This window comes from Rhopalosiphum maidis, chromosome 1 (genome assembly GCF_003676215.2).
Source record: "Rhopalosiphum maidis isolate BTI-1 chromosome 1, ASM367621v3, whole genome shotgun sequence".
NCBI lineage: Eukaryota > Metazoa > Arthropoda > Insecta > Hemiptera > Aphididae > Rhopalosiphum > Rhopalosiphum maidis.
Window position 1 is genome coordinate 34240051 of NC_040877.1, and position 53419 is coordinate 34293469.

General features: G+C 26.4%; 2 protein-coding genes across 8 annotated transcripts; one reads left to right on the forward strand and one right to left on the reverse strand.

Annotated features, from left to right (window-relative positions):
* Window positions 1–844: 844 nt before the first annotated feature.
* Window positions 845–30511, forward strand: LOC113548512 (putative phospholipase B-like lamina ancestor). Of its 6 annotated transcripts, none has more exons than XM_026949424.1 (10): window positions 845–1264; window positions 19567–19654; window positions 25566–26001; window positions 26065–26214; window positions 26296–26542; window positions 26607–26707; window positions 27106–27261; window positions 27347–27590; window positions 27661–27906; window positions 29266–30511. In XM_026949424.1, the coding sequence occupies exons 3-10, from the start codon at window positions 25892–25894 to the stop codon at window positions 29806–29808; spliced, it is 1797 nt and encodes a 598-aa protein (XP_026805225.1). In that variant the 5' UTR covers window positions 845–1264; window positions 19567–19654; window positions 25566–25891; the 3' UTR covers window positions 29809–30511. The 6 variants fall into 6 exon arrangements, with proteins under 6 accessions (XP_026805225.1, XP_026805224.1, XP_026805229.1 ...); XM_026949428.1 differs by lacking the exon at window positions 845–1264 and adding an exon at window positions 13287–13534; XM_026949429.1 differs by lacking the exons at window positions 845–1264; window positions 19567–19654 and adding an exon at window positions 13287–13534 and having other exon boundaries at window positions 25566–25790; window positions 25865–26001.
* A 4591-nt stretch (window positions 30512–35102) lies between these two features.
* LOC113553312 (SUMO-conjugating enzyme UBC9-B) lies at window positions 35103–47707 on the reverse strand. 2 transcript variants are annotated; one of them, XM_026956599.1, is made up of 6 exons: window positions 47482–47707; window positions 37003–37072; window positions 36836–36919; window positions 35996–36113; window positions 35760–35904; window positions 35103–35321 (listed from the first exon to the last, which is right to left on the reverse strand). In XM_026956599.1, the coding sequence occupies exons 2-6, from the start codon at window positions 37066–37068 to the stop codon at window positions 35255–35257; spliced, it is 480 nt and encodes a 159-aa protein (XP_026812400.1). In that variant the 5' UTR covers window positions 37069–37072; window positions 47482–47707; the 3' UTR covers window positions 35103–35254. The 2 variants fall into 2 exon arrangements, with proteins under 2 accessions (XP_026812400.1, XP_026812391.1); XM_026956590.1 differs by lacking the exon at window positions 47482–47707 and adding an exon at window positions 40073–40366.
* Between the last annotated feature and the right edge of the window lie 5712 nt (window positions 47708–53419).

The following is a 53419-nucleotide window of genomic DNA, read 5'->3' on the forward strand; positions in this document are numbered from 1 at the left end:
TAGGGGTTCATCCCGGTAGGTCGTTCAACTCGATACATCACGAACGTTTCCGCAGCAAGAAAACACTATAAGACGATTCGGCCGTCGTCGTCGTCGTCGTCGTCGTCTTCCCCTTGCGAGGGTATAGTGATCAGATCACCGGGTCTGCGTGGATCCGATGACGGTGGTGGAGACTATACTTTCGTAGTGCCTCGGCTGTCGGTAGTCCCGAGTGTGCCAAACATGCTCAATGGCTCCGACTCCCCCAGTTGGGTTAACTAGTGGAATTAAGACCGTTCGAGCCGATTGGTTTGTATTTAAATAAAACATAGAACTAGCCGACATATTATATTATTCTATACGCTGTCCGGCTATGTTTTTGATACCTATGCATAAACCGATAAACCTATCAAACTGCTAATTTTAAAACGTTATTTCGACTAGGTCGTATAAAATACGCTTGCACCCCCGTCCGTAAATATAACGAGCACGGCACATATACTTACAACGATACAACGAAAAGCGTAGAACGTCGTGGAAAAATAAAATGATGAGCTATAACACTAAATAGCATGCTGCTGCCGCCGCGGATCGCGATCGACTTGTGAAACGTTACTGGAATACATTAAGGACAGCGCTTCGAGAAGGATACACAAATGGCGTGACGACTGCCAACGATAATAATAATAATAATATAATACAAAATAATATAATTAATCGCGTGATCGCCATTTTGGTCACCATTGACCGCGCGCGTAACCCTATATAGAGGGGTCCCGTCTGCAGCGGTCCAGACATAGTCGGCGATGGCGGCGGTGGCGACGACGGCGCGGCCGCTTGCGAGCGCGCGGCCAGGCCTCTCTCTCCTCAGTCGTCCGAACACCAGCTCAGCAGCACCGACTCCTCCGACCGGCTGCCCACCCGGTTGCCCGCGTACGGACTTCACGCACACGCCCGCTGTGCCGCGCGTCGTCGTCGTCTTCCGTTCGCATATTCTTCGTATCTATTTTTATGTTTCCATTGCTCTCTTCTCCGACATCGATACACCACACAACGCATCATAATATATTTATGTTTGATACATAATTTCCATTGAGAATATTATTGTATACCTGTCGCAGGTACCGCACCATACATACATACAAGTATACTGCAACCCACCTAATAGGTATTTCCTTATTCGTTTCGGTTTCATTTCTTTTCCCTCGTCGCCCGAATAAGTTTTGAATGAAGAACGTACGTCAAGACAGTGTATCTCATTACCAGAGATTTCTCGAAGTTACAGGTAAATGTCACAAAATACAAATACGTATACGGCTGTATGCAATTATATAATACATATTAAACGTCTAAAATACAGATATATGAATATATACAATTTTATAATAAGTACTCATGCCGGATTGCATAAACAGTGTAATGATGTATTCTATAATAGTTCGATAAAATTAAATGGATCGATCGTAGACTACTAGATAATGTTTAAGGGAACATTGGCACACTATTGATTCATTAAATGTTGAGTGATTGTTCATACAACCCGGCTATAATACGTATTATGCGATAATCGTACCGCACCACCGGTAAATTTATTATATGTATAAGGTATACAGGCAGTTTATTGTGTATAGTCATATTTCAGTTGTAGCATTTATACGTGTAGATCGTTTGACAATTTGATGATTTGAAACATTAAGGGAATTGAGAAGAGGTAGGAAAATTGTGACGAGGTGGTAAAATGACGCACGTGCAGTATCGTATAGTGTTATATATCATAGTGATTCGCAATATCATAACGAGTGTATAGGTAATGCATACTGTGTACGCGATAACAGCTGGTCGAGAAATTAGGTTTTTAGAGCGCGCATGCACACACACACATACACACACGATACGCGTGTATTTGCACTCGAATCTCCGCTGTCCTCGGTGCGTCCAGTGTTAAAAAAAAAATTTGCCAAAACGCGAATTACACACGTGGCCGTCGCGGTCGGTCAAACACGGACGGTTCACCGATTTTGGGCTGCAAAAAAGTTTTACTATTATACTCATATGTTTTATTATTATTATTCTTGTACGAGGTTCGTTCGGTGGGTATCAGATGTGTATTTGTATTATATATGCCCATGTCATTATTACAATACATAATACCTATATATATATATATATACATTTAGGTAGAATATGGTATGTATATATATAAATATATAGTCATGTAGGAACCTTAAATTTCATTGTGCATGTTGTAGTTTGCATTATGTGTACTAAACGCCGCCAACGTTCAGGTAGGCCATGTGAAATTCACGCTCAAAAATATGATTTGAGATTGCTTCAACGATTGTATATATTTGGTTTAATTTAGATCGACGACGGGTGTTCTGATTTTCATATGACGGGAATAATTTTCATGAACCTATCGTGATTGATAACGATTGAAAAAAATTGTATTCGATGAAGGTCCACGTATGCCTGTGGTTTTAGACACCTGACATCCAACAAGAGAGTTATAGAAAATATTTTCGTACAAATGTTTATGTAAATTAAATATACACAAAAATAAATAATAAGATTGCGATATTTTTCCTATTTACCTACAACAACTGACTACACTATTGTGGAATCGATTATAATATTATTGTAGATAAAAATTTATATAAATAATATAGATAGATGAAAAACGATAATAATAATTAATAAGAAATTGCATAATATACGGCCTACACACTTATAATATTAATATTTATATGAGTAATTCCTTCCACGTTACTTTAATATCATTATTATTATATAATTTATAGTGCAAAATTTAGGTATATCAACATATAGATATGTCCATAATTTTACATAAATACTGTTATGCCAAGTACAGTAGTTAATGTAATACAATTTACCATATAAATTTTGCAGAACTCCTTTAAATATCATTTAATTCGTTTTTCATATAGAAAAATATAATTAGGTATTATTGTACTAGTATTTGCTTTAGCTCTAAACTGAAATATAATTGTTCATTATAAATCGTTGTATTAATTTATTTATGTTCTCTCTAATTTAATTTTTTTTTCTTTTTTAGTACACCTGACATAAGCACCGTTACTTAAATTATTAATTCGCTATGATTATTAGTATTAGTATTATTTCATGTATTATTTGCTTATTCATTATTTTTATTAATTGTACCTATATTCTACTGTCTCTACTTATGTTGAATAATTTATTACATATTATGTACTTGATGCAAATTCGAATAAATTTAAAAAAAAAATAAATATCAAAATATAACATACATACATCTATTTCTATAAAAAATATAATTGTTATCTAAATTTATTTTAAAGATTCAACATGTAAAAAACATATTAAGCTTATTTTGAACTACTAGATTAGGTATTTATAAAAAATATACTAGTCAATATTTATGTACCTACTACTATAGTAGATTAAATGTAACTATTTTAAAATCCTAACGACAAAAAATATTTAAAAAAAAAATAATAACGGACACTTGTATATTCACAATAGTGTTGTCATCATCAGTACCGAAATAGAGATAAATGCTTTATGTTATTCAAACGACAGTTGTTGTATTGCCAAAAATATTGCTGTACTTGTATTTTTTAAATTTTTTTTTCATGACTGATTTTAATACATTATTTTCATTATTTATATATAATTAATTTTTCAAGCATGTTCAAACTTAATCTAAACAATGTGTTTTGTAAAAAAAAATTTAATAATATATAGTATATTATATTCAATACATTGTATGATACCAGTGAAATTAGTTATATACATACTGATAACTTTCAATTCACTATAAAATAACTTTATCATGCGAGAACTTTTGTATCAATAAATTTTAATTTAAGTTAGTAAATTTCGAAATGTGTATCATTAGAATAATGAATAATGAAAACAATAGGTATTATTTTATCAACAGTATTTTTTTTTTATAAACATTACAAAAATTACTATTAATATTTTGCATTTGTGTCTTCAATAAGTGAAACGTACAGTAACATAAGTGTGGTACAAACAATTTATAATATTTTTCTAATAAGCAAGTAGATTTTAATATTTTTTTATCCTTTCTCTCGATTCGTTCTGCAGAAATGTTATGGTTCCTCAGCTTCTATCATTTTATAATATTTTTACTTTCAACCTAGATACCTAATTATAATTGTAGCATAACATAATATTATATTTTAACTATTCTCGCATTTCTTTATTATAATAAAAACCATCAATATAAACTCGAATCTTGAGTGTTATAAAAAAACATTATTATTTATTATGTAACTGACTAAAATTGTAATCATAAATGTAAAATAATATTGTTTACGTATAAAGTACTTTTTATTGTTTTTACCAAAAAGGATAATATCAAGTATCAAATGTCAAAATTGTTTTTTAAAATACAAATATCCTTATGAAATTTTTCAATCTATATTTTACAAGATGGTGTAGGTAATAATAATTTTTGCAATAAAGTAGTAAAATAATTAGTAAGCCGATGAAGTTGCCGGAACTAATTTTGGCGCTGCAACACGATTGCGCCCATTTTACTTTTTTTGCTGTAAAAATCGCAACTCGTTTATACTCAATGAAATATAAGTGTTGTCCTTTTAATAATTTTCCTTTTCAGTTTTACAAGCTTCAGACTGATAACAAAAAATAAACTGTTGAATTTCTTAAAAAGTGTTTCATATTATAATATTAGTACACACAATATACTATTTAAAAGTATTAATATATATTTTAAAAACGCTTATATTTCGTATTAAATAACCGGTTATTATATTATAGTTTATATGATATTGAAAAATATGTGTCTTTATTTTAAAGGTACATATTGAGAAAATACAAGTATTTAAAATGCCATGTATTAATATGTTTTAATATGTAGTGTATTGGGACATTGTTAAAATGACAACACCTATATAGCTTTATTTCATGGAGCGCAATCTTAAAGCAACCTAGAAGTCTATATTATGGAAAAAATGTATAGCATTTTAAAATAATATTTTTTTGTTAGCACAATTGAAATCAATATAGGCATGACCTAAAAAATTCGCACGCGAATACACACAATTGCATTCGTATGACAAATTCAGCATTTTTCGAATAGGGTGGTCTCGTTGTTAGCTGTGACACCGTGAAGTAACAAGATAGAACAAAAACTGTATGCGACCACCCACTTTAAAGATTTAATCAAAGTAACGCGATGAGTATTATATTTTCAACATAATTATTCTATTTTAATTAATTAATTTTTAAGTACCCTGATTTTACAATAAAATGTGATTGTGTCTATAATATGTATACACAATAACTAGTTAAAACGATGTTTCAATTTTCAATTTCGAAGGTTGATTACTAACAAAAAATTGGATATATAGTTTGTATTTTATAAAAATTCCAAGTATTTTCAAAATCACCAGAATAAAGCAAAAAAAACAGTATTCGACAAAATCGTTTTTATTTGTGTTTTTTGGTATTACTAAAAATCGAATAACCGTAGTACTTAAAATTTTAACCAAATGTTCATGTTAAAATTTTCTATGTACCTATAATATAATTTTTCTTTTGGGTTACTTATATATATGTACATTTGAAACTTTCCACGTGTTAGATTCTAAGTGAAGCGATAAATATATTGATTATACAATAATATATTGTTACAGTATTTTACTGATTTTTAATATTTTTTCTAGCTCCGAGACGCAGACTACATGTTTAATACAATAATACCACTATCGTACTAAATAATTCGCAGTTTTTTTCAAAGCTACAAAAAATATTAAAAATCAGAAGATTAATGAAATTAAAATGTTGAAACATCAATATTTTCAGAAAAATGAACTCTACGAAATGGCTATCATCAATTTTTTTGAAAATAATTAAATAAAAAAATATATTATTTAACTTTTTTATCAAAACATTAAAATAAATTAAAACATAAAATATTTGTAGTTCTTATTAAAAAACCAGAATTAGGATAATACCTCCATTATTTCAGGAGATTTCGCAATGCGTAAATCCTCATGGGACACCCAATTTATGTATAATAAGTAGTCAATAAAATACTCCAATTATCAACTTTGAGGGTAGGTTTTGGATAGAAAATTAGATCTAGCTTAACATTATATAATAAAAATTATATTTATTTTATTTTTATATAACAATATTATATTTGTAATTCCAAGTATTTTTTTTATAATCGAAAAAAATTAAAAAATAAATAAGGAAAAACGGATATTTTTACGCAAATCCAGTTTTTAACAATTTTTTTTTCATTTAATTCGAAAACGAATAACAATAAATACTTAAAATGTTGACCAATTGTTTAAATTATCATATTCTATCAAAGATAAAACTATCGAAATATTTTAATTATTTTTGAGCTATTTATAAGAAATTTTCAATTTCTTTTAGTTTTTTTTTATAAATATCGATTAAAAATTATTCGCTAAGTAGAAATGCTTGAAAATTGAATACAAATCTACTCATAAGTTGTTAATTTCTCAAAAAAATATCATAAATCTATAGTAACTATGTTTTTTATGAGCGTTTAAAGTTAGAGTTTTCACAAAATCTATAAAAATTATAATGCTTAGCAAATTATTTAGTAGTTAGTAGTTAGAAATTCATAACAATTTTTTCTTAAGATTTTAAATTTTAATATTAGGTTCTTTATAAATCGTATAACCTATGCAATAAATATTTAGCGAAAAATCAAATTAATTTTTAATGAGCATTTCAAATTCAAAATTCGACATTCCATATTTACGGTATAAATATTTTTTTAAACTGCTTATAAGCGTAACAAATTTTTAATTTTTTTTTGGTGCTTTTTTCTGTAATTGTTGATAAAAAAAATATTCACTGGATTAAAATTCTTGAATATTTAATACAATATTCAACATAAGTTTTTTTTATATCTGTATAATAATTAATAATATTAAAAATACTTATATTTTTTTATGTAAGTAGATTCTAGTTTAAATTTTTTATAAAATTCATCAAAAATGCAAACGCTAACTATTTTGTAATTAGAAATTCGTAAAAAATGTTGTAACTAAATTTTGAAAATGTAATACAAGATTCCTTAAGTAATTCATACTTAAATCATAAAATCCCAAGCAATTGTTTTTCAAAGACATTTTAATTTCGAATTTGGATAAAAAATTTTATTTAAAAATAAATAACGATGTTAATTTTCTTGTTATACCTTATATAAAACCTTTATTTATGAGAACTTAAAAATTTTATGTTTATTATTTTATTATGAATTTTACTTATGAAATTTATTTTTAGATATTATCTATTTTTAACCTATTTTTACTGTTTTATATTATATTATTATATATTTTATTCAAATTTTGAAATTAATTATATAAGTCCATTTCTAAAACTATTGGTTATTTTTAATTTTAAAAAATAGATAAAAGAAACACTTTATATTTTGTAGAACAAAATCGAATTCTTATTCACCGTCTTACTAACCAATAGCATACAAAGGCATTAAAAAGTATTTATCTTGAATATTATTATGAATTGACCATTTATTGACAATAGTTCGAAGTAGGTAAGAACATTATCTTTTTGTGATCTCGTTAGTATTTACGATATTTTAATTTTTAAGCAAGTTAAGAGTGTTTTTATTAATATAGAATTCTTACAACTAGCTTAAAAATTAAAATATTGTATAAACCCAATGAGAGATCATAGATAATATTCTTAAAGTTTGATATTCGGACAATTAATTATAATATTAAATCTAATACCTAACACAAAATTGGGACTGTAGAACGCAAATTTGCCATGTTATCCATGTGTTAGACAAATACATCTTAATATGAGGGTGTTTTTCAAAAGGATGCCCAAACCCGCATATCTTATCTATATGTCTTCGTATTACATAAATAACACGCAAGCAAATCTTTGTTCGACAGAACCAATTTTTGTTATTCATTTTAGTATTATAGATTTATATTTTATAAAATTAATTTATATATTATCTAACTTAAAGATATAAACATTTTCTAAGGCATATTATAACCTTTTATTTAAAATTTATATTGAGTTTTAATTGTGTAAATTAATATACATTTAAAATACTCGTTTTACTTAAAATTTCAAAACTAAAATACCAATAACAACTTATGCAAAGTCCTAGATAATATTCTTACTTTATGTTTGATAATAAAATACAAACTTACAAATTTATAACTCTTAGTATAATAATTACTAATTACCCTATTCTATGCTTCAGATAGATCAAACCACAACCTTAAAAACTGTATAAGAAACTGCCCAAATCTTGTACGACCGTTTCCGGTTCAGACTTATGAATATCATTCAAATCCACCAGTTTCCGTTCTTGGTTCTGATGCCATTCCTGATTATTCTCCGTATAGACTAAAAAAACAAAAAAATGGTGTAGAAACTTAAACCTTAATTACAAATTACGTTAAATTAATATATATAATAAAATAGGTACATAAAAAAAATCAATTTAATTTATTAAGCATTTTATAAATTGTATATATTTTCATGTATGTTTGTGTCATTTAATATTTTCTTTTTCTTATTTTTAGCACAAATGCTTATGCTTATTGTAACACTGATTTACATAGTATATGTTTTAAAAATAAAGTTTAATAATAAGCCAATTCAGCATAAAATTTAAAGCTAACAATACAAAATATGTTACTAGAAAGATAATTCAATGATTTGGCGTCCCCTTAATTTACATCACAGTGTGTATAGCAAAATGTAGGTATATGGATATACATAGAGTTATGAGGTATAAATAAGAAAGAAAATTACGTTGAAAAATATATTATTATGTATTATAAATTAAAAATGCAGTCATAATATGTATACGTCGAATAAAGAACTCATAAATTTTAATACAAGGATAATATACTTTACATTACACAGATCAATAAGTACGAGGTATTATCATCGATTGATCGATATATATTATACATTATATTTCATAAGTTCGATAATTTAATACTAGTATAAGTTACTATGTTACTAACCTTTGGGACGAGTTAACTATATCACACCTATAATTATATCCAACATCCATATAGGTATTATGTTATTGAAAAATCACGGTATCAGAAGGAATTCATCTGAAGGAAATATATTTCAACTTTAAAGGACAAAACGTCACAGCGCATAGATGCGTTAAAAAATAATATTATGTTATTATTTCATGAACGTAATATGACATTTTATGGACAATTAAATGACAAAAAACAATAGTAAAAACACTAAAAAATCATATCTTTATGTTTGTTTTCTACAGAATAATCATATTAATGTGACACTATAAACGTTATCCATTGAATGGGTGCAGGGCTTACACATACCACTATACAATATACAAAATTATATAATTATTTATACATTATATATACATATGTCATATATACTACACCATTACACCCATTGTACATACATATTATATTGTATGCGTGGTACATTATTAGTTTAGTGCGCGTCGACCTTCAAATACTAATTTTGTGTTGTAGCCTATAGGCACCTATATATTATAGTCCTATTTATTCTATGTGTATAGTGACCATATAGTATAAGTAGGTATCTTATATACATATATATACATATATATATATATATATACCTACGCAATAGCTCAATGCGTTTTTCGATCAAAACGTAGGTAGGTATATATATTTATACTATAGCCTTGCTTTACTCGAAAACAATATAGATAGGTGCAAACAAAATATCCACACATCTAAAATGAGATTCATCGACTCATTACGCATGTGTACAACTTAGACAAAAAGAGATGGTTCTGCGAGAACTATATGATATTATGATGTGTATGGTTTATACATTATAGTGTTTCTCGGTTGGATATTTTTTACTTTTATTTAAGGAATAAACATAATATGTATTGCCAAGCGCCAGTCGATGATATAATTAAAAATATTGAATGTTTGCTATCAATGACTTGGAAAATTTTTGAAAACACTCACATGTTCGACCTTGATAAAAGTGATTTATTTTTTGTGATATTCTAAAAATATTGTATAGCTCTTAAAATGTGATGAGTAATCGATCATATATTCTAATTAAATAATACCTATATGACTATATTAGTTTGTGCTTAAATAATTTACATTCATGCGTTATTTGTGTTCTTTCGCGGAAATCAACAATACTTCAAAGTTTGAAATGTATTGTGAATATTATGCATAGATACAACGCTGTCAAAATTGTTTATTCAAATATACTATTGTGTGGTTTGATGTTTCTTTTCATTTCGTAAAAAAACCTGACCTATTGTCTGTATTACACCTCACGGTTAATCTAGCTTGTGTTGAACTTGAACGAATTAAAATTATCTTTTTTGATGCGCCACACGCTGCCATTATAGAAATATGGTATACAAATTACATGTTAATGTACATGGTGTACATAAACTTTCGCAAACAAAGATAACGGTATTAAAATAAATATATAATAAAATATAATCGTTCAATGCCTCATTATATCTACAACTTTATAGAATATTGATAAATTAGGGTTAGACTGCACACGCTTGGTCTATTTTTGTACGTGATTTATCTTATTTAATGTACAATTTATTATATACGCTGCTATACATAATGTCTATGAACATATTGTAATATGTATAATATTGTATACATTATTATAGGTGTCTATAATAATGGCTATAATAGTTTTGTCTATATAAAACATAAAACAACTAATATATATTATATATAAACTAGAATGGTATTTTAATTGGTACAGTCGATACCTAGTTGTGTATCAATTATCAATTATTGATCGTTTAATTTTTGGATAACACTTTATATAAAACACATTTTACTTAACCTATCAAACGTATTTCAGACTTCAGTAGATTACACTATTGAATATTTGTTTTACATCGTCCCATAAAATAATAATATATACATACTATACAGGTGTATAATGCGTATTCAACATTACATATTGAAAACATTGTATAAAAAAAAAATATTCTATTTTTCAACACATTTACATTTTTCAGCCTGCGTTTTACACATCCCTGTCGGATGTCAAAAGTGGACCGTTCATCATAAACAAATAACACCAATTTTAAATTAATATTCCTTATATGTGATGTACACAGCACTCGTATAAACGAGTATATCGCAATAATGTCGCATAATATATAAATTTTTTGTGACTTAGAGCCTCAGGAAAAGAGTCTAAGAGTTTCATGTCCCTATAATCTGAGAAATCTTCATTTATAACGTTTGCTAGGTTTATGTCAAACCATGGCATGGTCAAGTACCTATTTGGTTTTTTTTAAATATTAACAATGTGCAGACACTAGACAGTAATAATAACTAAAAGGTTTCAAATACACATTCATAGAAAATGTATAAAACAAAAAAATGAATACAGTCATATTGTATGACATTGATGTAAAAACTCGGCACAATTTCAAACATACCTATGTGCATGAAGCATCACAATATAGTTAATTAAATATTTAAATCTTTTATATTTTATACTCAACATAAGCACATAGAGCTGTTTTTAAATTAATAGGTATACCAATTACTAGCAGTTATACATTGTGTTATTACAACAATTATCAATAATGTCTTTAAAACATCTAACATAAAAAACATATTTTTTTTTTTATTATTTTCGATTTTTATATTTTTTCGAAAGATATTGATACTGAATAAATACGAAACAAATAATATTACGCATTTATATACCTAGCTATAATAGTGGCTAATATCCATTATACAGTATTAAAATATCAAATGTGTTTTGCAATAATATAGCATTTAAAAATATACCTATAAATGTTCTCAAATAAAATCAACACGTGGTTAAAAATTCTTGATTTTATTTAATTTCTTCATAAACTTGTTGTACCTCGCAATAGGTTCAACATCATGCATTTCTTAAGACTATAATACTTTAAACATTTAACTATACAATGTATGCTAAATAATGCTTGACCTTAAATTTAAACTTATACAAAGAACTAAATGTACTTAAACTTGATGACCTATATGGTTATATATAATGTTATATACAATCTTACTTTTGAAATGTAATTTAGCCATGATATATTATCACGTTCCTAAGCTAAATTAACAAAAGTAATTTTATCTCTTCAAATATTTAAATTTAAAGATATTTTTCACACTTAAATTCTGTAGAAAATACAATATCATTATTCAAATATTATCAGGTAAAAAGTACACGAGAAACTCGGTTAACTTATTTACTCATCGTGTACCGGATATATTATGTGCTTAGTAACTATATATATGTAATGCTAACACTAGCAACCAATAATAAGTAATCATTATTTTAATCAAAAAACATTTTTTAAATATTAATCATTTTATTATCGATAGATACTCATTTTAATAATAAATTAATATGTTTTCCAATAAATGTAGTTACTGATTCCGATACGGTGTCATACGCGTATTCTCGAGTACACACTTTACATCGGCTTCAACTATTATATAGATTTTATTATACACACTGTATGTAAACCTAATACCTATACGTAATAATCATTAATTGTAAACGGGATATTGTGTAGACAATATAGTTAGATTATTTGAAATCAATTACCAATGTTTATGTCACGTTTATGACTCCTGCGTAAGTATAGATGTATAGAATTAAATTTCACGTATCCAATTTTTATACAGAAATAAAAATTGCAATGACAAACGCAATATTAAGGTGGCCACGTGATATAAACCAAATTCGGTTATATTATATATTATATACATACCACTTATACTTCGAATATGTACTACGCCGTATACTCAAGAGTGTCATATACAAATGTATAATACACCTTATATATATTTACAATAATATATGTATCTACAAATAGATAACAGCCTTCGACGTACTATTTTATAATACCTATATACTAGTGTAGTTGTACACTGTACCCATCCCATGCAAATATTAAATCTGCAGTTTAGATAATAATAATAATTAAATAACGCATCAGGCACACACACACACCTACACACACAAAAACTCACACGCATGCATACATACATACATACATACATAAATACATACATACATACATACATACATACATGTATACATATATACATACATACATACATACATACATACATACATACATGTATACGTGCATATACATACATGCATAATCGTCGTATTACTATCAGTGTCGAAGTTTATTCATCGCGGTCGGCCAATATAAAAATCCAATGCCGAACCAATTCTCAGTCAGTACTGCGCCGGATAACGCGAAACACAACGACTGCACGATCGACGGCCCGCCCGCCCATCACACACGTGCTAAATATATTTTATTATTTCTGTTGTTTTTTTTTGATTTTTTTTCTTACTTCCGAGTCGCGGGTCACCACTCGCGATTTACGAAATATCAGAAAACGTGCATGTATGGTTTACTTCGAACCGAATTCACACAAAAAACCATCCTATAGAGTTATGTACAGAACCCTCTACTTTTTATTCTGTCGAGATTCCGGTAAGCCATTTATAATTAATAGCGATAACAATAGCTGTGTTATAATATTTCACTTATTATAATATAAAAACAAATTAATATAATATATATACAGTATATACTATATATTATGTATAACCGACCTACATATATTATTGTATTCTTCTCTAATTTACTTCTGTCTAAATTATAAGACTTGCCAAACTTATCATTGAAGTAATTAACGGAAACAATAAAATATGTTACATCCCTATAAATTGGCTATCGCAGGTTTTTAAAAATATGAAAATGAATATATTTTTTTTTAATGTGTATAGTAATAATTGTGATTTTTCTTACTATAATAATTTTGTAAAAATGTATTGAGTATTAAAATAATTATTAGAAAAAAATTATTGACAATTACATGTTCTATAAATGTTTCGAATTTCTTACTTTACTTAATACAAATAATAAAAGTACTTTGTAGTATATGTGGTTGCAGAAATCTGTTAAAACGATACTTAAATATAAATTATTATACTTTACTATATACTATAGGTAATGGTAATACATACTCATAGTACAGTGCATCAAATTTAAAAAAAATCGTGGATTTTTGATATAGGTTAGGTATATTAATATATTATATATATATATATTATTTCTGCTGTCTCCGTCATGCATCTGAATGCAAATTGATGAAAATACATGAACACAAAAAAAAATTCTCGACTATATTAATTATTATCGTATATATACATATAATAGGTGTAGTAATGACAAAATAAAATATAATTACTTTATTATATTCCACGCGGATATAACCTATACTTCGGCAATCTATAGAATTATAAATTTGGCCGTTGTTTCCGTTGTGGTATACCTTAGTCCTACACTCCTACTTATAAGCATCCAATACCATATTATGTATATTACGAGACATGCCGTGTTAATACGTCAGAACGATGTTAAAAACACAACACAATAAAATCACCGTATTCAGTCTTTATAAGCGATTTGAAACAAAACCATAATGAAAATTATTATTATTATTGTTGTTGTTGTTGTTCTTATTGACACGCTCTTTCTTGTATCCAGCTGGGTGTAATATCTATATAAGGTACTTCTTTCAAATATTTATTGTATAAAATAAACTTTAAAAAATCTTATTTATAAATTCTATGTTTTATAACAATATTACGTATATTATTATTACAACAAAGGAGAAAACGTAGTGTTTTTCGACGAGAAAAGGGATGAAATGTGACTATATTTAAAAAATAATACTCATTATTGTGGCTTTTCGAAGCTTGAAAATAAGCCCAAATGTGATAACAACCTAAGATTTCATTTTTTTTTTTTAAGGAAGAAAGTATAGTCTTGTTTGGAAAAAATAAAATCACATACAACAATGTTCCTACTATTAATTTCTATATAGGTACCGTTATTTTATATATTATTAAATAATAAATATTATGACAAATGTCAAACTAAAGAAAAAAAAATAGAAACTTTTAACTCTTCTAATTGATAAGATTATAGTAAAGAGTTTAATATAATATCTATTAGAAAATTGACTTTTGGTTTTTTTTCTTTTCTATAGTCTATACTATTACTCATCAAATATAGAAAGTGTGTTGCAATTTTGTGAGTATAGGATATGGGTTATGACTTAATGACTAATGATATTATGGTAATAATCGTTAGCCTAAATGGACTATCTATAAACGGATATGATATAAAATATATTATATAATCACAGTAAATGGTCTCATCTCTAAGAAATAAATAATAATAATAAACCAAATTCTTTGAAGTGTTACAATCTGTATAATACTAATTCAAATAATATGCATGTGGAAGGGAACAGTATATTAATTATAATTATTCCGTTTAATTTTCGGGTCATTAGAATTTAAAATCAATAGTCTCTTTTAAATGGACCAATCCATTTTACTGAGACAAATATTATTTAGAATACTTTTGGGACATTGCTAATATACACAATACATATAATTTTTATAGTAAGAATTTTATTAAATAATTAATAAACGAAAGACGTATATAAATTTAAAATTTAACACTATATAAAAGAAAACAAAATTATCATAATAATAACAAAATAGTATATTAAATAAATCTACATTCAAACTGTTATAAGTATAATATTATATCCCACAAATATTTTTTTATATAATATTAATAATATTATGTGATTAATATATTATTTATCTTGTGAATTGAGTACTCATGTGTAAACGTGCATATATATATATAATAGATGTTGTGAAAAACTAAAATGACCAATAATCTACAGGGTGATTATAAGTTAATAAGTGTAGACTTTTGAAATTTAGATAATGAGAGAAAAGAAGAAAGCAGTAAAGTATGCCATACGTTCAAACATATAAATATATTTAAATATTGTCAACAATAAAATAATCTAAATATGGTCTCATGTGATTTTTACAACTACAGCAATGCTTATAGTCAACGAATTTCTTAATGTATAAAATATATACAATACATAATATGTATTTGTATTACATAAGTTTTGAAGTTTATTTCTAGTTTATACATATTAATTATAATAAGCAGAAAAATTTGTCACTTGTTGTGTTTGGCTTATTTTTTTTATATAGGTACAGTTAATTTTTTTTTTTATGTTTAATCATTTACGATTTTGGATTGCATGGTACTACTGTATTACCACACACACATTTATATATAATAAATAAATAAATGTATGATTGCACAGTAACTAATTTACCGTAATTACTTGCGTTTACATTGTACTCAAAAAGTGTGGCAACAGGAACTGTAATAAAAATTAAAATTAAAACACATCGTACTTAACAAAAACCCGGAAAATCCTAATGCGTTAATGCAAATGTATTCGTCGATAATTAGGAAAAACATTATATACAATTATGTATACAGGGTAATTTATTAGAATTAATTCACTTAACAATAAATATTTCATAAGTTAAGATAATTAGATTATACTAGGAACTTACATAAGTAGTTATTATAACTAATCAACTATTTATTCGAAATTCAATAATTATATATTGAAATTCACAGAAAAATATCTTAGGAATATAAATTTTAATATATACCTAGTGTTGATTCTGAATAGTAAATATTTAAAAATAATAACGATAAAAATAATAAAAACATAAATTTTTCAAAAATATTTTTAAAAATGTTAATACTTTTCAACATATAATAAATGTTTACAGTTATAAAGATCACCAAGTAAAGCGTATTATACTGTATTTAGCATATTATATTATGCACCATTACTAAAGCCATTATGTTTGTACGATTATAAGAATAGATGGACAGATAGGTGAATATTATAGTCATTATTATAATTTTCTAGATTCTAATAAAGTCTATTGTTTAGACTTAGAATTTCGTTGTATTATATATTTGTATTACTGCTTTAGCCCGATTATCATTATATAATTATGACTAAGTAGATCGTGCGTAAGAGTTTTCTCGGTACACGTCGACTAAAAATTTCAAAATTATAAACTGCAGTAGTATACTAGCATGTATATCCTATATTATAGGACTTATAGTATATCCCAATTAAGATTTAAACGACAAAAAAATAAAAATTTAAGTAATTATAAACGCACTAGATAGCTATATTGCGTGTATGTAACATAATAATATCAATTTTAAAACACGCTATTCCACTTTCAAAGAAAAACTTACTGTAATGAAAAGTTTAAGACCTACATTGTTTCACAAGTTAACTTGTTTATCTGCAATTGCATACGGCGTCATAAATATCTTGAAAATTATTGGCTTGACGACATCTGTTTTTATTAATGCATGATGTGTATGTTCGATGAGTGTTATTTAAATGGGTAGGTAATTAGTTAAAATCTAAAAAATGTTAATTAAACAAATTGAAATTTTTTTATATTTATGAAGTAATCACCTATTCGACAACGTTAATGAACACGGTGTGTGCGTCATCACACATTGAAAATCCAATGAATTATGGTTATTATTTCATTAAACACAAAAGTTATGTAGATTGTCTGTCTAAATCGCAAAGGTCGTAACTTCATTTTTTTTATTTTAATATTTTTAGTGATTAAAAAGAAAATAAACACACAGTATGATAAAATTATACACCAATTTTATAATTTTATCTTCCATTAAATTTAGTAATAACATAAGGAAGTTGTCGGAACTACAATTTATGATATGACCGCACCAAAAGTTATATCTACGTTACGATATTTAGTTTTTAATGTTTTTGATCAAATTATGTTTTTAGAATAGTTTAATATTGTTAATGTGTGTAGTGTATTTTAAATATTATTAATTGCTATATTATATAATACAATGTGATATTTTATATATAAGACACGGTGTTGTAAAACAGTTCATGTTAATATTTGTACTAAAAACAAATTTTTGTTTTTCAAATAGGTAGAGTCAACATTATAAGAGTACTATATGCCTACTATATCGCCTTTGTTACCATAATACTTTAATAGTTAAATCTAAATAACTATCTAACTAAACTCTAACTAGTATAGGTACCAGATATTAGATAAATCAATGAAATTTTCTAAAAAAAAAAATCGATTTTAGGTTTAATTTATGTATAATTAAAATTAAAAAATAAATGCACCACATTATATATGTTTGTATATATATAGATAAGAAACTTAAAAAACATCATACAAAAAAAAACTTAGTTTCTCAATACTATTCAAAAAAATATCACATAATATTATGTAGAAAACCATACTTAAAAAAAATTCAAAATTCAGATTGACTGAGAAGTTACAAAACGAGTTACTTAACAATAATATAACCACCCTATATAATTCTTAGTACAATTTAATTTCTACATTGATAATGATTAATGACCAATTATAAATGAACACATACACACTATTATACATCTGTCATATGTGTGTATTCGTCCTGCAGGATGAATTAAATAATTAACAGCGAGTATGATGACGGCGTTCTCCGATGATCTTTTTTTTTGTTTCAACAACAAATGTATATTATTATATGTTTATATATAATATTTTATTACTACTATCATATGAAGGTATATTCAAAATTTCAAAATAATATTTTTATATTTTTTTTCATTGTCATTTTTAAAGTTTTTACTTTTTAAATAAAAACATACATTTTTAATTAAATATTCCAAAGCAGAAGTTTTTTTGGACTGCTTCAATACATAAAAATTGAATTTTAAACAAGATCAATTAGTAAAATTAGTTAGATATGTACCTAATATTTAATAGCATTTTTAAAGTTTTTATGAGCAAAGTGGTGAACCAACATTTTACACTCAAAGATACCTGCTACTACTTTACTCTGCTTATCTATAAGCTATTTAAATTTAAATACCTATAACCTATAACTAATTAACTACACGTTCGAAATTCAATATTTATGTATAGAAATTATACTCCAAAAAATAGATTATTCTATAATAAATATTATAATTTGGAATAAGAAATTAAAAATTAACATTGTCTTTCAAAAAAATATCAATGATAACGATATGACAAATTGTAAGCATTTTTTTTCAAATTATGTAAAAAAATGATTTCAAATAAGTTTTAACTTTTTAAATCATTGAGTGTATTTAAATGGATCATCTTATACAACAGTTGTACAATAATACTCTGTATATAATGTTTAGTTAAGTATTGTAACTTATATAATAGTTATTATAGGTATATAATCGATTAATGATATAATTATAATTTTTAGGCAATTAGATTACGCTATTTGATTTTAATGCGTAATACAAACATAGTTACGCATAATTATTCCAATTAATCAAATTCAATACGTATAGGTACATAAGTTCTTAATAGTTTATGTAAATATATACTAACTTTATACCCACTTCAACAGAAAAATGTACATGAAGTACCCATATATTACAGAAAGTTTCACATTTTTGAATATGCTATGTTTCACGCACGTTTAATTATAATAATGCAAAGTTATTGATACTTTTTTTAATAATTCACTAGTGAACAATTGTTATTGATGTACTGTTATTGTAGGGATGACCCGTATACCCGCACAACTGTACATAATAATCAAATAAGACGAAGAAACGGAAACATTTTCTCGACTTTAAGACATGCGAAGGTAATTAAAGAAATGTTTACCACTTGAACGCTATAATACACTTTGTGAATAACACAATATTCTATATTTAGTGAAAATTGCATGTAAAAATGTTGTAATCATTGGCTTTAATCTAGAGAGAGCCGTACCCCGTGTGTTTATGTATTTACGCTTATAATGTCTATACGTTTGTATATAAACGGCTCTGCAGTCGAAACTTTCAAATATTTATTTACAGTCATTTGTGAAAAAAAACTAAACGACGATACAATTTTAATGGCTCACTCATATAATTATTAAATTATTTGCAGGCATTTATCAGAATGTGCGATTATATTCATAAACCTTACACTGTAATCGAACTGATACATAAACTATAACTTTATAAACCCTATACACAGAGACAGAGTCCTTAAATTAGAAAAGGAATAAAATTACAAATAAAAACGGAAAATAACATAAAATTAACAATAAAAATCCAATGTTTAATGTTTGGCACATAACAATAAAAAACAATCTGTTGTCCTTGGAACTCTCGGACCGAACTTGCAATATATTTACACGCGTGTCTCCCCTGTAGGCTAGAATAATAATCTTAACTAACTCACTTAGAATTGTAACAATTTTTTTTATGCACAAACACCTTATTGCAAATCTTCTAATGATTGCTATATACAATATTTAAACATTTAAAATTGAGTATTGATTGACAAAGCAGGCATACATTAATATTTTTGAATCAGTTACAAAAAAATATTTATTATAATAATTTATCAAAAATGTAATATGTTGTGAGATTCTAGTATTTTCTACATATAATATTATATGATATGAAAAACGCACTAAATCTTACATGATATTATACGTTATTTATAAATTGAGTTTTCTAACATTTGATTCAACAACTTATTAAACATTTGTGTTATGTCATGTGTTTTGAAAAGAAATTGTCTCTCTCACTCTTTATTTCTCAAAAAATAAAATAAAATATAGTATCTGGATAGTTAATATTATTGAAAGAAAGAATCTCTTCGGTTTCATTATTCAATGAGCATTGCTGATTGATTGACCATCGAATAATTGAAGATTAAGAATAATATAAAATTAACTTATCGTAACTAAAATGTAATCTATTATAGGTAACTATATAAAATCAAACCGTTATAAATTTAGTGAAATTCACTTTACACATTATTTATTTATTGTTATACAAGAATACGGAAATAAAGAAATAAGTAGATACTAATGGAAGTATATTGAAACATATTATATATACATTGAATGACGTAACCTTGTATATTTATATAGTAATTATTTATTATAATCTATATCTATAATAATATATTATGTTAGAAAACTAATGAATTGAAACCATACATTTTAGTAATTTTCACTCGATAAAAATTGCATCATACTGGTTTACAATAAAATAAATAAAAATAATAGTGAATACATTACTATGTATGTATATAGCCGGCTTCAAACTTTAATAATTATGAATCATAATATATTTTTATATAATATGTATATTATGCATAGTTACAAATAAAATAGCAATTGTCCAATATTATATGTGTTCGTAATACAATATATATATATATAATTGTAACCTATATAAATATAACATTATATATCAGTTTATGAAATTTTAAAACAATGGTTTTAATTTAAAAAGTGTAATTAAATATTACAAATGTAAAGACTGTAATTAATAAATTCACACAACGAAATGTCCCCAATCACAAAACACATAATATAATGATTAAATTCTAATCGAACTTCGTGTTGCAAAAATAAGCTATTTTACCGAGTCATTCTGTAATACTTGTATAAATCCGTTATACGTATTCTATATACTCTGTAAGAGTATTTATACCGTATGTGGGTGCGCCGTGCATGTAATCTACATACCTAATGCATCGTATCTACACAACCATAAGCAAAACGATTTTTCGGGAGTCAGAAGTATTATATCCGTTCAAACAATTGAATTATATTTATACACTAAACGAAAATGTTAACGGTTTTTCACGGTCTACGCAACATAACACACATAATTATCATTTATCATACCTACGAGTTTGAAACGACACGTTTGCATTGGCATTCGACTTGTTTAAACAAAAAGGGTTAGAACATATTTTTATACCTATATATATATATATAAATATGTTATTGTTATTTATTTTATTTTTTTAAGAATTGTGTACAACTTAAATGAACTATGTGTCTATATAGACTATATCTAGTATAATATATACACATTATTCATTATTAAAACAGTTACATGAAAAGTTATTCAACATTTTGAAATCAGTAGGTATTTATTTTAGTGCAAGTAATAGTGGTAAACTAAATTATTTTATTTTTTGCTTAACTGCAATCTTATTAATAATATGGTATTAAGAACTAAGATAATAATGACACGTGCTGAGCTATCATATACATATAAAATGTATACCTAACTACAATCGTGCGAATATATCTGATTACATTTATAATTATTTCGATATAGATCAAATAGATGTGTTTTTAAGTTCGTAATATCACACAAAAAAACATATCAGATTATAGGTTAGTAGGTTATTATTTAATACTTATATATTTATACAGTTATATATTGTTTTTGTTTATTTATTTAATTTTAAAATCAATAAATGACTGGGACTCACTGAGAAAAACTCGTGTGGAGGCCCAGGAGTTCTTAGTTTACAATATTTTAAATTAAAATTCATATGTGTATTTGGGTTTAAAACAAATATATATTTCTTACTTTTTGATAACTCTCTTATAAGTATAAGCTAAAATATTGAATAATAATACCAATCAATTTTTAATTTAAAATTATAACCATATAATATATATTATATAATTAATTAAAATTTAAAATAATTAATATTTAAATAAAATAAATTGTAGGTACCTAAAGTGACATTAGCTTCGTAATTGAGTTTTTTACAGTCTAACAATAATATTGTTCAAAATATTATTATTAAAACTACACAAATTTCTAAAATTTTCCATTTATGAAAAAAAGTTCTATTCAGACCACAAAAATATAAGATATACTAAGCTCTTATCTACGATTGGGTTTTATTTTTTCTCTCTAATGGTTATATTTATATAAAAAAAAGCCTTGCTGCTTACTTTTTTGTATTACAATAAAGAGTGAGTGGTCACTATATGATAAATAAATTTGCATTTCATCAACTATTTAAATGAGATATTAACTGATAATGAAAATTATTCTAATATAAAACGCAACGCACATTATTGAATGGTGAATTAATGGTCCATTGATTATAATAACTGAATGATTGAAATTAAAATTAAAATATCTTATCCGTTTTTACGTTATAGCCCACCTAGCTCATTCATTTATATTACAATACTATGTTACCAATATTGTTAAATTAGACATTAGGAAACAATTAGTTTTTAACCTTCAGGTACTTTGTTTAGACATTATAAATGTATAAATCGTAGAAGAAAGAACTTAATCTCACAAGAAGTGTTCATATCAGCTAATTGTCGTTAGATTATTTTATGCACATGACTAGTATTTTTCAATTATTTTGTTCAGAATTATCGCTTGGAGTCGCGACATTTCTAATGAAAATTGTATCTTTAAAAATATACCTACTATAATTATTATGATAAGTATTTTGGTAAACAAATGAGAAATCCATACTAAATATAAATAACCTAAAATACTTTAAGGTAATTTATTAAAAATAAAATATGAGTAATATGACATACATAATATTATAATTTTATATTTGAAAAAGTGAGCTAATCATTTTCTATCAAAGAGATCAAATGATATTTAATTAGTTTTTAAGTTTTCTCTCTTCAATTCAGTTTGAAAAAGTTCAATTTAGTGGTTGGTACTTGGTACCTTTTATTATAAAGCACCAGTGGTATATCATATATATTATTATACATTTGTATTTCCTAAATTAAAATTGATATGAATTTAATATAAAATTAAATTTAAACAATAACCAATGTATATTACAGATATTGTAACTTAAGAGGACGCTACCTAACCCTCAAATTTTATGATTACAATAATTAGTTTTTATTATTATTATTATTTTTAAAATTAAAATGAATTGACTTCTCATAAAATTTAATGGTAAAATTATTATTTAGATCATCTTGGAGACTTATTGATATTTTGATTACGAAGCAAGATTTAAGTATTTTAAAACAATAGGTACATCTTTTAATACATTTTTAACTGATTATAATTAGCCTCGAAATTAAAATATTACAATAAAAGCTTTTAAGATGATACCCATACCCTAGACAATAATCTTTTTTTTAATTTTATGATAAGTCAATTCACTTTAATTTTAAAAATAACAAAGTAAAATCGTCAATCGATTATTGTCAACACTGAACGTAATAACTTGTATCATGTAAATTATGTTTTAAAATGGTAACAACACGGGTTTGGTGTTCTCTTAATAATTACACTATTAATTCATTAAAGATAAAATAAGACTTATAATTTAATATTATTCTACTTCAAAACGTAAATAGATAATTTTTCCGTCTATATAGATTATATAAAGTATTATAAAAAGGAAGATCAAACTAAATTATATATTATTAACTATTATATTCACGTTGTATTTTAATACATTATAATACATGATTAGGTTAGGTGAAAATATACTTAAACTTTAATTTTTTAAATATATTTACTCTAATTAAAACTCGTATAAGTCTGTCAATTCTATTTTATGTGGAAAGTCAAATAAAGTCAATAAGAATTCATGTCAATGCAGTGCTTAGAAATAAGACGTAGATATCATATTTTCGACAATACAAAAATAAGTAATAATAATATATAAAACTAAAACATATCGACCTCGTTAAGGTCATAGACACCACTTGGAACAAGAAACTCATCAAGGTCCTCTAGTTTGTTACCCGTGTATGTGTATTCTGTTTTAATATATGTGAAAAATTTCCTGTTAATATGTATGTAGGTGACTTATTATATATCTTTAATAGGTACACTCAAAATTTCATAAAAAATTACTGTATTTACCTCCTACCATTAATTATGAATATAAGATGCGTTAAATATACATAAATATTAAAATATTATCATTGTTAAGCTTTAAGATATTGTTATAATTAATGATAGCCATGATGTAGTATATAATAAAAATAATTGAATATGAAGCATACAAAAATCTGAAAATTATTTAAATTATTTTATTTTGTTTTTATTTAGTAAAACCATATAGGTCTAGATGATCATTGAGTAGATTTATAATATCGTTATCATATTATAATAAGAACATTTTTAGTATACAAACTATAATTTTAAATGTTAACAAAAACTTCTATAATTAAAATCTTTTTATGAGTCCTAATATATTACAATATTAGAACCGCTATTAATTTACAATTTTAATTAAAAACATATTAGTGGAAGGGGACAGCAACTTAATGTCCACGGTATAATAAAAGCCAGTTAAATATACCAGATACGCACTAAATACTTAAATACTCACCCAGGCCAGCTATATTAACGTCCCAATGTTGTTGTACTGATTTAAATACATTTGATTTAACACATTACTATTATGACACAATTGCAGCACAACAAGATTGTTGTATGTTAAAATATAAAATATGTAATTAGAAATGTACTATATAGTATTATGTTCTGGTATTATAAATAATAAACATGTATAATTAAACAATTGTAAAATTATTATAATAGACAATAGTTAAAAAATAATAATAATAATTAGTTTCTTAAAACTATTACTGATTAATTATATCTGATACTGAAAAATGTAAATTTATATTTTCTGAACTATGAATAATCATTTATGATCTAAGCGCTGATTCTGTATATATTCTGTCATATATAAATAAAATGATTTTTCTTATTTTTTTTTTTAAGGAGTCATCCAAATATCTTACCAAAGACGGCTAATTCTAGTGATCTAAGCTTATAACAGTTGCCGGTCCCGATCGTCGTTTCCTATTTCGATGGGTTGAGACGAACACTCACGAGTTTCCAGAGCCTGAAAAACTATCTATAATAGTTGGTTCAAAGGCCGAAGGAGACATATATTGGAGATTTTTTTGAAGACGGAAAATTGACTTAATCTTGTCAAATCGCAAGGTTTGAACTTAAGCCAAATTTTGAAAAAAATAAAATTTGGCAACCGAATATAATTTTATTACCCGAAGAAATAGACTTTTCTTTCTACCATAGATACAGAAATGTTGAAAGTAGTAGGAGCATCATGGGCTCAGACACAACTATCATGGTGTTTGATTATTGCAATCACTTTGTTGGGTTTATTAGCATTTTATTTCGGAGGAACGATCAGGTAAAATTTTGATGTTTATCAACTGTTTCATAACTATCTGACTATTATTGCGCGTTTGTTCAGAAATGAGTATGATGGTAAATATGCTGCAACAGCGTTTTGGAGCAAAGAATTTGGAATGAGAATTGATTTCTGTGGCCAAAATAACGATCCGCTTAAAGTAAGAAAAGGAGTAGCAAGAGCTTATTATAGACCAGATTTATCTGAAAACGGGTAACAACAAATTTCACGTCCATAATTATCAATAACTTGGTAATATATATAAATGTATATATTTTATATAATTAAATTTAGATGGGCAGTTTTAGAAATTGAGACTCAGGCGGAGTATCCGGATTACGTACAAGCCAAAGCTGCTGGGTATTTGGAAGGAAGTTTGACGTGGCGGATGATTTATTGGCACTGGAAGAATACAGTGGAAAACACGTGTATCGGGAGAAAGGCCTTCTGTGATAGGCTTAGAAAGTATTTAGAAGAAAATGCTGACGAAATCAAACAGACGGCAAAACGACGAGGCGAATCAGACCCATTTTGGCACCAAGTAATAAACAAATATATTTAAAACTGTTTCGAAAAAAATTATTTTAAACCTTATTTACGCCTAGGTAAATATGTTTTACACGCAATTGAAAGCATTGGAGGATGGTTGGAGATTTGGCGTAAAAAGAAGCAGACAAGATATTGATATACCATCTGTAGATTTCTTGTAAGTCTATTATATTTTTAGTTTTTACCACTTGCAACTGGGATATTTTTACCTATAATATCATAATTCATATTTATTATTTGTTTAGAAATACGACTAGATAGGTATGCATTTTATTAAATATTTCATTCTCATAGGCATTAATATAATAATATTTTAATGAGTTAAATCGTTAAACATTATTATTGATATAATATTATTATATAAATTCAGCTATAATGTCATTTTTAGCTTTACTGTTCGAAATAATTCAATATAACATACCAATATAATAAATCACAATGAGTTACAGTTAGGCATATGTATCGAATAAATTATAATGTCGAATGTAATATTATATTCAAGATATAGACATAAATTATAATTGCACATGAAAATATATAACTGATTGTTTTCAGATGGATGAACATTATGCCGGATTTAAAAAATTTCGAACAAAAGTTTAACGCATCAAAAGATTTTAATCCAGATAAGCCACCGTTATCTGCTACATTAGTAAAAATTATCGGCACTAACCCAATTGACTTTGTATTAGCTCAATCTGCTTCTGGATAGTAAGTACACGTTACAACATATTTATACATTTTAATGATTTCATAGGCAATTATAAAAAAAAAATGATTACATTAATGTTTGCAGTTATGTGTCAATGTTGCGCATCCAGAAACGGTACAACTTTGGTTTCCATGAAACGGAAAGTGACGATAGTGCACTCGTTAATGGAAAGATAATCGAGTTCACGTCATACCCTGGATCAGTTTATTCTCAAGACGACTTCTATAAGGTCACCAAGAAAGGTTCTAGGACAGAAACTACTGTTGTCGGGACAGAATTACAAAATAATAACAGACAACTATGGGAAAAGATTATGAAAAAAGATCAAGTATTTAAATATTCACAGTGGTTAAGAATACAATATTAAGTTTTTGAATATAACATTTCAAATTAAACAGGTCTTATTGGGTGCTAGAATCATGGCAGCCAATCGTTTAGCGAGTAACAGTAAAAAATGGTACGAGGTGTTTTCGAGAAACAATAGCGGCACTGGAAACAAACAATGGCTGATCATCAGCACAAATAGCACATCAATTGCTTTTGGAGTCGTTGAACAAATGCCCGGCATTGTTAGCTACGAAGAACTATCTAAAAAACTTTTGTCCACCGGTTATTGGATCAGCAATAGTAGTCCAAGTCTCAAGGTCAGTTGTTTAAAATCGCCCTCATGTAATAGGTCATACACTATGGACTATGGTGAATGTCTTTTCTAGGTTTCACACTAGCGCGATCGGTCTAAAATGTACACTACCCCTTCGGCATACACACTTCCAAAGAAGATTTGGCACGAATACGCGCACATTTAGACATCAAGATGAATGTGCAATACCCAAAGCCATAAAAAAAAACCCCAAATATTGCATCTGCAGGATAAACATTTCGCAATAGTCTCTACGAAACCACATATACACTAATAATATATATATATATATATATATACCTAGGTATATAATTTATACAATTAGGGTAATGTAACGGCTAATTTTTGCTCTCTAAAAATCGTTTATACACAATTGTTGACAAATATCATTAAACAATTGATTTAAAAATATTCCATTTTTCTTACAAAAATACATATAATGATAATTTATATACAGTATACATATATCTAAATTAAGACATTAATTATATTTCATAAAATATTAATAGTTTTTAAAATATTATTCTCTGCATTATTTTAAATCGTTAATACAATATTTTTTTTTACTGTTTTTAGTGAAAACATGCATTATTAATTCCTTATTCCAAAGCAAAGTATTTTTTAAATATTTCGATACATAGAAATCGAATTTTGGACGAGTAGTTCCTAAATTATCAGTATTAAATGTTTAATTGGAGTGTGGAGTGATACAGAGGCACCCAAAAAATATTGGTCTAAACTTCATTAGTATAAAGTTTAGACTCTAAATTTTAATACATAAGTATATAACAATATAACTAATAAACTACTTATCTGAAATTAGATTTTTATAGATACAAATAGTTCCAAATGCTCCGAAAATGAAATTTAAAATTTATATGATTGTCTTTCAATAGAGTGAAAACTTAAAAAATATAATTTTTTTTTGAAAAATGTTTTATAACGACTTATAAATATGTAAAAGATTACACTATTACAAAAAATTACATTTTTTTAAATAATGAGTGTCACATTATATATAATATAATATATATATCACTTCATATTATTATATACTAAATATAATATGATTTAAATATCTTTGAAAACTACTGAATAATTTGAAAAATGCATCCTATCGTTATATTTCTTGCTGTCAACATTCCAATGTCTATCTATATTAAATTTCTTTTATCGAAATATCGATTAAAAAGTTTCAAGACGTCAAACGTTTAAAAGCACTTCTTACTACACAATATACTCCCGAGGCTCGTTAAAAAACAAAAATATGAGGCCTCTGCACGCCTATATACGGCGCGTTGTATAAACGCTTTGCGCGATAAATGTTTTTATTTAAAAAAATCTTCCGTTATGTGGTTTGCAGGAAACGGTTTACATGTCGGGCGCGGACGGACGGGACGCCGATCACCCGGTGGCGAACATACTGCGCAACGGACAGCGGAACGTCACCGACATCGGGACGCTGGTAGACCTGATGCGGGGCACCGAGATGTCGCTGATCGGCCGGACCGACCTGCTGGGCGTCAAGACCAACGCCATGTTCCGACGGTTCGCCAACCAGTCGTTTGTGGAACAGCTGACCGCGGCCAACCGGCTCCAGTCGGTCGACGCCACGGCACCGCTGAAAGACGACCGGACCACGATCGTCACGAACCGGCTACCGTCGTCCGCCGTGTCCGACGACAAGTCTGACGCGGACAAGTGCTTCACGGGAACAGTGGACCTGAAGGTCACGTCGGCGTACACGAACGGCTACTTCGCGGCCTCCGGGCCGCCGTTCACCGTGGACCGCGCCGAGGTCGAACCGTTCCGGTGGTCCGAGAGCCCGATCAGGCACTTGCCGCATTACGGGCACCCGGACGTCTGGGACTACGACGTGGAGGGCGTCGGTTGGGTTTGGATCTGATGACTGCGCTGACGTCTTGCGCACACCTATACTGTACACGCGTATCGCAATACTATATGTATTACTCGTATATGAATATATGGTTATACAATATTATACATCATATGCTATTTGTGCGTTCAGTGCGCACCACGATATTTTTTGCTATATGTGTACGGTGTATATAAAACATCGGGCACGACCTTAGACACGAAGATAATGTTATTATTTACACTAGGCGTATACCGTAATGTACCTACAGACAGATATCGCAGTGTGCAGACGACTCACCAGTTTATATTATTATTATGCGTATCACCCGTCAAAAAAAAATGCATTATACCTACACAAACTTGAAACTCGCATCCTCTCGTTTTGTCCGGAAAGTCCTATACTCTCCAGTGCCCAACTGTATACCCACTATGTATATTAAAATATGTGATATCTATACCTACTATATACTATATATATAGACGATAATAATATAATAATATATACACACTATAGAACAGAATATTAATGATAATATATATGGTTATTACGTGTGAAATAAAATTATCATCACTCGTACTTATATACCTATTATATACATTGTGTACCAAATATAGTGTGGCGGCGAAATAACAACTTATTCGCCGTTGTAGTATTTTATCATTATTGCACGATTTTATTTGATATACCGTACCTATATATATATATATTATAAACTCGTCTTCCAAAATCATTACAATTATAACCTTTTATTTTTTTTTTATTTAGTACCTTTATAGACTATTTTCTTTAATTCCTATTTCTCAATAAACTTGTATTATGTATTTTTATTTCAAATTTACGATGCAAATATTCTTATTTTGTAACATTCAATGTGATGTAATTTTTAATAAAAATTTATTTTAAATCGAATTTTACAATGTTTGGTTTTTTATTTTAAACCATCTTAAAAGTTTAAGACACATAAATAAGCACATCAATATTCATTATTATATTAAGTTAAAAACAGTCAACGATTAGTCAATATATCAATATAAGTTGAAAATGACAATAATAGTAATATTGATGACATAAATTGCAATATAGCTATAAGACTATTGATTCAAATCGATCTCGTTGTTTAATTACGCTATTTGGTAAAAAAAGAATCTCAGTAGGTAGTTACTATTTTTATTAGGTATATATTTATTTATAATCGTGTCAGCATCCAAGCCATTTAGCAAGAACACTATTTCAATTTTATAAATATCGAATATAAAAGCTTAGTAGAAAAATTACTTGTTATGCAGATAAATAGAATATTTTTATGATATTATGTTGACTGAAAATAATTCCTTATTTTCCATCAACTGTTCGCACTAACAACAGCGACTGCTATTATTAAATTATTCTAAATATAAATTAAAACAAAACCAGAGACCTTGTTTCTGCTGCATACCAGGCCCGTAGCCAGACCAAATTTTTGAGGGGGCATTATATATAAAAACAATATCAAAATAAAATTTTTAGAAAGTGTAACGACTGGGTTTAGGGTGGGCAAAGCCCCTCCCCCCTCCGTGGCTACGGGCCTGCTGCATACTATGAATTTATTAAATTCAAAAATTTAGATTCAACACGGGTACACCGGTACACGAAAAACAATTCTAAACGAAGAAAACAGACAATTTGAACTAAAAGGCGTATCAAATAAAATGCTGCACATGTTTTTTTATTGCTGTAATAGGTAACCACTTTTTTAGAACATTGTATTGCGTTATCAAACCTTAGGTGTTTAAATAAAAAATATTAATTATTTTAATAAACAATTATACATTTTTCAAGATCTTTGACAATATAACATAAAATAATTTGCTACATTATCTTCAACGAAATATTAACAATGAAATGTTTTTTTATGCTGTTACCGCTTTTTAAAACTAGTACCTGATTTCTGTCTTGAAATACACCCAGTGCACTGCGAAAAAGATCTGGACACGCTTAGAGACACCGAGTACTACAACCAGCCTTGACGCTCCTAACTAGGAAAACTTCTAGTACTCCAATATCACATTTAATGAAGGGGCACTGATTTAAATTTTTACGCTTATTGTTGTGAAAAAAAAAATCAAGATTGATAACATGATAAACTGTCGATGAATAGAAGCTTATAACATATTTCAATTGATATAAAAATTAATTTAAATTTTTGAAATTAAAAAAAAAATTCTATCATATTAAATTTATGCACTCAAAAATTCAAAAATATGCAAAAAAATTGTATTGTGTTACAAAAATACAATTTAAATATCATTATTTAAAATGTGTAAATAGCATAAAAATGTATATTATTGAATGCGTAACATTCGTACCAACATGATGTAACTAACAAAATGTGTTTTTAAATTATCAAATTGAAAACTTTTACGATTGTCACGTAATACTCGTAATAGCATCACCTTGTACTTCGAAAAACTTCTTTCCACGTCTACTAGCACAATGGGTGCGTATTTGAAACAAGAGATATCTTCTAAACTATTTGCATGCAAGGTTTTCATCATTTTTACTTATTTCTCCGTTTATAATTCCAGAAATTTTTTTTTAATTGTGATAATCTGGGATTTTTTGATAAAACTACGGATAGTTAAACATTAGCAAGTTTAGTATCTCCAAATTTAATAATCTAACCTTTCAATATTTTGAACCAATTCTAGATTTTTTTCAAGATTAACATCCGATTTTTCTAGACATATGATGGTGTCTATTATGCCTTATGCATTGGAAATTTGATTCAATCACCGAATTATTCGGCCGCGTTATATTTATCAGAAATATTGACATGTACAAATACATCAAACATTGAGTACAATTTAGGAACAAATTTAGTTTCGGCCCAAGCTCGAATGTGCAAAAAAAAATGTGTGTTTTAACTGTTTAAAGGCACTGAATTTGAATGTGTGAAAAAATTGTCGCTTTTTTATTACGGAAATTATACCAAAAAACCCAGAAAACAATTGATTTTTTGAATTATTAAAATATCCTTAATAAAAATAATAAAAAACTACATTTTTGACTGATTTTTTTTGTTGAAAAAGTATGTTTTTGTACGCTGAAATTTTTGAAACAATCACATTTTGGCTATTGTACATACTTTTTATGGGGTATACCAAAAATACTGAAAAACAATTTATTTTTTTAAATATCGCAGTATCCACAATAAAAATAGTAAAATTACATTTTTGACTAATTTTTTTTTGTTGAAAAAGTGTGTTTTTGTATGCAGAAGTTTTTGAAGGAAAACAATTTATTTGTTTGCGAGTAATCGCAATGAACTAATGACCCCTTACAGTTTCGAGATGCAATCAAAATGCATTTGATTTTACCCAGTGACCTATTTTAGGTGGTTTTGTATAGTAAATCAAGGCATGTTTTTTTTTTTTATAAAATTCCAAACAACACGAACATCTGCATGTGCATTAAAAACACAACATTATACTGAAATGCCATTTCAATAATCAACAATTTAAAAATATGAAAAAATTGGGAATACCATAATAATTAAAAAATTCAATTGTTTTCCGGTTTATTGTTATAACTTCCAAAATAAAAAGAGCGAAAGAAAATAGTATAGTTAGAAATTATAACAATGGATAGGTATATTATATCAGACTTAAAATATTCTGAATAGACACACATTTTATCATATTATTACGATTATTTAACGCAACACATATTACAATAAGTTTTATATACTTAAGTTTAAAGTTTTGGTATATTACACGTAACCTTTTTTCAATGTAGATCAGCGTTTCTCAACCTTTTTTCATGTACGTACCCCTTGACCTATTACCACTGCTTTATGTACCCCCAAATGCCAATTTATCGTATATTCACACACAATACAAATAAGATATTATGAAATAAGTTTTTTTCATATATCCCCAGAGGTACACGTACCACAGGTTGAGAAACGCTGATGTAGATGATTATTATTATAAAAATTATGTTTGTTTTTAAATAATAATATATTTAATACTGTTAACTGATTTTCTATTCTAACGGAATTTACACTAAAAAAAGGTACTTGTGGCTAAGTTTACATGCACCTTAAATATCAATGTATTTTTTGAACATTAAACTTGAATAATTCATAATACAAAAATACAAAAATTATTATTAGTAAGAACAGTGTAACTAATAGCGCAGAAATCTGTATGTTAATTACTCAGCAGTCAGTCATTAAATATTGAGGTCTGAAATGGAGCAATTTCATTATTTTTGTTGAGTGTATTATCTATTGGTCTCATCTTTAAGTATTATTTCTGTTTATTGAATAATTTATAATTAAATTATTATTTAACATATTATATTTTCAATATTATTACTTTGACTTTTGGGCACGTTTATTTTAAATATCAAAATACTATATTAGCAATATATATAATCGTTGCAAGCAATGAAATATCATTTTTATATAATATATATAAGTTAATTATTACTACATTTTGGTTGGAAAAATGAAAGAAAGTTAATCAAAAATAAAATGAAATTAGGTGGCAAATTGTTAGTAACAAGTTTCAAATTTGATTAGTGAGTTAGAGATGGTGGTAGGGAAGAGGCATAGTAGCTAGAGATCCTTGTCATACATTTCATTTTGTACTTTGGCACCACTGATCATACCTAATTAATAGTGCTTATTCGGATGGTAATTGACAACAAAAATTAAAATATAACGACTGTAACTAGAATACTATTAGCCAGTTTACTGTCCTAGCAAGCTAGATATAAAATTTATCTTTATAAAATAATATAAAAAATAAAAATGTAAAAAAATTAAATGATGTAAAATTTATGGTTTTCAATTGCAAGGTTGGATGTTTGATTCAATTTTTCTAAGTTTAAAATATGTTTTGTCATTCTTGTTATGGTATCGTTATATAGAAATTTGGTTCAACCAATCTTTGTAGATACCTCTACAGTAGTAGAATAAGAAATTCAATCAAAAGTAAACAATTAATTGGTCATTTTAAATGTGTTCAAAAAAATATTTTATTTTACAAAATCAATATCACATAAGCAAAAGATCAAGAAATTTAATTTAAAAATGACACTGAAGAGTTTTCAAAATAATTAACAATATCATGACTATGAGAGTCCTAATAAATTATGACCAATCATTAGTCTACTTTTGTTTGTCTTAAATGTTTTTGTATAAGAAAAGTAGCAATTCAAATTTGTTTGTTCTCAAAATATTTATAAATACAATAAAGTAGTTAATATAAATAGTACAGCTATAATAATAATAATAAAAAAGAATATAATCTTTTAATGTAAAAAAAAAAAAAAAGAGAGAAGGCAACTGATCTTTAATGTTGAGTATGATACACATTGATATTTCTTACTGATTAACAGAGAGGTGAAAAACTTATTGAGAAATGTAACTATTTTAATAGGTTAAAGAAATAAATTCTTCTTCTTCTTCTCTCTTTGCCAACTATACTTATTCAGCTCTGGACATTGCTTTAGCTTGTGCTCGGACACGTTTGTCATATTCTACACGATTTTGGCTGTAAAAAAAAGATGAAATTAATATCTACTTTTACTTAAATTTAACATTAAATTAGCTTTAATATTGTACTGAATTATTTTATTATCTACACAAAGTATATATTATTCTGTGTTTGTAAGAAGCCATCTATCCAAATATTTAAATTGTATACATGTTTTTCAATAAATGTTTACAGGTTGTAAAAAAATTGAAATATAATAAGAAGACATAAATATCATAAGTTTAGTTTTAAGTTAGATAATGGTTACTTCACTCCAATAATAATGATAATAACACAAGATTCGTTATTAGTTACATAATATGTTTGTAATTTTGTATGATGGAGACAATACGTCATGAGTATAACTTATGGACCTTAGATCACTTAAATGAATCTAATACTTTATAATAAATATTTTTAAAGCTTAACAGTCTATTTAATGTTAAATATTTTTACCAATAAATAGTGTATGCTTCTGCTTGAGCAGGATCTTTAATGTTGGGTTCGTTCAAAAGGTCTTGTATTCCCAACAATATCTGCTTAATAGTAATAGCTGGACGCCAATCTTTTTCTTCGTCCAATAATGATAAGCACACAGTACCTAGTTTTTAATCATAAATAATGATTATTGATATTTATTTAACTTAAAATTTACATTATAGATGTGTATAAAGCACATAGCATATACTTACCGGAGGGGTACACATTAGGATGGAATAATGGAGGTTCAAATTTGCATTTAGGTGGACTGGATGGATAATCGTCTTTGAAGATCATACGTAAGAAGTACATTCCATTTTCCCAAGGAGTCTAATAAAAACGTTAATAAAAAAAGTTATTTTAAATTTATCAATAATAATATATACATCAGACATATTTTAAGATTCTGAGCAAAGCAATAAATACATAGTATTTTAACATCTGCGCCAAATACAACTTTTTTGCTTACTGACTGCTTTTAGTAACACTATATGTTTTCATCATATGCGTGTCTACGGGTTGTACTTGTCATGCATAGGCCCAGCCCAACTTGCAAAATTTAAAAAACAAATATACAATTTCAAAAAAATATCAAGTAGCGTGCTATGTTGTCTGAAGACACTTATAGTAGAAAAACATTCTCTGATCATAAATTTTAAGGAAAGGTCTCTGTTAACAAATTTACTTGGTACTTTACAAAAAATAGAAATTGCATACAACTTTTTAAGATAATCAGAATAAAGAAAAATATTAAAAAATGAAAACAATTTTTTTTAAGTTATACAAAATAATCTTAATAAGACTATTTTTTAGTATTAAAATAAATAGTTAGGAAATATATTCTGTCTGGCGGCACTTATCTCCCGCATGACGTCATATGTAGTGACTGGTGGAAGGGAAAAGAGTTTGCACCACTGGTGTATTCTACTTTGAGACAGAGTATAGATATATGCTCAGATGTATAACATGATTTTAATTAAGTAAATATTTCTTTAGTATCTTGCTACTCTATCAGTAATAAGTAATAACAAATCAATTTAATTAATACTTACACTCTTTCTACCAGGTATATAGCATTCCCAAACCATGAGGTTCAACGAACCATCTGGATTTTTGCCTGGTTTAGCAACAAAACCCTTAAAAAAAAAAGTTTCAAATTATTAAATGTAGTTTTTTTAATGTATTATAATAATATTATTTGATACTATGTAGTACTTACAAATGGATGATCTTTCCTCCATCCCTTACGTTCTTCAGATAAACGAGTTAATGCAATACCGGACATTATTCTATAAACAATATAACCCAAAATATAATTTAAGTACACATATTTAAAAATGTATTAAAATTTCATTCAATAATCCATCATTTAGTTTTATTAAATATTTTACATTGACTAATAACCAATAAGTATTTAGAATATAATGTAACATGTATCTGTTTTAAACTTGAAGTTAAAGTTTTATATATTTTTAATATTATCTCTAGAAACTAGTATTTTAATATTGAAATTTATGAAATTACTCATTTACAGTTTAAATTGAAAACTACATTTGATCTTAGTCGCTAAGTTGGGGAAAAATTGACCTGAATATTATAATAAAAAAAATAAATAATATGATAGCAAAAACCCATTTAATTTTTTCTACTAATCAGAAAAAAAGTTAAACAATTATGTATACCTATTTAAATTTAATATTTTCTAGCATACATCTGTAAAATGAAAGAACTCGTATGAGTTAGTTTCATTAACACATAACTTACTAAAATTCACATTCAATTATTCCAACTATGTGCCACAGGCTTACATATTAAATCAAATTTGATAACGATAGTATAAACAATTTATAGAAATATAATTCATCAGTGTCAAATGCGATCGATCTACTATAATTTAATGGTCTACAATATGTTGTGTTACTACCAATTATAAAGACCATATTTACAGAGCTACAAATTTAAATCCATACTCAACACATGGAATTTTTTAGTGTATTAAAAGATAAAAATATTCTATACATATCAATGAAGTATCTCTTTGCTTGAAAGGAAGTTCAAAGAAGAATGGTAGATTTATGCAAAATTAAATACCAGTTACATTAAATTACAATCAGTTTCATAAAATTCCTGATACTGTTATAAAATATATTATAACCAGTTACTTTAACCAGTAATCAATTTATCAATAAATAAGTTTTAATTTTTAAGCATTTTAGTATGTGTTATATAAGCACAATTAGTATACTTCTCTTAAAATATAAGGAGTGCAATTGGTATACTGACCCTAAACAAAAATTTTGTGTTAGGCACAGTTGGTCTATACTCAATATGAAAACTACTTTTTGAGTATAATTAATATAATAACTTTTTTTAAATTATTAATATAACTTGTTCATATTTTTTTAAAAATAATATTTAATTAAGTTTACTTTAATAAATTACCTATATAAACTAAATGTAATTTTTTTTTTTAGTTAATTACATACAATTTATCGACTAATGAATTGATAATAATCAAACTTAAAGCTAAAAATGTCATTACGATAATTAAGGAAGAAATTTGAGTTTATATTAAGTGTTCAAGGATTTACGCAAGTAGTATGCAAGCCGTTTCAGAGAGACTAATACGAGTTAGTACATAATTACTCGATACTAATATATGTATATTAAATTTTTGTTCTTAAAAATATTGTATCCAAGTTTAATCTTTAGATTACAATAATTCTAATTTTTAAACAAGTTATTAGTATTTAATAATGCTATTAACTCTCATAAATTAGAACTTAATAAAATACCAACATAAAGAATATAGTTAATGTTCTAATACTAAAACTTTTATAATAGATAAGTTCACTTGGTTATTAGATCATTAACACAAAATTGAAACTGTTGAATGGGAATATGCTGTTATAGATTAAGAGGATGCCAGCGTAGTATTTATCTTTCTCTAACCCACGCGCAACATAGCAAATTTTACGTTCACAAAAATGATTATAACCATATTAATTTCTCAAATTAGAGTGAAATGACCTATTATAGAATTTGAAATTAAGAACATTATCTAGGGCATCTCATAGGTGTTTTTTATGTTTTTATTTTAAAGCAATTTATAAGTTTTTTAAGATGTATAAAAAATTTACAATTTTAAAATAAAAATATAATAAAACGCCTATGAGATGCCCCAGATAATGTTCTTAACTTTAAATTATATAATAGGTCACTTCACTCTAATTTGAGAAATTAATAAAGTTATAATCATTTTAGTGAACGTAAAATTTGCTATGTTGCGTGTGGGTTAAAGAGAGTCAACAAATACTACGCTGGCATCCTCTTAAGACTGATAAAATACATAAAGATGTGACGTTTACTTAATTTAGCTACTGTATGTACCTACAGAACATACACGAGTTGAAAATATAAGTGCCCAAATTAATTGCCTAAAGATTCAAGTAAAAGTTAAATAAAAAGTATTCAATAAATAATTATCAAATGTTAAACTTGCAATTTAAACCAAATTTATAATTATATCTACTTTAAGAGGATGCCATACCCACATGTATTGTTTTCCTCTTACATATACGTAACATAGCAAATTTTTATATTCAGCGTATCACATTTAACTCCATTAATTTCAAAATATGAGTGAATCGACCTATTATGAAACTTGATGGTTTTTTTTTTTTCAATTATTCAGTTTTTAAGTGAGTTATGAGCGTTTTTAATTTACGCTATACAAATAATATACGCATCTTGATAACAAATTGAACAATCGTAAAAAACTAAAATACGAATACAGATAATATTCTTACCATCAAGTTTCATAATAGATCGATTCACTCTAATTTTTAAACAAACGGAACTAAATCTAACTGTAATCTACTGAGCGTAAGTTTACGTACGTGTAAGACGGAGACAACACATGTGGGTATGGAGTCCTCTTAAATTAATAAAATACCTGTTTGAATAATACAACATCAAAAATACATTTGTTTAATAATTTGTCGTAGAAGACGGAACGTTCATTTTGAAGTCGATGATGTTTGGCTATGCCCACATGGGGTAATCATTTAATTCAACACATCGCTCGGACATCATATCTACTGTACGCGTCTCAACAAGACAATACACAAAAAAACCACAAAAATACGGACATCGAGCTATTCCAGAAATCAAATCGAAAAAGAATGAACGGAGAACACGCACAAAACGTTAGTGGTTAGACTTAAACACTACCGCGCAGCAAACGCATTAAATGCGATTACGCGGTGCATAAAATGAACCAAACTTACGAATTGTCTGGATCAAACGGACGGTCAGCGGATTGTGCACGATATCAATTTCTTCAACACTTGCTAAGTGAACAGCGGCGCAAAAAGGAGCCTATGTAAATCCGAAACGATCAACAGACGACGGCGTTAAACCCACCGGAGATTTCAGTTATCAAAACGCTTATGGAGGTCTAGACAGACAGTATGAACGGGGAACGCAGAACGGACAACAAAAACACAAGCGGGCGGCGGATTATGCTTTTACCAGCCGGACGCAAACGAGAACCAAGGAAGTAGGAACTGTATTAAATGCGAATAAAAGAATGGAGTGGGGCAATAGACAAACAATAATACGGAACGCATAGACTGAGTGAAATCAGTGTGGCTGCTTTAGGAGATATCACGATCAACAGTTGCCGGCTTGGGGGACGCGAAATTTACAAGCGAAAATTTTAACTACCTATTTCTAATAATTTATGTCAAAAAATAACAAAAGCAAAACAGTTTTTACGTTTCGAAACATTCGCCTATTTTTCCTATCCTCGTGACACTAAAACTAACGGCACTAAAATATAGTTTTCTAGAAAGTCTGGCAACACGGTAATAAAAGAACGCCGTTGCCAAATTCAAAGGAAAAAAATGTATCAGGTTAGCCAATAAAAGTTTGTTGTGTATACTAAACAAATTTACAGTACTGAATTTTCAAAGAAAATCCGTTAGATGTTAGGAATGTTGAAAGCGGAAAGCCTCACTTGTAACAATAGTTCTCGTAGGCCTTAGGACAATATGCCTCTCAACTTAGATAGTATTTACGCCATAGAATATAGATCTAGTATAGATAATATAAAATATAAATTAGAAATATATTATTATAGTTTACACACTAACTTAACCTTTGCAGAAGATAAGACGTGAATGTAATAAGTGTAATAATCGTACAGTTGGTATAGCAATTTTTAAGTACTTAACCCAGAAATAAATGAATGGCATTAAAAATATACTTGAATTAAATAAATATTTTTAATTCTTTTTTTATATCTTCTCAAACGAAAAATCAAATTTTTTTTTTTTATTATTTGAAAGTAGTATTATAAGGAATAATATTACAAAATACTATTTCAAAGAACTTAATATAAAAAAAAAAAATCAGTTTTCATCATTATTTTATTTAACTATAATCTCCTTCAATGATAATTAATCATTTAAATAGACAAAATTGAAAATTCATATCAATTGATTAAAAAATAAGCTGTCGAGTATTATAAATTTAAATAATTAAATTACAAAATACTCAAAAATGACATTATTGTTTTTAGAATATAACATTCATACATCATCTTCATTAATGTCAATATTACTATTCACATCATATATTATTGTTTCCTTAACGATTATAGTATAAAATTGCTCAGCTTCATTGGTATCCCTTTTTCCTCCTTTTATTTCTTCAGGTCTTTCATGATTTCTTTATATTTTTTTAAAAATGATAATAAATGTAAACGAGAAATAGAAATAAATGATTTTTAACAAACTGGTACTTCCATTAATTGTCATATTTTATAACAAATCAAACTTATATATATATTATATATTTAACTTATCTATACTTCATTGATTTTCTTCTTTTCTTAGATTTTTCTTTTCAGATCCCTTACTGATAAACAATTAAGTAAAAATGTATTCTGATCTATTTAACTGATTTATTTATTTTAACTTATTCAATTTTTTTTTTTTTTAATTATCTATATCAATATTGCTCAATTGGTTTACTCAACAAAATATACAAATTTAACTTCTCAAATAACTACATTTAATCCACCAGCTATCTTCAATACAATTATCTTCAAGTCTTTTTATTCCTCTATTAGTCTAGTATATTAAATTATAGGTTTGGTGTACTCAGAATCTGCAATTATTGACAGCTTAAAAACAATGATTTATATTATTATTAATAATAGTTAGTCATCAATATTATTCAATGTCAAGGCAAAATGTTCAGTCAAGTTAAATTTTAATGGAAATGTGATCATTGATATAGATTTTCAAATCAATCCTTTACTAGGAAAAAATTAAGAATGTTATTATCCAACAATTATTCTTCCTGCAAAAGAAACAAAATAATGTCACTTTAACATAATATTATTTAAAAATACATAATTGGTTTTTGAGTCAAGTTCATTTGTATAAATAAATAATAAATACAAATACTTTAAAAAAAATTCAATAAGTTGTATTATATATAGTATGGTATGTAGAAATTATTTAATATAAATGTTTGAATCATATCCACTATGATCATAATTTAGGCTGTAGCCTATAGGGGTAAATACATTAAAAAAAATTAAAGTGTATTTTACTAAAATCATACCTAGTCATTATTAATTGAGCTTTTAAAACAATATTAACAAGAGTTAAAAAATAAAAAGTAAAATTAAACTTGAAATTTGAAGTTTATAGTTTTGTAATTCAATATGGATTTTTTTTTTACTGTATACAAGTTCCGTGATTTATATTTTTCTGTCTATTGGATTTAAATGTTAAGTAATAATGAAATTGAAGCCATAAAGTATATTGTTTTAATTGTTAATTTTTTTTATGAGTAAATCTCACTTTAGTATTATTTTCATAATTTAAGTTAAGGGATTTACTTTTGGACAATCCAATAGTTTTTGTTTTGTATGTTGTATATTATTAACTTAAAATATTATTTATATATATTATATACCTACCCACAAAGCCACAACTGAAAAAAAAATTTGGGGGGTCCAACATTTTTTTTTCAATTTACCTTCCCCCCCCCCCCAGTTATGCCATGCCTATCCAAGTTTCATGAATTCTTAAATTAAATAAAGGCTAAATCTTAAGAAACCTTTCTGATAACAAAATTCAACTTTCATACTTTCCTAATTCCCATTTTCTTCAGCACTTGGTAGTCATGGAAATATGATTTTTTCAACAAAATAAACATGAAAAGTTTTACTAAATAGTTACATTACAGATTTTTTTTTTACAATCCAATTATATTTGCACTTGAAATTTTCAAAAGATGAAGCATTCTAATTATTATTAGATCATAATACTATTTTAGTTAAAATTAGTTTAATTATTATATTATTTTTATAGATATATTTAATATTGTGTATAATATAAACTTCATTAGGAACATAAAATACTATAATAGCATTATAAATGATTAATAAATATGTCTAGTTCATTTATAAATGCAATATTAAAAGCATATTGTATTCGTCTTATAAATATTTTAAATTGTATAAAATTGTATACATAATATTATTAAAATTAACAAAATTAATACAATATATTTGTGTAGATATAAATATTTTAAAGAATTATTGGTACTTTTGCGTTATCCCGACTACCATGAGTCTCAATTCCATTATCTCTACTACCTCTTCAAAGTCTCGACCAACATGAATTTGTAACATATTTAATTAATATAATGCCATGGTCCATGATTCATATTCAAAAGCCGTTTATAAAATTTAATAAAGGTCATTTCAGCACTCCAACAATGTATAAAACAAAGTATTGTTAAAAAAGACAAACGACTATTTTCCAACCAATTACCAATAAGTATGCACATTTCTTTGATGTTGACATGTTTTATTATTATATTGCAATTCCAAAAAACTACATTTTTATCCATGTATAATTTTTTTTATGACCATTTTTACATTGACGGTGTTTTGGAAGTAAACCCTTCTCTTGAAATAATTCAACACCATCTTTTTCACTATTTGGTAAATTCCAAAGATTCTAAAGATTATAAATACTAAATTATAACTAAAATAATAAATTTGAACGTCAGTTAGATACGACTAATAGATACTATCGTTTAACAGTGCTGACTACGGATATTGATTGAAGACGACGGTCGTTAACATTTATAGTCTAGATAATGGAGTTAGACCATCGATAGTCGCAGCATTGATCGGTAGTCGGGATAACAGAAAAGTACCGATTTATTAAAATTTTTAATATTGAGTTAAGTTTAACATTTAACATTATTTAATTTCTGATATGTAAAATAACTTAATAACTTCAAATACCTCACTAACTAGTTAATAAGCAAAAAAAAATCTTGAATCCTTAATAAAAACAGGAATATCGGAATATGACTTATGTCTACTATGACATACCTGTGCTGTCGACAATTTTGTAACCATAAACTCACTTTACACTGTAAATTGTATTAATAACCATCAGAATTTCTTAAAAATGTATACCATAATATAAAATCAATATTTAGGCCAACAGTGGTAAATGTGCTTCTGGAAACTTTATCCTGAACTTTATTTTTTTTCCACCCTACACATAAAAAAAAAAATTACACATTGTTTATTAACTTTTACTGTACAATTTGAAAATAATAAATTTACTTAAGAACCTAAATAACTATTATTTAATTTATAAAGTATTGCACCTACCTTTTGATGGCATTTTTAAAAGTAATTAGGTACTTATTTTAAATGACAAAAAGACCATTCTCTTGGCTCTAGTGCCTTTACTGTATTTGTCATATTTAACAATTATTTAATATTACAAAAATATAATCACATAATATAATTTTTTAATAATTCAAAAACACAAATATGGTAAAATTAATTAATTTATTATAATTAATTAATTACTACTAATTAAACAAAGTGTAAAATATCACAATATGCTACACTATCAAACATTAGTAAACAGTAAATACCACCATAATAACTGAACTATTAAGTTGATAACTTTTCTATTAATAGAAATTGTTAACAAAGTAATTAATTTAAACACCGAATATGTAACATCACAATATACCAATGACAATGTTCATATTGTTTAATTAAAAATTGAATCTAAGTTGTAAATAATAAAATTAAGTAAAAATAGCATTGGGAATAATGAATCACTAAAACAAATATCTCTTCCACATTGGTTGATTACATTATTTTAATAAAGGAATATTTTGAAAAAAAAAAATTAGTAAGTTTTGGACGAAATGTATAGTATATACAGTTGGTTTTGAATTAACCAGTAATCACAGATTTATATGTATAAATGTATGATATTATGTATATCTGTGGCAAAAATTACCCATTTCAAAATCAATTTTTTTATGAGAGAAGATAATCAAATGTAAAACTGATAGTTTCAATTGATTTCCTTTCTTTCTATATAATCAATGAAAAACTTAATTTTTGTAACATCACTCATCATAATATACTGATCAACTAGAACAAAAATTATAAATTTGATACAAATCGTTTTTTCATTTATAAGAAAATATTTGTAGTATCTCAAAAACTTAAAGTAAACAGTACTTTGTCGATAATCAGAAATTAATATTCCCTCTTTTTAAAAAGTTAAGCATGCCACTAATTCAGTAGGTATCCAAAACTTGAATAAATAATTCGGACACAAAACTCTAAAAATTAAAGATGATTAAGCTAATTATTGTTTGATAGTATCTATAAGAAATATTTTTATTTATGATATTAACTGAATTCTTTATGTTTAAGTTTAAATTATATTGTTGCCCATCACTTCCATTTATGTGATTATGCCACAAATTGAAGAAAGGAAAATGAAATTGTCATTGTATTTGTTGTCAATTAGTTTATATATATATATACATGTATATATTATAAGTACAACACTCAATTACATCAAACCATTAGAAGATGTTTAATTAAAAAACTTTAATTTTCATTTTCATAAGTCTTTAGCCTTGTAGAACAATTTTAATACAAATTACAATAATAAGTTATCCATTTTAATTTTAAATACAAGACACAAGACAGCTACATTATACTTTACAGATAAAGCATGATAGAATAAGCATCTTATACGATAAAGCATGATAGAAAACATATCAATATATTATTATGTACAATACAATAATAATTAAATACTAATTAAATAATCAACACATAATATTAGTACATAAAACATTGTGTACTTGTTATTTATAGCTCATTTAATTTTGCAATAAAATTAAATACCCATATAAAATCATGTATAACACTAAATAAACAACATTCTGATTAAAAAGTAAGTAGAACTCGTCTTAAATTAATAGATAAGCTGGTAATTTTATAACTTTTTTTATAACTGTGAACATAATTATAACAATAATAAGTAAAAATAAAAATTATATATTTCAATTTGTGTAGATTCTAATTATCCACATTTTATTTCATTTTTAATTTAAATTGGTACAATAATAAATCTTATGTTAACTGTCGTCTATTAATAATTATTAAACATAATTCTAAAATTGGTTTTGAGTTTTTAAACAAAAAAAACTAATTTCTATGTTTAAATCACAGAATAAATTTAGATAAAAGTAACAACTTTTATATCGTTCAAGAAAAACCAATTCTAATAACGTTAGTTTATAACAAAGGCATCATTTGGTAGGTGGCAAGGTGGGCATTTGCCCCCCTTGTTATTAACGGGCCGGGTATGTGCTAGTTTTGGTATGTTTTGTTTTATTTTTTATTAATGCCTTTATATTCATATTTGGCGCAAATAGGACATAAATTAAAGTGAAATTCCCCTCAAAATAAGTCATCATATAGTAGCTAATAGCATTGAGTATATACAATATATAATCAATGTTATTAGGTAATATTGGATATCCCCCTGCAAATTATATATTATGTATTATTTAGTCATTGTTATTTCTTAAAGAAATATGTTATTTAGAGTAATCACAGTTATCTCAGATAACTATTAATTACTACCCTAGTATGTATAGGATTATGTAAGAAGTATGGGTGGAAATTTGATTAAATTTTTTTTTTTTTTTGGCGGGGGGGGACTATAATACTCCAATGTAAAGTGACCTGCAAGGCCCTTGCCACCCCTTTCTAGTTACTATACTTTCTATACTAGTATACACAAGTATAAAATAATATTACCTTCGATTTTTGGGAGGATAAGACCCCCCAAATCCCCCTCCAATGGTCTACCTATGGTAAGTAGGCTGTTTATATTGAGTTAAAAATGTAATTGTTAGCAAGTGTTTTTTACTTTTAATTATGGGCCGATCAAAACTTTTGCCCCCCCCCCTTCTCAAAAACTAAAATGACGCGTTTGGTTTATCAAACTAATTTTTAGCGAGAAATAAGAGTAAAAACTATCATAAATAAAACCAGTCAAAATAATATTTGATTAATATAGTCTTTGTTGGTCTCAAACTCTATCCGATACTAATGATACTATTTTTACCAAAAAGCTCATTTTCAACTATAAATAATTACAATTATTAATAATTTAAAATATAGAAGATTAAAACTATAGGTACATACATACAATTAAACTTACAAATGTGAACTTATAAAAGATTAGTAATATATTCATAATAATATGAACTATAACCTTTGCAAAATAATTAAGTCATTAATCAAAAATAATTTACCAACCTTTAATCGCCAAAATTTTCAATGTATTGCGTAGGTATATAATTTAAAAAAAAATTGAAATTGTTTATAACACTAGTGACTAATGATAAAAAGTTTATAAAAATTTAAGTAAACATAAAATGAAGACGTTTAACATCCAGACTCCAGAGACAGTCACACGACTCACACGATCTAGAAAAGATCAACACACCAAATCACAGAGAAATACAGATAACAGATTACAAAAATACAAATCAAAAAATGCTTCAATCCCACTTTAATCTCTTATCGACGTCTAATGACATTTGATAATAATTTACAGCCATACATTTATATAATATATATATACTGTGACGTGTTTTCCCAAGAGATTTATATTATTCTTCAAATACTATATTAATAGTGCGATCTGCAAGCGTTATAAAACTATCGTTATTAAAAAATATAAGGCACAGAATCAGTGTCCGCTAGATAGCATTAAATATATCTGATTCATTTATTTGAATAATCCAAGTTTCAATGAAAAACAGTATAACCGTTAAATAACTACGCTCCTTGTTAAATGCCGACAAAACATAGCAACTATGACACCAAAAGTTAAAATAACATCACTAGATTAACCGGTAAGACGAGACAACCTTAGATGATAAAGATCTTTATTAGCTAAAGAGACAACCAACAAGCGAATATTTAACTGATCAAATAAATGTATTAAATAATTAAATATAATAACAGAAATACTGTAATGTCTGTAATAGCAAACTTATATTATATACCTATTACCTACGCCCTATGGGCTTATCTATGATATATGAAATATACTAAATACTAGTTATAGTATTAATACAGGCAATACAGCCTGTACAAGTAAATAAAAATTGTCAGCCAATCTGTCAATAACTAGAATGCCGAGGCATATCCTAATATCAAAAAATGTATAATTAAATATATACTTGTAATATTTTAATTACCAGTTTACCACGGATGAGCAATTTAATAAAAATGTAACTATAATTTTTTTTTATATAAAATAAAACAGTTACAGGAACCGTTAATTATCAAAAACTAAAAACCAATGGAACCAATTTTTAATGTTCTAGGAAAATCTATATAATATGACACTTATTAATGCATGAATGAATAATTGATGATAGGTAGGTACTTAACACTTTAACAGTTAACTTAAAGAAGAATTAAATAAAGAAGATAATATGGGTAAGTGAGCTGATATTATAAATTAAAATATTAAATAATTAAATGTATTTTTATTAAATACTGTGGCGTACACAGTCATTTTCAATAGAGGGGAGGGTACATTAAAAAATTATATACACCTAGGTACCTATATGATATACAGAGTGATTCTTTTATCATGAACCACTCATTATTTCAAAAAGTATTCATGTTTTTGAAAACATTTTTTTACATTGTTTCAAGTTATAAGAAATTCAACGTTTTAATTAAAAAGTTATACTTTTAAATATTTTTTATCCTTATATATTTTTAATTTCATATTTCAAAGCAGAATAATTTTTTTGAGTATTTTGATACATAAAAATTTAATTTAGGGCGAGTAGTTTATAAGTTAAAAGTATTTAAAGTTTTGATGCGCGGAATGGTGTTGTACGGGGTTACCCTTCAAAATATTTGTCCACTACTCCACTTGTCTAAACTTAAAATACATATCTCATAAATTACTCGCCCTAAATTCGATTTTTACGTATCAAAATACTCAAAAAAATTATTCTGCTTTGAAATATGAAATTAAAACTATGTTGTCATTTAAAAAAGTAAAAAACTTAAAAATATATAAGGATAAAAAATATTTAAAAGTATAATTTTTTAATTAGAACGTTGAATTTCTTATAACTTAAAACAATGTAAAAAAATGTTTTCAAAAACATGAATACTTTTTGATATAATGAATGGTTCATGATAAAAGAATCGCTCTGTATATATCAATACATTAAAATATTATGTTGCTCAACAAAGATTTATTTTTATCATAGAACCTTACCAAATTTAAAAATATAATACTAATATATTATTATATATTTAATATAATTAATATAAAAGTGTAGATCTAGCAATGGCCATAATATCGGACAGTGGTGTGTCCCGGGGGACACAGGGGCCATGACTCCCCCTCATTGGCCGTATTTACTATTTTTTGTTTTAAGGATTTATATTTATTCGTATACATGAAAGCATACTATATGCTACAAAAAAAGCACCAACAAAATTGCAGCTCGCAGATTGGTCAAAATAATAATTATTATTTATAATTATATACATTTGTTACTGCTTACCGTTTTTATTATTAAATTACTATTTATTATTATGTCCATATATATTAACTTAATGGCCGACTGAAAATATAAAGAAATTATTTGCATTAAAAACATTAAATATTTGGTTTATTTTCTTTTTGATAGTAGATAGGTATTGTATATAGTAAAACTTTAGACAGTATGTGCCCCCCTCCTAAAAAAATTCTGGATACGCCACTGATATCGGATCATATATTATAGACACATAGTTGAAAAGTTCTATAAATATTTGACCCTCATGTTTGCGTTTGGACTAATTTCCAAATAGTTATACTAATCAATTATCAGTAATTACTACAATAAAATGCATTGTTTATATAATGAAATATAATTTCAAAAATATTAATGGCGGTGCCTACACAATGTGTCACCACTATATTCATGCCTCATGCTTCATGGTATTATTATAGGTATTATAGGTATAAATGTACAATAGATATTAACTTTAGACTTTATTAGTACTAAGTACTAACATTGATTATATAATCAAACTATCAAAGGTATTAATAATAAGTAATAGTACTAAACACTAATAACTAATATTTTAGTAGTATAGTGTATAGTAACTGGTGAGTATGCGATTGTTGATTCAATTTGTTGATTAATTCAAAACAATTATTTTATTGTTAAGCTTCAATCTTCTGGGAAAATGTTAATTGAATAACTGAATAATATTATCCACGATAAGGATAAATTCTAATTTTCTTATGGATATGACAATAATATCTACCAAAACTAGTCTAAGTAATCTTTCATTTTTTATTAGTAGAAAAAATAAGCTTTCGTCAATTTTTTTTTTTTTTAGATTAAAAATGTGCTAAATATTATAAAAATAAGAAGTAGTATAAATTGTATGCGAAAAAAAAAATTAAAATATACTAGCCTGTATAATCAAAGAAAAATAATAAGGGAAGTAAAGAATTGCCAGACGTTCCTTATTAAATGTATTATAAACATTATACGTGATTGCCATATTTTTAACTATATCTGTCCGATTCTCCGATTGTCTCGATAACTCTCTTCTAGACACAAAAATGTACCATTTTTTCAAAAGTTTCCCATAATCATTCCGTTTTAAATCTGCATCCAAATGAAAAACATGTAGGTATTATAATATTCTTGTAATTATTGGTCATTTTGAAACTCACTGGTTGTTGTTTTAACCAGCTTTAACTCGAGTAGTCGATTAATAGATATATGTTTGATGGTTGAAGTCATATTTTTAGAATGCATATAAGCTCCGCCACAAATACCATTTTTTAGTGTAAACTCCGCCGGGAAAAGAAACCAGGTAAATTTGAGTTCATATAAACCACCAAAAAAGAAAATCAGGTATAACAGTATGAAATTAATAACTGTAATATATTATTATTAAAAAAAGCTTAGGTATGTTAGGTATGCGTATTATGCCAAAAAATATACAAAACTTAAAGATAAAAATAATAATTGTCTGAACAATTCAATGACACATATTATTATAATGTGCATTAAATAATAATACTTTTAATAATACATCGATACATGTATTATTAATTAAGTTAAATAATCTGAATAATTATTATAAATAATCGTAATAACCGCAATAATCATTAAGAGTACGTAGAACTCGAATGTGTTGTCTCCGTCTTACGAACGTGCGACATAGCAAATTTTCGTTAACCAGTTTCAATATTGTGCTGTTAGTTTTGATATTAGAGTAAACTGAACTATTATAAAATTTAAAGGTAAGATTATTATCCAGGGCCCCACGTAGCCTTTTATTGGTATTGTTATTTTTGAGTAAGTTATGATTATTTTAAAATGTACAGTTTCAAAAAGATCATAACTTACTTAAAATAATAATATCAATAAAAGGCTACTTGGGGCTCTGGATAATAATCTTAACTTTGAATTTTATAATAGGTCAGTTCACTCTAATATCAAAACTAACAGCACAATATTGAAACTGATGAACGAAAATTTGCTATGCCACACGTATGTTAGACGGAGATAACACATGCAGGTACTACGTCTTCTTAAACTATAATATCAATTTTAGCAATTGTGACGTATTTTATTGCACGGACCATGAATGTCAACGTATATTTAATGTGGGAAGGTTTTAACTGGTGAAATTTCCATATACCCATTAAATGTAAAAAAATAAAATTGGCGGAGTTTACAATCCTCCATATTTTGGATATCAAAAGTAGGGATATTGGTGACTAAAAAAAAATAATAGTTAGGCGCATTATGGTGATAATTTAGGGTAGTTGAAGATTATGTGGGTAATGTACTAACTACTAATAGCACAAATCATAGGGTTGCTGTGAAATGTGCAGATAGGAGGCCATTCAAAGAAAGTTTAAAAGAATGATAGGGAATATTAAGATCAAATAGCCAAATCAGACACAATGATGTTATTTATTTCTTAGCGAGAAAGATTGTGGAACTATAACTGTAGGAACGGGTGTCATCGGTTTCCGCCAAAAATTACCTTTCAGTTTTCTGTTAATTATAAATTATAGGATTTTAAAGTTTGGGAACCCCTTAAAGTAAATATTTAATATTATTTTACCTATTAAAAAAAAATTAAGACAAAACATTTTAAATATTATGAACTTATGAAAAAATACCACTCTTTTGTAAAAAAATTGTATTACTTAAATCATTATTATATAGAAACATTAGGAACACTACAGGGTCATAATAATTGTACAAATATAATTAAATTTTAAAAAAATTCGAAAAGTGTGCTTAACATTATTCAAATTAATTATTTTTATCAGAGTACCTAATTACTAATTTGAATCAAATTTTTTGGAATATTTTAAAATGTTCGTTTTTACAATATAATTTTATCATCACACTTAGTTTTCTTACTAGTTACTGATAATGGTTAATAGTATTTTATATTATATTTAAATTTAATACATTTTTTTTACAAAAGACTCATTTTGTGGTATTCTTTCATAAGTTCATAATAATATAATATGTTTTGTCTTGGTCATTTTTTTAATGGGTAAAATAATATTATCTTTATTCTTTACTTTAAAATATAAAATTATTATATATTTACTTTAAGGGGTAAGGGGTGCTCAAACTTTAAAATTCTATAATTTATAATTGGCGGAAACCGGTGACGCCCACTGGAACTAGAGTAATTGTGGGATAGTTGGGGATATATTTCTATAATGAGTGGGAAATTAATTTATTGATTAAAAATGAGTTGTTAAAATTAATATAAATTGTTGATAACTGATAAGTGCATACTTTAAGAGGGCAATGCGGAATTGGTTCCCGATCAAAAAGTGTACGAATTGATTCCCGAAAAAATTACTTTCCAGTATACAACTGTTACAAAATATGTACTATAATATCTATAATCTAATACTATTTCATAAGATTTTACGATGTCTGGGAATGTTTATAAATATAATTTTATATTTAGTTGTATCTAGTAGTAATTATTTAGTTAATTATTTTTATTTAATTGTTATTATTGATGTAAGTAAAATATATTATTATTAAAATATTAACCAATACGTATATACCACGCGTATTACCGTATAATATGAATATATTATACTGAGCAAAATTTTTAACCATACCTAGATATTTTAGATAGTGTTTGAAGTATGAAATATTTT

Coding starts and splice junctions, on each gene's coding strand:
- LOC113548512 (XM_026949424.1), top strand. CDS start 25,892: ATGTTGAAAGTAGTAGGAGCATCATGGGCTCAGACACAACTATCATGG. Junction 26,215..26,295: donor CCAGATTTATCTGAAAACGG/GTAACAACAAAT, acceptor AATTAAATTTAG/ATGGGCAGTTTTAGAAATTG. Junction 27,262..27,346: donor GCTCAATCTGCTTCTGGATA/GTAAGTACACGT, acceptor TAATGTTTGCAG/TTATGTGTCAATGTTGCGCA.
- LOC113553312 (XM_026956599.1), bottom strand. CDS start 37,068: ATGTCCGGTATTGCATTAACTCGTTTATCTGAAGAACGTAAGGGATGG. Junction 36,920..37,002: donor GGAGGAAAGATCATCCATTT/GTAAGTACTACA, acceptor TTTTTTTTTAAG/GGTTTTGTTGCTAAACCAGG. Junction 36,114..36,835: donor ATATACCTGGTAGAAAGAGT/GTAAGTATTAAT, acceptor CGTTTTTATTAG/ACTCCTTGGGAAAATGGAAT.